Raw genomic sequence first — 56145 nt, 5'->3', positions numbered from 1 at the left:
GGTGTCCGTAAAAAGTGGTAGACCAGAGAACATCCTAAGCTCTGTGGGAATTTCCCCCAGGTCCAATCGTCAGCACGGGTTTAACATTTTCATTGAACACCGCAGAGTATGTCCTCATTAATGACTCGTAAAGAACCTTTTAACAGAAAAACTGTTTTCCGTCTTGACCCAGATACTAAATACAGCACAACTGACAGAGCTCAGTGGAAGGTTCTCGATGTCGGCCAAGTGGTGAGACGCTTACTCACGGAGACGTGCTCAGATCTAAAAGGCAGGGGGCAACCGGCTAACAGAAGCATTTAGGCAGCAGAGCCTGTCCAAGGAGGACATTAGGATATTTTCCCTGAGTTCTCTAAACTAGGTCAGGCTCTCCCCGGCCAGTCCGATGGCATAGGGAGGGCATCGCCACGTCTCAAAGGTCCCTGAAGGCCTGAGACACCCGTCCAATATCATTGAATCTCTGGCTTCCATCCTTTCCACCTTTCACGGTTTGGCACAGTGCTAGGCAATGGAACTGGAGAGCACGACACACAATCAGCAAAAAAGAATATGGTTCAAAGATTTCTGGGCAGGAAATGTCAAAGAGTGAGGTGTCTTGATGAAGGCAACCAAGAAAACGAAACCAGTCTGGTCTCTGAAACTCAACCGCCTGCTCCCGGAAAAGCCCTATCAGGGCTGCTGGTGCCGGGGAGCCCGCAGCCTTCACGCAGAGCCCCCTTCTCCCGCCTTCTGCAGGCCTCGCTCCTCCCGCCGCCCCCACCTCCCAGCTCTGCAGCCTCACTCTCAGCGAGCGCAAAGGGAGGGGGACCGCAGAGAAAGCGGGTTTTGTTGGTAAAGTAGCAGGTCTGAGATTCTGTGATCTTCCAAAGCCAGGCTCTGGAGGGCTGGGCCGCTCCTCTGAGCAAGCCTCAACGGCGCGGTTCGCAGCCCGGCTGAGCGCTGTCAACCGAGGCAGCGACCTTGCCCGTGGCTGTTTCGTTGCTCATTTTGAGGTGGGCAATGGGTCCTTTCACTGCTCGGGCCACGGGGCAACGCAGGCCGTTAAAAACTTGTATCGCTGGTGATGCTTTTAAGACTTCATTAGAACCGCCCGGGAATAAGGAGGGGGGCGCGCCCGGACTGCAGTGGGTGGCGCCCGCGCAGGGGCACCTGGAGGAGCTCCTGGCAGGGGCGGCAGGACGCCGGGCCAGGCCCCAGCTGCAGCCTCGTCGACCACGAGCTTGGGGAGCTGGCCTCCCCAGCCCCGGGGCTGCGCTGCCTCGGAACTGGCCAGAGGGGAAACTGAGTCCTGGTGGCCAGAGGGTTTCTAAGAACTCAGTCCAACGGGCGCTCTCGCGCGCGCTGGGGACTGATAGGAAGTTTAGCCCGAGGTCACCCGCCGAGCTGGTGGGAGTGCACCGCCCCGCGCCTGCCCGGGTACAGGGGGCAGCCTGGGGCACGCCGGGCGGCCTGGAGGTCCCTGTCGGGCCCGGGGTGGGGGCGCAGGGGCTCAAGATGCCGAGGGTGGCGGCGCGGGGGTGGGGCGACGGCGCCGGTCACCAGGCTGCACCCACGCCCGGGGTGACTGCAGCACCTGCATGGCAGCTGGGCGCCCTCCCCTCTCTTCACGCCTCCCAACCTCCGCTCCTTTCTCCGCAAAACTTCTGGGTCCCTGCCCCGCGCGCCTGGACCCTGGAGCCCGGCTCCGGTCCCAGCCCCAGGGGGTGGGGACAGGGAGTGAGGCTGAGCACCCCAGTGCAGGTCTGTGCCGCAGCCAGAAGTCCTCACGCCTTCCTATCTTGACTAACTTTGCTGAATGCTTATATATAGTCTTTGCAGAAAGAAGTGTTGAGAAATAAGTAGGGTCTCATTTACCTATTTAAGTGTATTAAATAAATAACTGAAAATAAATCCAATTACACACCCCAAGCCAGGTTTTAATGGCTTTCCTCACGGGGGTTAAATCCATAATGTGAAATTAAACGGAAAAGCCAGAGCCTCGTGGAAGGGGATGTCCAGAAGCAACAGCAACAGAATCTGCCCACGGAACAATCTCCTTCCTCATCTGGAGGCGCCGACCAACAGGAAAATAGCGATAGCATTCCTAAAAGGTTAGATAACAACAGGTGCTGCCTACCTGGTATTTATCTTCTTGGCTTTTACTTGCTAGAAATATTTATCCTTTAGTACCTGCTATACTATTTAGCATCTCATAGGATTCCCCGGCCTTTTGTGCTGCTGGGTGTTTTTCTTGTTACTTTCCTTGTTGATGTAAGTGAACAGTTTGAATTCCACTTAAGACCTGTGAGCCATTCTCCCCACCTCCTTCCCACAGTCTACCCTCTCTTAACAAGTAAAATAAAGTCAATTTTCCAGGTGTTAAGTAACACTGAATAATAATTATATCATCAGCATAAAAATTAAGTGCTGGGTTACACCACAGGAAAATACCTTGCATTTTCTGTCTGGTTTCTATGTTATTTCTTTTGAACTCCCAGGGATCCTGGCCCCACCGTTGCAATGTTTAGTTACTGATTGATTTTTAGTGTATTACTTGAAAATCCTGATTTCCAGCTGAGAGAATGAACGCATTTTAAATGTGACATGCAAGCAAGTTAATGGGATGGAGAGGCGACTTGAGTAACTTTTTCCTTTCTACGGATTTGTTACTCCAGGTGGGAACTGGGTGACCAGCCATGCTGTAGACTGACTTGCCATTTATCTGCCTGCCTGCTCCTCTGGTTTCAGAGGTTAGCTTTGTGTTTACGACATATTTCATACTGAAATGAGGATTATTACTTTGCTCACACCATTACTAAATGACACAGTAGAGTGGACGAAGGACATCAATGTGAAATGCTCATGCTCACGCAGATGCCAAGCCAGAAGGAGGAAGCACGTCAGCCCAGGCCCCACACCCTGCACAGCCCGTCAGCTCCTACTCCAGCGCCAGTCTGTGACCAGACCAGCTTCTGTAAGTTGGCCTAATGGAGTTCTGACTCTGGACTGACATCAGGGTTCCAACTCAGGCCTGCAGGCAACATTTGGGCCTTAAATCCCACCCACCTCACCACCTGAGCCACAACTGCCAAACACACTGACTCAACCAGGCAGAATTTCGCAATGAGTTGCATAATATTTGGATCAGTGGCATAAACCACATTAGCCTTGCAAATGGAATTTTCAAAAACCAGTGGGGCCCCAAACTTCTATTTGGCTCTTGTAGTTGCACTAGTCCCTTCCACCTTAGAAATGTCATGTCCTCCCATCCCGTCCTGCAGGTTTCTTTCCACTACTCTCCACACGTGCACACATGTGCATCCCACACACCAAATTCATCCAAGTGTCCTTCTCAACTACTGATTCCCTAAAGCAATGAGAAAGGAGGGAGTGATTTTGGACTACTTTGTGATTTCATTTGGTCTTTGAAACACTGCTTATGCTGTGCCGTTGGTGAGATAAGCATCATTCTTCAGTGCCCTGCGATATATGTAGCATAGCGCCTGGCCCATGCTCAGTGCTCAGTAAACATCTCTTGTTGGACCCGCAAGGACTGGAAGAGCCTCTTATTTCCCCTACATTTCTTCAATTTGAATGTCCCTAAGAGCTAATAGGTTTGTTTGGGTTCCTGATTCTCTTCCACCCCCTCACTCTTCCTTCATCCCTGAGGAAACCCACTGTATGAAAGCTAGCCCGTCCTGATCAACATAAGCGAGCCTGCAGCTGGATTCCACAAAAGTAGGAACCCGGGTTCCTCTGAGTCAGCGAGCAGGCAGCCTTGAGATTCACCTCCCCCCAAAACAGGACTATTTTCCCCCTTATCTCCTCAAAGGTCTGAAGTGGCTCAAGTTCAATAAAAACTGTAGTCTCCGAGGCCAGTAATATCTCCGAGTGCATGAACAAATAAATCAAAGAATAAAGAAAGCTACTGCCAATTGTCCCTCTTCCTTGCTGTACTTTTCTCCCTGTGTTCCTAGGTCACTTGTTTTAGACATCATTTTTTAAAAATTGAATTAATTTTCAGTTTTCAATCTAATTTTGATTCATTGGCTTAGTCATTGAATTTTAAAAACTCGCAAAGGAACTGGACCCTTCAAATCTAGTCACTGTCCAGATGAGATTCCTTACACCTGATGTAATAGGCCAGTCTATTTTAAAGTCTGAATAAATATCAAGTCACTTTTGGCAGCCATGGAGGTTACCTACCATGACATCAGAGTGCCCAACCCAAACAACGCTACAGAGATGTTCTGTCTCCCAGACATGAAGAAGCCAGTGTTTTGAGCTATTTGTTTCCCCAGCCTAAAAGGCCCTCTGCCCTCCTCCAAATCTTGCCCATCTTTCAAACTTCAATTCAGGTCCCACCTTCTCCATAAAGTTTTTCTAGCCTACTCCAGCTCTCCTGAATCTCTTCTGCCTCTGAATCCAAGATCAATTCCAGTCCTTCAAATTAGCATTTAATTATAAGGCTGTCTTGTTTTGTTCTCCATGCTTCCAAGTGGATTATTCTGGCTTCCCAACATGGATCAGAGTGGGCAGGGCCCATGTCTTCATGTCTTTTTATTTTTCTGGGTTCTGCCCAAGAGGAGCAGGTGTAGACAGAACAGTAGGAGGGGTTCAAATGTCCTTGCTGATTGGTTGATTAGATCTTTTCACCAGCGGTCGGTCTCCGAGGCAGGAATCTGCTGTCAGCGGGCTTCTGCCCTGACCTCATTACAACCACATGCGGCCCAACTGTACTACCTTTTCATGGATTCTAGTGGCGAAGTTCAAGGGGAAAATAGTGAGCAATGGTTACTCGCAATGCATTGTACCACCTACCCAACAACTAGAATAAGATATGGAACACAAGTACTTTGAAAGAAACATAAAATGCTTGTAGGGCTCAGAGAAAAAGAGAATTTTCACCAGAGGTGATGGGGCAGGTTGGACAGGAGGGAGGCAGTGGCAGAAGGTACCCAAGTGTGGAATCAATCAGACCAGGACTCAAGCCATGGCTCAGTCATCTGGCAGGTGTATGACCTTAGGCACTGCATGGCTTTGCTCCTCACAGTGTGGTCGGGGTCACGGGCGAGACCTGGGAGCTTATCACAAACTCTGAGCCTCAGGTCCCACCTGAGCCTTCTGGATGAGAATCTGCATTTTAATAAGTCCTATGATGATTCACGTGCACGGTAAGGTTTGAGAAGCCTACTATATGGGATGATGGTTATTGCTGCCCCCAGCATCCACTTCTTCTTATGGCAAATAGGGCCTCCAGTTTGCTTTGGAGGAACAACTCCTTCCTTGTAAATCACTTACCAAGTGGTCAGGGCCTGGAATGAAGCCAATCAGTGCATTCCATCTCCCAGGCTACAGCGGCTAGTCCATGAATGGGCACGTAGCCCAGGTCAGGCCAATCAGAGTCAATAAGATAAAGCCAGGGCTGGTGTTTGGTTACTTGGGAAAGCTGACTTGCTTTTCCTCTCAAGATAAGGAGAAAGGATATTGGGTTATCACTGCTGTGAACCATCTTCTAGAGGGTATTGGGGTTGTCACGATAGAGGACACTGAGGTCGTCACTGCTGTGTACCATCTCATGGAGGGTGGTGGGGTTGTCACTGTTGTGAACCATCTTATACAGGGTATTGGGGTTGTCACTCCTGTGAACCATCTTACAGAGGGTGTTGGGTTGTTACTGCTGTGAACCATCTTATGACTGCTTGAGACCTGAAAATGGACTATGGAGCAAGTAAAGACAGTAATGAAGATGTAACCGCCCCTTATGGTGATCTTCTTCAAGCTTGTATAAACGAAGCTAAGTGGAAGAAACTGTTTAATTACGTGACCCAATAAATTCCATATTTGCTTAAGTCAGTTTGGGTTAGGTTTTCTGACACTTGAGAATTGGATGAGGTGGCATGTCTAAAGCATCCAGCACTCTGCTGTGGCACACAGAATTGCGATGCTAATGCTATGGCTGGGGTTGCAGCCTCTGCAGTGATCGCTGTACTAGTTGAACTTGTCCTTGAAGTCTTTGAAGACTTTCAATGGCTCCAATTTAACAAAGATGAAGAAGGAAAACCTCAAGATAAGTTTATCGAACTTTGACTGATCTAGATGAAACAGAGTTCTGTAAGCTATTTCCTTTTGCAGAATAAAATTGTGGGTGCAAAAATTGAGGACTAGAAGGTATCTGAGTAAGAGACCAAGAGGATGAGCCCTTGTACTTTATAAGATTAGTCTGTTCTCCTAAGGGAGAGAAATACTCTTGCCCTCTCCTGATGCTTCCTCCTGGTAGCCTTTCTTACTGCCCACCTGGGGACAGAGATATCTATCTGGCTGGCATTTTAGGAAGCATAACTGAGCAAGCTTGGTTCAGCTCTGCCCTTCTTTTTCCCCTCGATTTGAGAAGGACATGAGTTCTCGGATGCTGCTCTGGGCTGTTAGTCATACCTGGGGTTGACTCCGTCCATCAGGGCACATCTGTCCAGCAGTCATATATCTGGACCAGCATACACCTGCTTCAGGCCAGTGCTGCAAGGACTGGCTGGCTAAGTTGGCCTAAACTGAAGTCAGTCCAGCAAGCCACTTAGCCCACACACCCAAAGCTATATCCTCCCACATGGCCTCCATCAGGAATAAAGATGCCTCCATCTCTACTCACTGTCTTAGTTCTTAACATGTTCAGAAGCCAGGCAGGGAAAAGGGGGCTTCTTTTGGGGGAGACCCTGTGAAAGCTGCAGTAGTCAGAATAAGAGAGGGCTGAGATGGAAATAGGGTAAGCAGCTTGGAAGCCATTGCAAGGACTCAGGCTGTGCTAGTGAGACAGCAAGGAGAGAAAAGGAAAGAAAGGGAGAGACGTGAGAGAAAGTGAAAAGGAAGCATCCACAGGAATTGGCTTTTCATGACATGCAGGCTGGATAGGGAGGCTGTGAGAAAGGAAAGGATGGAGAGGGAATTCAGTTTTAGGGTTGGCAAGGTGTCTGGATGGAAAAATCCAATGAGAAATAAAAATGTGAAGCTGAGGGTCAGGAGGGAGGGAGAGGAATATTGCATAGAAATAAAAACTGAAACCTAGAGTTGTGGATGAGATCCAGCGGGAGCAAATGTGGAGGATAAGGAGACGTTAGTTAAGGGCAGAACCAAATAGGATGTCCATGTTTGGCAGGCTAGAGGAGAACAAGGAAGGGGCGAAAGAGAGTGAATCTGCAGTGAAAGAGGTCAGAGAATGAGAAGCAGGGAATCAATGGGAGGAGGACAGAGTTTCAAGAAAGAAGAGCCCCTGAAAGTGTTCAAAATAAACTACAAGGAGGACCAGGGAGAAAGTTTGGGCTGAACCCTTGGAGCAACTAAGAAGCTAAGTGGCAGGGCCCAAAGGCCCAGCCTCTCCTCCTCACCTAGGAACCAGGTACAAGGCGGAGGACGCCGCTACAGGTGGGAGGAGAAGAAGCTCACTCAGGCTACCTCACTGCCAGTTCGGACGCCGAGCAAAGATGGCCAAGACAATCCAGGTCAAAGTCATGGGGAAATATCATGGATCTACCCTCTGCAGTCAGGCCACACTGTCAGGCCAGGAAACAGTAGCCCCGCCTCTATGACAAGCTGAGTCCCCCTCTGGCCGGTTACTGAATTCCCACCGCCTTGCTGGATGCCGTTTCTGATGACTTCAGCTGAGATGAATCCCAGAGAGAGGGCTATTTTCTCAAAGTCGTGCCTCTTTAAGCACCTAGTGGGAAAAAGAAAAAGAAAAAAGAAAAGCTACATGAAAGGCACCACGGGGACCGAAAAAAAAATCCTCTGATCAGCTGCATTCAAATCACCTACTTAGGAGAGAAATTAATGTTAACTGCTAAGGTCAAAGAATGAACTAGAGACATGGCTCTGAATTTTTCCCTAGTTTTTCATTCTGGTCACACGTTGTGGCTTCTCTGTGGATTTGACACTGATTCTACCATTTAAAGCAGCCATGCGAATGTATCCAGGCCCTCGGGCCTGTGGGAGGGCTGGCTGCCTGCCTGCCTCAGTCAGGCTACACCGGGCCCATTATAAATGGACTTCCAGCTGGGAGAGACCACGCACCGCCCCTTATTCTGTCAGTCCCTACCTACCATTTGACAGTTACCTGTCGTGTGACATCCATGGAGAAGAATTCCCCTCTGGGAACAGAGAGGCAAAATCCTACTAAACCAATTCTCTCAGGGATGCATTATTTTTTAGAGGGGGGGAGATGAACCAAAATGAAAGAAATATTTTACACAAAGTATTTTAAAATTAAAAACTAAAGTAGACTCATATTCTGCAGTATGTCACTGTCTCCACTGGTAAGAACGAAGGATAGCAAAAGATCTGCGGCTTTCTTAAAGAAAGCTTTTGCAGTACTGAGGATATTTTCAAAGACTCTGCAAGGCCAATTTAAAGAAACTATCTTCCCAAAAGCGTTTCAAGGGAAGTCAGTGTTCTACCAACGTGATTTTTCTCATACGCTTGGGCTGGACACTGAGCCATTCTCATTTCAGTTTAGAGCCAATCTTATTGTTCAGCATGACAGACATTATGAGAAAAGGACTCAACTTTCAGTGAACTGAAAAGAAAAAGCCCCTAATGCATCCATGTTGCCTTGTTATTCGGCTCACGCACTGTTCTTACTACATGCTCAATAAATACACATTAAACCTTTCACTTAGTCCTAATTACTCAGACGAAAGCAAATTTTTGCATAAAGTCCATATTATTAAAATATTATCACAGTCTTCCACACTAAACTAATTGGATGCTATTTTCAGATTTTCTGCATTAAATTGAATATGTTCTCAGTCGTTACTTAGAGGCCAAGCAAACACTTTTCAGAAGCTGTCAACACTTGGAAATCCTCCGCGTGGATCTCAGCTGCTAAGGTGGTGATTGTGAAACTTCCTCTGCGCAGAAACGGGGAGAGCAAGGCCTTCATCAAGGGCGCTGCAGGCTTTCCTGGTGCCTCAGCGCTCAGTTGAGACGATGCCTTGTATGTTCTGATGGCCCAGAAACAAGACGGCCATGGGTTCATTGACAGGGCAGCAGGCATGAGCTATGCTCATGAGGGCAAAATCAGATCATTTAGTTTGAAGAGGGAAAACATTCTCTCTTCACTTACCTGCACACACACACATGCATGCACACAAACACACACACGTACCTCTCCCTGCAAAACTGCCTCCTCTCTCATTTCTGTAACCATCAGGTGTCTCTTGTCCACAGCAGGAAAACAATCACATCAGCGAAACAGAAGCCCTCGTTTTTTCTTTCTGCCACTTGCAGGCAAAGCGCAGCGTCTCGGCTCAGCTCAGCTTAGCAGGGGCCCTCCTGCCGACCTTAGAATCTGGCCTGAAAGGAGGAAAGTGTTTTCATCTTTAAGAAAGGGAGGCAGACGGCATTTTACATTACTCTTTTAATGAACGTTACTTCACTGTTATTGCCAATAGTCGCAAATCGGAGAGGTTGTGATTGCACACGTAGTAAAGAAGTATCTTCCAAGAATGAATGGATGTAGAAATCATGGTGTGTGTGTATATACATATACACATACGTATACATATGTGTATATATGTAGATGTATATACATGTATGCATATGTATATGTATGTGTATATATGCATATATACACACACACAATGGAATATTATTCAGCCTTTAAAAAGGGAGATCCTGCCGTTTGCAACAACATGGATAACCTGGAGGACATTACACCAAGTGAAATAAGCCAGACACAGAAAGAAAAATAAACGTGTGATCTCACATGGAATCTAAAAGAGTGGAATACAGAGAGGCAGAAAGTAGAACAGTGATTACCAGGGTCAGGAATGGGGAGGTGGGGGAAGTGGGGAGATGTTGGTCAAAGGTACAAAGTTGCAGTTGCGTAGGGTGAATAAGTCTAGAGATCTAATGTACAGCATCGTGATGAGAGTTAATAACACTGTGTTGAATACTGGAAATTTGCTAAGAGAGTAGGTTTCAGGTGCTCTCATGACAAAAGAAATATGGCAGCTTTGGGAGGAGGAGATATTAATTAGCTTGACTGTAGTAATCACTGCGCTATGTGTATGTATATCAAATCATCGTGCTATACACCTTAAATATATACAATTTTTATTTTAAAAATTAGAAATAAAAGAAGTGTCCTCCATGAGAGTAAGTGACCCTGCTCAAGGGGCCTGTGGCATGCAGATTTACACTTTAATCTGGAACAATGGGCAGAAGCTGCATATCTCATAAGGACAGCTTTCTGATCCAACAGGCAGAGCCCCCAGAGGTGTTTAAGAAACCCTCATCTCTAAACCCCCATCAGTTCTTCAGGTCTTTTGGTACTGGTTCCCCAGCCCAGCGATCATTTATGCCATGTGCTATGCCAGGCATGAGGAATAGTGCTGGGGAGGACCCAGGACACGCTGCCAAGTGCTCACATGGGGGATGTTTGATAAGTGTTGGCTGTTTGACTGTTTGCATAGGGTGACTCAGACTCGAGCACTCACTCTCTGGCCGAGCAGACTTCCTAGTTGGGTTACCATTAATGAAATGCAAGGAAGCATATACTTTCCAAAATAATGTACTCGACTTCAATCCTATGGCAGTTTGTGTGTCTTTGAAATGTCTTTTGAATTATGAAGTATTTCAAAAATATAGAAAATTATACAAACAACATAACATACACCCATACAGACACCTGTGAGACTTAGTATTTCTTAACCTTTTCACATATTTCTTTCAGACCTCTCATTTGATAAGGGAAAAAGATATTTTAAATAAGACAGTTCAGATATAATTGAAGCCCTTTTTATAAATGATATGAATATTGTTTTGCTTGTTTGTAAACATTATATAAATGTGTGCATTGATCTTTCAATAATCAGCTTTCTTCACTTAATATTTTACTTGAAAGATTCATCTATATTAATCTAGTCCACACACAGTACATTTTAACTGTTGTAGAATATCCCACTGCTTGATTATATGACAATCTGTTTATCCCTTAGCCTGGGATAGACATTTAGGATGTTTCCAAGTTTTGGCTATGACTAAAAAGCTGCGTTGATGTTTTTGCACATAACTTCTCGGGCACAGGCATGAGAAATTCCCTGGGGCACGTCCCTAGAAGGAGAATTTCTGAGTCAAAGGGTGCAACTCTCCACCTTTGCCAGATATTGCCAAATTGTTCTCCAAAGATCTGTACCAATCTGCATTTCCACACAGTGTTGTGTGACACTTCTCATTACTTCACATCTTCCCCAATATCGGATGTTCAAAGACTTGAATTTTTGCCAGTCTGATAAGCGTGAGAGAGAACCTCACTATTGCTCCAATTTGCATTTCCCAGGGGTTGAGCTTGTCCTCCTGTCTTTGCTGTCCTCGTGGATTGTCTAATCATATTCTTCGCCCATTTTTCTCATTGTCATTTGCCTTTCCTTATTTTGAAAGTGTTATTTATCTGTTCTTATTTTTGAAACATCTTTATTGAGATATAATTCTCATACCATACAGGTCACTCAAAGTGTACAATTCAGTGGCTTTCAGTACATTCCCAGAGCAGTGCATCCATCACTAAACTCGATTCTAGAATCAAGTTCTAGAATTCCAGAAATTTTTCATTAGCACCCCCCAAAAACTGTGTACACTTTAGCCATCACCCCCCAGTCCCATTTCCCACAGCCCCAGGCAACCACCAATCTTTTTTTTTTTTTTTTTTTGTCTCTATAGATTTGCTTATTCTGGACATTTCATCTAACTGGAATCATACAACATGGGTTCTTTGGTAACTGGCTTCTTTCACTTAACATGTTTTCAAGGTTCGTCCACGCTGTGACGTGTATCCGTGCTTCGTTTATTTTGTTTATTGTGCTAAAGTATACGTCACACAAAATTTCACATTTTAACCATGCTTAAGCGTGCCATTCAATGCCGTTAAGTCCACGGTGACGCCGTGTCACCACCAGCCATCTCCAGAACTCTCCGTCTTCCCAGCTGAAACTCTGCACCCATTGAACAACAACTCCTCGTTGCTCCTCCCCCAGCGCCTGGCAACCCCATCCTACTTTCTGTCTGTATGAATTTGACTGCTCATATAAGTGAGAACATACAATATTTGTCCTTTTGTGACTGGCTTACTTCACTCAGCATAATGTCTTCAAGGATCCTCCACGTTGTAGCATGTGTCAGAATTTCCTTCCTTTTTAAGATGAAACAATACTCCATTGTACAGGTATACCACATTTTGTTTATCCATTCATCCACTGATAGACACTTGGGTTGTCTCCACCTTTTGTATATTATGCTGCTGTAAACACGGGTGTACAAACATATATTTGAGTCTTTGCTTTCACTTATTTTGCACATATACCCAGAAATAGAACTGCTGGATCCTACGACAATTCTATGTTTAATTTTTTGAGGAGCTACCATACTGTTTTCCTATTTATATACTCCCAACACTTGTCTTTTATTGGTTATATTTGTTGAAAATATCTTCCTCCAGTACCTGGCTGTCTTTATTGTACAGGGATTTTAACTGTAATGTGAAACTTACGACTCTTTCCTTTATGGCTTTTGCTTCTTGTATCTGATTTAAGATACTTTCCCAGCCCACTGTTAGAAGATATTCTCCTGTATTTCCCCTTTTCTCGTGTAAGTATTGACTCTCCCTGAATTGACCTCTTTGTATGTTGTGAGGTAATGATCTAATCCAACTTTTTCCCGTATGGATTGCTAAATGTCCCAAATAGCAAACCCGTGCACTCTCCACTAACTTGTAATTCCACCTCTGTCCTAGACCAACTTCCATATGGGTCAGTTTCTGGGTTTTCTGGTCTTTTCAATTGATCCACTTTCTATTCTTGCCTCACTGCACTGTCTTAATTACAACAGCTCTTTTAATAAGTCTTAATATTTAGAGAGGAAGTCCCACATCATATTATTTTCCCTTAAAACTGTCTTATCTATTTTTGGTCCTTTATGCTTGCATGTGAATCTCAGGATTCTCTATTTGAGTTTCATGAACTGCATTGAATTTATAGATTAACATTAAGTGTGTACTCAAACCTTTGTGATACTGTACATTTTCATCCATGATAACAAGGTCCCAACTCCAATTGCTTTGTTTTACAAATAAGGACCCCACTGACGTTCCCACGACCATACAGAGAGTCAGAGGAAGAGCCGAGCCTGGAACCTCGAAGCCCCCTGCCTAATGCTTCTTCCACTAACTTCAGATAGGGACTCCCACCCCTCCGAATGACAGAGCAGTGCCTTCCATCATCTGTCTGCATAAGCCCAGGGATTAAGTCACTCACTCATTCAGGTAGTACTTTTGAGTGCCAACAGGCCTTTTGGCTCAAGTTGTGGGCACATTTCCTCCTCCTACCCTGCAATAGGATGCAGCTTAGGGGCTGAGCAAAGACCCAGAGCCATCCCTTGGGAGGTGAAATTGGCTTCAAGCCTTTGTGTGTGGTCGGTGAAGAGGGGCAGAGGCGCAGCCAGAGGAAAGAGCGTGCGGGGAGGGTGGAAGGATGCAGCATTGGGGCTCAGAGGCTGTGCGGGTAAGAGCTGCCCTGACTCACACTCACGAACCCAGCAGGAAACCAGGCTGCAGAAACCAGGCCGCCAATGGGCTAATTTATTGTTAAGACAGAATTTGACTGCCAAGGGCACCAGCACGTACTTCCTATGGCCAAACATTTGCTCCATGTATGCAAATTGCACAGGAAGCCAAATTATCATCAGAAGTTTTCTCAGTGACCTCAGAGCCAGAGCTGGGGGAGCAGTTTATGATTTGAATGTGTCCTGACATCAGGTGTACTTATTTCCAAAACAGGGCATTGTCGGCATGGGAGGGCGACGATCCCCGGCTGGGACTCTCCCTGAGGTGGACGGGCCTCAGTGTCTGCTCCCTGGGTCCCTTCCCTCTGCTTCCAAGATGACCCGCTCTCCTTCGGAAACACACACTCTTTCCTTGGTCATGATCACACTGTGATCTGATTGGAGTCAGGTGTTTTGCTCCCCTAATTGGAATTACAGTTTAATTTTTAAAGTGGGTTACTTCCACTTTGTTGGGGACAGGAATAAGCTCCATTTGGGCAGCAAGGAAATTGAGGCCCAAAGAAGTTAAGGGACTCCGTTATCCACGGTTGCCCAGAGAGCGATCGCCTGAACTGAATTTCAAGGCAGGTTTTAATCCAATTGAAAGGGGGAAACGTCTGAAAATACAAAGCAGTGAAGGTTAAGCAGCTAAATCTGGCGCCTAACCACATCAACCTCTGAGGTTAAGAAACTTGAAAGTGGAGACCCTGACTTCTACTCCTGTATAACTTCCCACAGCGCCTAGTCCAAACATGCTCACGCAGGCACTTCATACATGTTGACAGCGAAGCTCTCCCCTTCGGCCCAAATGGTCCCAAACACACACAGAGGCATAGGACACTAAGCCACATGGTTTCCCCTTTCCCATCAAGTCACCTTTCAAACCACAGAGGATGTCCTTCAGGGAGTACCTGGGAGTCCTTTCCTCTAGGGTCCACCTCGCTTCTCTCCCTGCCCCTCATGCCTTTGGGCCTTTCTGGCCCCCTGGGACACCACACCATCCTGGAGCTGCTCCCCACAGTCCTTGGTGTGGTGATGACCATTATTTCTAGCCCCATCGCCAGAGGCAGAGGTAGGTCCTACCTATACATCCTGGACCAGCACACCTTTCTCTAACCATGGCCATGGCCCTCATCATGAGTGTGGGGTCTCTTTGCTAAGCAAAGCCTCTGTTCCCTCCCCCGTGTGACCAAAGATCCCCTCCCTACCAGGACTGTGGGGCAGAAGGAAGCAGGGAGTGAGATCAGAAGAAAATTCCATCTGACCACACATTTAACAGATATGTATTGAGTGTCAGTGGGACACACGTGTTGCAATGAACTGAGCCCTCAAGGAGGTCAAGACACTAGGGTTCTAGTCCCAGCTCTGCCACCAACTCAACCAGTAGCCTTGAGTCTGTCAGTTTCTCCTCTCTTTGTCTCAGTTTCCCCATCTGCAAAGAACAGGGTTTGACTGCATGATCTCTGAGCTCCCTTCCACCTCTGATAGCCTATGATTCTCTGTGCATGAGCATTTTTAAGTGTTGTTCAAAAGTGGTATAAAATAAATAATAAATCTAGTAAAACATATATAAAGAACTATATTCCAATGAAAAGCAAGTCCTCTTAAGATTACTATAACAACCTTGCAGTCATTCCAGGTGATTTCATGGAAGTCATCCCTGCATGGCTTATACGAATGGACAAAATACCATACCTGAGAATAGAACACCTGAGCAAGAAAGGAGAGGAAAGCGATGCTATAGTTTAAGTATTCCTGTACACCGTTTTAAGTTATTTTATATTTGGCTTTTACGGTAGGCAAAAATATCGACCTACAGAATGTTCAAATGAGTCGTCCATTTTCACATGTACGTTACAAACAAGAAAAACATTTACCTGGGCCAACACAGCCATGTTTATTTAAGCTTGTTCTGATCAAGGCAACAAATCCAGAATGTGCTAGTAGTACTGACAATTCAATGTTTCAATCCGTTTCCGTGGAGGGTTCGTTCTTTTCCAAATTCTTCTGGCTTCCTTTTCCTTATCTCAGGAGTTCCTGAGCTGAGGATCAGAGATACACTCCAGAGGGCCCTTAACACCTAAAACTGTAGGGTATATGTGTTCCTGTATCCTAGCTTTCATCTGATTTTCAAAGGGAACTTTGACCCCAACAAATGGCCTCTGATTATGCTCCTTGTTCATATGCAGGGGAGAAAAATTTCCAAGCCAGACCTGTGTGTGAACAAGCCACTTGGCAGAAAGAATCTGGATTCTGGCATCAGAGAGACCTGGTTGAAGTCAACTTGCCAGCTGAACTCTGCTTTGGACAAGTTACCTGGATACTGTGACTCTCAGAGGCCTCATCTCAGTAAAACATGTGTTATTCTGAGGACGAAATTCGTTCCTATCCGTAAACCGCAGCGCGTCATGGTGCTCAGTGGATGGTAGGCCATGTGCACCCCTCAACATCAAGGAAACCCAGAGCTGCCTCCCGAGCAGCTCCAGGCACCAGCTCACCCCGTCGACCTCACCTCTCGCTGCAGACCTAAAGCACAAGCGCAAGCCAGTCAACTGAGCATCTTTGAACTCAGTGTCCCGTTGCCTTCAGAAGCTAAACTTCTCCTGGAGAGCGGTTTCCATGAGAGCTGACTGAGAATCTCCATGTGCCAAACGTCTAACCTCCAGGTTCCAACATCTCCCCTCAGGCAGACGTTGTAAGAGGAGAAACGGCTTCCACACCCACCCCAACGCTGAGCCTCGGTACTTTTTCTCCTTCCACCTTTGCCAACAAAGCCACTTCCTTGTCCTCGAGGCACCTACGATCCCACTTCTACTTCCTCCTTGACTTTCATTTCTCATACCTTGTCTTGAGCCACATCCTCTGTGCTAGAAACAGCTTCTGCTTCCTGCTAGCCCAGCAGCCTCTGAGCACTTCCTCCATGCCTGTCCTCTTTATCAGGACTTTCAACACCCGTATCAATAGGGGATGTTTCTACACCACGCAGCCCGCAATTGAGACACCCGCAAGTTGGTAGGTTCCTATCAAATCTGCTGTGCGCTGGAGACTGGGAGGCCTGTCCTGCTCCCCACGTCCAGGCAGGGCACAGAAGTGCTAGTTCCCGTCTCTAAGCAAATGTGAGAGAAAACTCCTCAGGCACCTTCCTAGGACTTGGTACCTAACCCTATTTTCCCCTTTTCCTGGGATGAGGAATATGGGTCAGTGTCGAAACCCCAGCTGCACCATCAACTAGCCTGTGGTCTTGAGCCCTTACCCTCTGTGAGCTTCGGTCTAGTAAGTAGACAAGACACAGTCTATACTCAAATACAATTACAAGGTGAGTATTAGATGGAGCCTGTGACCAGACAACCAAGAGCAGAAGGAGAAAAAGAGGGGATCCTTTTGGATGAAGTAAAAAGAAGGGAACATTGGAGCTGAGCCCTTCCAACTCCTATGAGCTTAGAAAGGCCTTAAAAAATTGGGTTTTATATAATAAGATTGTTATATGACAATAACAACAATAATCATTCATGGAGTGTCTACTTGGTGGCGGGTGCTAAACGTGCATTGTTCCCCACCCTTGCAACATGGATGTTAGACTTGTTCTCATCCGGCAGATGTGGAGTGTGCGGTTCAAATGACCTCCCCTCACAGACCTCATCGAGGCAGGTGGTCTGGACCCACCACCACTGCCATAACCCCTCTCCCAACATTGTAGTTCCAGAAGAAAGGAGGAGCTTTAAGGCCATAAGTGTTGCTAGGTATTGTGATGAGATGGTGAACTGAGAGGCCTCTGGCTTTTCTTCTCTCTTATAGACGTTCCTTCTTGAGGGGCACGACCACACCTATATCCTTGGAAAGAGGCAGAAGCACACACAGAGGCAGGGGAAGTGTAGCCAGAGGCCCCAGGCACCCGCCTGTCCATGGAGTCTGGAGTCTTCCCACAGGAAAAAGAAGCCCATGTCAAGAAACCCAAGCCTAACCAGGCAGTGACAACACCATGATGGTCTTGGTGACCTCCCCAGGGCAGCTGGACACAGCCCAAGTCATCCCAGACCTCTCCAACTCAGTCACGGAGCAGTGCCTGATTGTCTAGACTTATGAGTCTGCTGAGGGTCTAAAAAAACAACCAAAGTGCAGTTCTTTCCACGGTGGTCCTGTTGTAAGACATTTTGCGAAGTCAGAGCCCTATGCTTCAGACAGGTGGCTCTCTCGGAACTCCGGAGTCAACCAATTAGACTGATGGATTTGGCCCTGGGCAGAGCCCGGGGTGGCCAACGCCTGAGGTCCTGACCCTCTTGCCCCCAGGTGGTGTTATCAGGTGAGACAGTCCTGGCTGGCTCCTCTCAAGGAATGGGGATGCATCACATGGATGAAGGCTGCCGAGAATGGAGACGGGGTGGACGAGGGTGCCCCGGCAGGGGCTGCAGGAACTGCCAACAAAGCAACCCCACAAATGACTGCCTATTAGCGATACCACAGAGGGCGTTCCCACACCAAATGCCCTGAAAGGGCGCCACCTGGAAGAACACGCGACTCACTGTCAACTAATGTGAAGTCTTAGCTCTGTGCCCTCAAAGAGGTTTTTTCAATTCCTTGGACCTTTGTTTCCTCCTGTGTATAATGGAGTTAACAACAACGCCTTACAAAGGTTTCATAAGAACTAACGTTGACGATGCGGGTAAAGCCTTTGGCACGCAGTAGGTCCTCAATACAGGTGAGCTGCTATTATCATCACTTTTGAGTACTCGAAGCTGGAGAGATCTATTGCTAGGCTTCTAAACAGAAAACCCAAGAACAGGATTCCCCACGGTAGCCAGGAAATCCTACAGCCATCAAGTCGTGTGTATGGGCCCAACAGGGCAAATATGGCACAGAGCACTCCCCACCCCAGCAGGTACACACACAAGATTAGCCTTAGGCTCTGGGGGCCTACGGGATCCTGATGCCCCTGATGCACAAATCAGATGCATTTCTGAGGAGAAGTTACAATGCTTAGCTTCCCTCTGTTTCCAGAATCGAGTGCCCCCAATAACCACCTCCACAGGCTTGAGCCTGACTGCTACCTTAGGGGTTCACAAATTGTTAGAAGGCCAGCGATCTTCTTGTGGTTTCTCAGCCCTCCCCATCCCAGCAGTTTTCATCAAGTGCTTGATGGTCTCCGTGGCAACTGCTAAGCCCTGCCCACCTGAAATCCTAGCCCCCACGGGCCCCAGCCAGGCTAGCAGGACAGACCCCACTGCTGAGTTGCTCAGCTCTTCACATCCCTGAACGAAGGTTATTGTGAAATGGCTTCCTCGGCTGGGAGGTGAGTACTTTGTTCCTGAAACCAGGTGCCGAGATGACGAATACTTCCCCTTTAACTGTTGGGGCTTTATCAAACAGGGAATCATAGGTCTGCTGAGGTCTAGAATAATCAGATGGATTGAAACAAGGAAGGCCCTTAACCAGGCCATCAGCCTGTGAGCTCTCTCTGGAGAAATGTGAGCCAAAGAAGTCATGCAAGGCTCCACAAGTAGGCATTGTTTCTAACATTTCTGCAATAGCACCACCTGAGAGAGCAGCCACTTGTCAGGACTTAAAAAAAACACTTTCCTAAATCAGTACAGCACAGCCTTAAAGGGCCACCCCCCGCCCGCTGCGGGGACCGTGAGGAGGACGCCCCTGCCGTATTCAAAAATGTTGTTCCAAGGACACTGAAGCAGGAAAAACCAATGAGGGAAAATCACAAGCTCTGTCTGGCTACAAGGAGCTTAGAGGGGGAGATCAGGCTTTCCCAACCTGCATAGTTCCCTGCCAGACAAATGACAATGACAGGGATTGAAATTAAAAGAAAAGGGACACAATGCCCTTTTCATTTAACTTCAAGGGCAAGTTCTTTTGGTTTGCGGCCACATCTGCCAACCCCTCACCTAGGATTCTCCCCAGGGATATAAGAGACATTTCTAGCCTCTCAAAAGAGCCCACAAAATGGGTTTAGAAACAGGACTAACCTTTTGCAAGGTGAGAAGTCTGGTTTCATTATTTATCTTAGGGAGAAAAAGGACTACAGGGAGCAAGAGTAGAAATACACCCCAAAGAACACCAGCAACAAACTGGGTTATTAACCCAAACACCAAGGAGTATATCTGCCCTCCGTGCATTCAACCGGTGTGTGATAACCTACTGCCCACCAGACGCTGTGGGAGCTCCTGCGACGTAAAACTGAATAAATGCGGGTCTGCGCCCTTGAGGAGCTCCCATGAGAGAGGCAGACACTAAGGAAACCATTACATTACCTGAGACCAGCTCTCTATCAAGGGGAAGAGCAGGCGAACAGGGAACCAACTCCTCCACTCCCGGGTTCAAGCATGGGGGGGATTTTGCAGGATGGAGACGGGTGGAGCCAGGATAAGAAAGGATGATATTGCGAGTCAGAAATGTGAGTTCCAGCCACACCTCGAGGCACAGCTGGTGCTTCTTTAGTGCCTGCCGCCTGACGCTGCAAAGCAGTGCAAAGCTTACTGAGAAGATGTGGGAAATCATTCTGAGAATTTTTAGGAAAGATCCTAAAATCATGACATTCGAAACTATTTCGTATTCGCCAGACTTTTGGTCCTGATCACCATGATTCCATCTGGCACCATTTTGGTTACTGATTAACACCAACTGCTATTTTCAAAAGTATACCTTTTTCCTTAAAGATCCACAAATATATTTCGTTTTAATCAATTAAGGAGTATTTACTGAACACCTCCCATGTGCCATATCCTGTTTGACATCTATAAATAAGTCTTGAAAAGTGCGACTAAGCAAGACTATATCAGTGGCATCAATCTTCTGGTTTCCCCTTTCATTTCTATTGGTTTGGTCCTTATTAAGTGCGTGCGATTTTTTCTTCAAGAAAAGATTTAACCAGTCATGCTGCTCTGTGTTTTTATCTTTTGTGCAAAGAGACTAACTTGTAGTAGAAATAAGGACAATGGCGTTTGGCAAGAGGAGTGAATGTTATATGTGGGGATTGAGATTTCACCATCCCCAGAAAATGGAATTACCAGCTAAAGTCCAAAATTTGACCTTTATGGTATTTCCCACAGTGACAGATTTGAGAGAATCCATCGGCCAGTGGTACCAACAGAAAGGCAACAATTGATCGGGGAGCCCAGGCTCAACCATACAGCAAAACGCGCACCTTCCTCCACACACACGTCCGTCACTGGCCCTCCTGCGTGGCTTCACGGAAGGGATGAGCAGCCTTCAGAGGGGCTCTGTGACTATGACTGACTCAGTCCCTTTCTCCTCTCTTGTCTGAGTTATATCTGGGCACTGTTTTTTTTTTTTTCTTTAGGGGACAGAAGAGAAAGAATGCCAAGATTACTGGTGCATCAAATGATTGAGAAATGTTTGCCGTTTAAAGCCATTTCACTTCCTGCCTGATACCACAAAGAAGCTTTTTAATAAAGTTAGCCTGTACTTTTCTTAATGTGACTATGTATCTGACTTGTTTGCCCATTTTTCCTTTTCAAAACTGGGTACGATAATGAAACACTTGTTTCCATTGCTTAAAACAACCATATTTCAAGGCAGTCAATTGAGAGAAAAAATGTCAGTGGGCGCACAGAGAGGAGGGGTGGAGCGTGTGAGGATGGCCCAGTGGAGCAGAAGACAGTGAGCGACAGGGACCCAGGTGCTCACCTCGCTCTGAAGGGGCCTGGCTGTCATCAAGTTCCCCTGGGAAGCTGAACCCTCAGGCTGTGGAGGGACAATGAGCAGTTAGCAACACCCAGAGCAACAGGCACCCTCTTTTGGCATTTGCCCTTGGTTACCAAACCCTACGGTTGGCATGTGACTTGCCCAGCTACAGCCAAAACTTGCTTTGCCATCCCCCCAGGATAGTTCCCAAAGCAGGGAGAACCCATACCAAAAGAGTCCCGTGACTAGGACACAGCAAACCCCAGGACCAGCTCTGCCCTGGCCAAGCCGTACCACTGCTACTGATACCCACCTTCTCCGTGTGACTCACACAATATCCAGCCTAAAATAACTACATACATCTCAAACTTACACAGTGAGATATGTCACCTGTATCTCAATAAAACTGAGAGAGGAAAAAAAGAACTACAGCGATTCCTTCTTAAGTGCTTACTACGTGCCAGTACTCCACGTTTTGTGTCTGCCTTCCCATTTATTCTTCTGGACAACTTGGAAGATAGACGTTACTGTCTCTCTTTACCGAGGAGGAAACAGAGACGTAAAGAGGCTAAATGGGTTGATTTGGTTAAACGGCTAATAAAGCCACACCCACAGGGTGTGAATGCAAGTCCCCACTCCAGATTACCATGCACACTGCTCCGGGGCTTTCTGGTGGAACTCCCAGTTACCTAGGTTTGAGGAAGATTCCTAGCAGTGTGGCCCTATTTCTTCTTTCAGCATTTACTAAGGGCTTGCTATTCTGTAGGCACTAGAGATGAAGAGATAAATAGAATGGTGTCTGTCCTCCAGAACTGTGTTCTCTAATGCGGTAGCCACTAGCTACACATGGCTATTGATCACTTGAAATGTGGCTAGTCTGAACTGAGATGTGTAAGGTGTAAAATACAAACCAGATGTCAAGGATTTAGCATGAAAAAAAAGAGTGAAAAATGTCTCACTGATAATTTTTCTATTATTACTGTTGAAATGATATCTTTAACATATTGGATTAATTAAAATACAGTTTTTAATTTATTTTCATGTGTTTCATTTCACTTTTTAAAATGTGGCTGCTGGACAGTTTCACGTTACTTATGTGCTCACATTATACTCCAACTGGACAGCACTGCTCTGGCGGCACGGATCTGGTGAGGAGGACAAGGGAACAGAGCTGTCCCTGTGACATAGGTAGGCAAAGAAAGTGAAGGAAGCACCAAGGGAGGCCGAGGGAAAGCGAGCGAAATCCTGCCGTCGGGCATAAAGAACTCAAATGTGAAGGTCAAGCCTTCTAATCAGAGATCTAGTTGATTGACAGATAACCTGCCATGCTTACTGGCCTCTACTATAGAGACCCCATAACAGCCTGAGAAGGTCATGGGGTCTGGATTAACGGTTGAACAAGCATTGGCAGCAAGAAGAACCCCGGATTCAGTTCTGAACCTCAGTGGCAGCTCGGACACGAGCTCTGCTCTGGTTTTCACTTTGATCTGGGCTGTATTTGTATCAGGAAGTGTTCCAGACCCCAAGCCTCCCAGCTCCCAGCCGGGAGAAGTCCAAGTCCCACCTGCCTTATTTTTATAAACCATTCCTCTTACCCAAAGTATTTTGCAGATGGTAACATACACTATTTATGGCCTATTCCGTATCCATTCCTCCTGTTTCCTGCTGGAAGAACCCCTCTTTGGTTCAGAGCAGCCATAGTCCAGCCCAGGTGATGGGCCATGATTGGTCTAAGTCAGTCTGGACCATTCTGCTCCTCACTCCCCAGCCTCCCTGGTAGCTGGGGCGGGGGGTCGGGGCAGGGGGGTGGGAGGGGGTGTCATCCAATTCTGGCCATGAGACTAAAGCCAGACACTGCTTTGGGGCAAAAGTCTGGAAAACTTCATTTTCTTGCTAAAATGGGACAAAGCAGGGCTCAAAATGCCCCGCCACCTTCATCCTGCTTCAGATGTGATGGCTGGAGCTGTAACAGCCATATTGCAACTGTTAGGAGAACACCAAGAAAATTGCAGAAGGTTGACGCTAATATCGTCGAGCTTCTGATCCAGTGCCGGCAACTAGTTAGCTCCAGTCTTCTTGTTCTCTGAGGAAAAATAAACCCCCCGTTATTTAAACCACTAGAGTCAAGGAGCGAGATACAATACTGTACTTGCAGCCTTTGACGTTCCTTCTGACGTACAAACCAAACACAAAACGGAAAGCAGTTTGTCCAAAACCTTAGACTCCTCCTGAGGAACTCTGTCCCTGCTGAACCACTCTTTGCTTCACAGCCCACATTAATCACAAGTTCCCGGGCGCTCCCTTTGTGTCCACTGTGTCCGTTTGAGGTGGGAAAATCAAGGGGTTAAGCTAGTAGTTATGGTTGACGATCTCCACAGAGCGTTCTTATTTCCAGATAAACTTCACAGTTATAATGAAGGTTTTTCTTCCCAATGTAATATGTGTAAATTTTTTCATCCTCCAATTTATAAGAACTGACAGAGGATAATTCATTGCTCCAAAAGAAATAGAAGATATAGTCACTCTCTCTCTTCAGAAGCTTGAAACCAAATATTTGCTGTTTGTTAAAATATATGTATATATATATATTATACTTGAAAGTTGCCAAGAGAGTAAATCTTAAAAGTTCTCACCACCAAAAAAAATTGTAATTATGTGAGGTGATGAATGTGTTAACTAACCTTATTAGGTAATTATTTCCAAATATATACGTGTATCAAATCATCATGTTGTAGACATTAAACTTACACAATCTTATATGTCAATTCTGTCTCAATGAAGCTGGGGAAAAAGAAAACCCCACCTCTGTTTTCCTCCCCTGCGGCAGACACTGCCTGGCTGCCCACCGGGTGGCAAGTCTCTCTCAGTCCCCACGGCTCCAAGCCCAGCTGCCCATGCATCACTATTTTTTAGGTCATACGTGTTCCTGTAGCGAGAGCCACAGGCTTCGGGTGGCCAGGCCCCTCCCCAGGCTTGAAGAGCAAGTCCTTATTATCCAAGCTGATCACGCAATTCCCTCCCCCTTGACAGGAATTGCTCAGTTCTGGCAAATAAGCCGAGAGAGGGAGTGGGCTGGGAGGCTGCTGAGAAAGCCTTCCTTCCTCTGAAAAAGAGGCCTTGCAGCACCAGGGGCTGCAGAAACCACAGGTCTCAATCTGGCCTCTCTCAAAACAAGAGACGTTTGTTTTTCGCTCTCGTGAGAGCCCAGGGCAGCTCCAAGTGGCTGGGACGAGAAGGCAGGGTACAGGCTGTTCTGCTCCATGCAGTTATTCAGAGACTCAGACCCAGGCTGACAGCAGCTACGCCATCTTCAACACAGGCTTCCAAAGTCGCCCAGGGCCACACCCCAGTTAACCAAAGGGGATAAGGCTGGCCTGCCCTCCTTGACAGCATCTCCTGGAAGCACAGCTTAGACCCCAGGAATAACTGCGTTGTTGTTGGATGTTAGCAGTAAACGTGCACAAGTAACTCTGCTGAGGTCGCCAATCCTTTGGCACCATGAACCAAGTTCATGTGTATGTGTTTATAAGGATGGTGCCCAGAGGTTCTAATGGGCCCGGCATGCAAATGACACTCACCTTCCTTTGACCAAACTAAGTCATGTACCCCACCTGGCTGCAAGGAAGGGTGAGAGATAGACTCCAGCTGTGTATCCAGAAGGGAAGGGAAACAGCTTTGGCGCAAAATGAAAATACAGGGCGCCAGTCTCATTACAAGTAAGAATTTCAAAACAGTGACACAGAGCATTAAGTCAAGGGCAGGAGCCTTCTAAGCAAGGGGCTCTGTGCAGCTGCACAGGTCGCCCACCGTGAATGCGGCCCTGGATGGAGTAGGCGCTCAATACACGGTGGACGACATCATCTCTTTGTTTTCTGATCCCTGATGGTACCTACGGCCTGAGCCACGTGTTTTCCCTTTAGTGTCTTATCTGATGCCGTCTTTCCTAGCAGCTCCTTGAAATAAGGAATCACACCACATATCCGAGAGCACTTACCTGGGGGCATATGGCACTTTGAGTGGTTTAAGGTGAGTATCATTTAATCAGATTGATTCTAAATGTTCAGAGTAACAATTTCACAAAGAAAAAGAAAGCCCACAGGTTTGAAGGTCTGACATGACTTTGAAAAAACCAACTAAAATCAGTTTGGCAAATCAGGTGAAACTGGCGGACTGCTCTTCTTGACAGCATCTCCTAAAACTACAACTTAAAGGCTCTGTGAACGGTGGCATTTTTATTGCATGATAGCAGTAAAAATGCACAAAATCACTCTCTGCTCAAATCCAGAACTCTTTGGCACCCCCTGAACCAAGCTCATTTGTGTGTTTTAAAACAATTTGCATTTGGCCTCATGCTGCCTTTTTCTCGCCGGCACCATCCCCACGGCGCAAGCATGAGACTGTTCTGCAACGGCACGTCCGCCTGCAGCCAGGATGGCCTACAAGCCCCATCACGGCCTCAGTCAAGGGCAATAGAGCCATGCTCGTTACACCCTCCCTGCCAGCCAGCTCACCTAACAGGCTCGACAGTGCTTTCCAGAAAGGGGTATGGTCAGGTGCACAAATGGCAGCTCTGAGCACGGGGAGTCCAGAAGGAAGGAACCAGTGGCAAAGGGAGAGTGCCAGCCATGCCAGGCTCTGAACTTCCAGGCAAACACCTGCACTTCATCTTCATCCATGCCCGATATTGAGATGATGATGATGCTGGTGATGTGATGACGATGTTAGCTTCCTCTCAAGTGTATGATTGTCTTGTTGAGGGGAGTGAGATTGTATTTGCAACTGTTTATTGAGTTTCCCACTCAGCAAAGTGTGCCTAGCCATGGGAGGCCAGGGTCCAGCCACATGGCTGTGAGGAGAGTGGACATGGAAGATTCTAAGGGTGGACCAGCAGCCCTCCCCCACATCTGCTATGCAGGGAGGAGAGAAACACCAATTCTGTCCTCCTGGAGATGCTGTGACCCCCTTCTCTTTCTCAGCACACAGAGACCGACTTGCTCCACCTGGCATAGGTCTAGTAAGTTACAAAACCCTGTTCTTAGATAAATGAATCCAAAGCTTTAAGAAGGGAGTGGTGGGGGTTGACCCGGTGGCGTAATGGGTTAAGTTCACGTGCTCTGCTTTGGTGGCCCGGGGTTTGCCAGTTTGGATCCCGGGTGTGGACCTACGCACTTCTCATCAAGCCATGCTGTGGCAGGCGTTCCACATATAAAGTAGAGGAAGATGGGTGCAGATGTTAGCACAGGGCCAGTCTTCCTAAGCACAAAGAGGAGGATTGGCAGTGGATGTTAGCTCAGGGCTAATCTTCCTCAAAAAATAAAAACAAAAAAGAAAGGAGTGGTGAAAATGATCTTGGATCCATTTATCAGATGAGAAAACACACACAAACATTCACACATGAACACATTTATGCACGCGCGCACGCGCACACACACAATTACAGGGCACTTACTACATGTTAGGGACAACACCAAGCTCTTTCTGTATATCAACTCACCTACATTCCTGTGGGTGGTATTGTTATCCCCACTTTACAGATGAGGAAACTAAGGCTCTTGGAAGTAGGGAGCCTAGGAAAGTAGGGAACCTGTGCATAAGTCGTGGAACTAGGAAGCCAGCATAGACTTGGCTGAATCCAGAGCCCTGCTCCTATCTGCTACTGTCTACCACCCCAGGCCAGCACAAGTCCATCTCTGCTTCTCTGTGTCCTTGGCAAAGTCTGCGGCATCAGATGTGGAGGAGGGGTGTGAGGGGGAGACCCGGCTTGGGAGGTTCCCACAAAGGAGACCTGGAATAACACGTCCCGCATTCTCAGCTCTGGCATTATCTCACTGAGCTTCTGTTACCTTCTGTTGCTTGAATCATCTTAAAGTATTTTTTAGGTCATACATGCTCACTATAGAAAATCAGGGAAAAGCCAGAGTATTATGAAAAAGAAAAAAAAATTATCTGTAATTGTCTCATTCCCCAGGTATAGCCACTGCCCATTTCTTGGTGCATTCTTTCTAGTCTTTTTTTTTTTGTGGTACACACATGCATCTAAATATATGCCATATGTATGTATGCTTTTACATGGTTGGGCTCGCGCTATACCCACAGTTTTATACGCAATAGTTTAAAGCTAACATTGCAATGTAAATGTCTTCCTATGAACTACTCTTCAATGTGATTTTAATGGATTTAAAATATTTTGCTATATGTATGTAAATGCCAGAAGTAACTGAGTTATTCTTCTGTTTTGGACATTAAGGTTGCTAATTTCCGATTTTGCTAATTTCCGATTTTGCTCGTGTATTAGTGAGATGAATTTTCAAGTGAAATCCTTGAACGTAGATCTTTATGAACATACTGGAATAGTTTCTGAGACTAAATTCCTAGGAGTCAAAATACTGAGTAAAAGGCTGCGAACATTTTTAAGACTCTTGATCGATATTGCCAAATTGCCCTCTAGGAAGGCATTACCAAGTCATGCTGTCTTTGTCGGTGGCTTAATGAGATTGCTTTGGCTTTTACGTGTGTAATAGGGAATTTTCAGCTGGCGGAGCTAAGGCCTGGCCCGCTTCTCCCTCTCCTACGCTCACACATCAGCACCTGCTTGCATCCTTGGACAGGCAGGGAGTTGTGTCTTGTAAGGAGGTGCTTAGTGTGGGAGGGGCCAGGAGGAGACTAGAGGGGACCACGTGGCATCTTCCCTGACTGGTCCAGGTTTTCGCCCCAAGGGAAAGGGAGCCGCAGAATCGCTCACTTGACACACGGGGAGAGGCTGGGCAGCAGATCCGCCTCATCCCTCTCTCTCTGTGGGAAACCTGGCACCTGCTGGTCCTCTGAGGGCTGAGAATTTGAGGATCCCCTGGAAGACGCACCCAGCCTTGGACAGTGGCCTTCTCGAGGCAGACGATGGCAGCGGTAAGACGCCTGCTGGTTCATTCACGGGCAGCAGCCCTGGATGAGAGATGCCAGTGCCTCTGAGTGACCTGGTCGGCGGGGGTCTTCAGGGGAATAACAGAAATAATTGGGTGCCCTCTGAGAGGAGGCTCATATTACCACTCAGGTGGCAGCTCTTGGGCCAACAGACAACTGAATTAGATATTCCTAATTTTTCTCCATAATTTTTAAGCATTTAATTGGGTTTTCATGGCCGGAGTCCATTGCACCATCCATCCTCACACTGGAAGGCTGAATTGCCCACGTTTGGATGGTAGCTTCCTTAACCCCAGCAACCTCGGTGGGGAATGAAGGGCAGGGGCTGCAAGGGGCTCACCTGCCAGCTTGCCAGCTCTGACTCCTGGCTCACAGGCCTGGCCTCAGACAAAACTTCCACCACAGTCATCCTCACCTAACACCTGAAGCCGAGGGCTGGCTCAGAGCTTCACAATTTAGCAGCTACAGGGACAGTGTGATCTCCAGAGCAAATTACAGTCAGAGGGAGGACAACTTTAGCAAAGTTAGGAAGAGAGCTTTAATTTACACTTCTCTAAAAATGCAATTGTTTATTTAAGAAAGCTTTTTGCCTTGTTAACAGAAATTAGCAAATGAAAACGTATTTCCACTCCAGAAGAATCTTGGAAATTTACAAATCTGGCATTACATAATCATCAATATTTTGATCTTTGAAGGTCAGAAAGCAAGGCATACAGCTTTTCCTTAAAGTTCAAGGCTTAGAGAGAGACACTTTAGAAGAGAAGTCCAAACAGCCACAATTCGTACATCATCATCTAACTGTTTTTTCTTCTGTAAACATCGGTCAGCATTCACCCTATGTTCTTCACCTGCTTATCCAATAACCTAATAATAATAATAAGTAGCTACTGATTATCAAAATTACTACTTGAATATCTCAGCTCATTTAATCCTTACACCTCTGTGATGTGGGTAATAGCATTAAACCCGTCTCACAAAGGAGACAACTGAGCCTCACAGAAGTCAAGTAGCCCACCCAGAGTCAAATATTTGGTAACCTACTCAAACCAGGCCTTGCCTCACTCCAAATGCTATAGGCTTAAGGGCAATGTGCACCAAGCGTTTGCAACCACAAGATTAAAAGTTACTAGGTACACAGTCTCTTGTAGGTACTTTATATGCAGTATCCAGAACCCAGCAACCCCCTCTCACGGGCCTCCCCCTTATAAGTGAGGAAACCAAAGTCAGCCAGGAAGGAAGCCCAGCGCCAGGCCCCAGCAGTCGGATCCCAAAGCCATTTCAAGTTTTTGCCACTTCGAGTTGCTCTCCTCTCTGCCTGAGCAGTGAAACCACCTGGGCGGCTATTTAAATGCTGACACCCAGGTCTCACCCTCACACATTCTAATTCCATTCGTCCAGGGTGGGGCCCCAGCTACCACGTTATTTTTAAAAATTCCTCAGAAGATTCTAATAGCCCACTGGGCAGAGGGCTGATGACCACTGTGTGGTCCTTTCATCCCTTGCAAATTCGTACAGAGTGGTCACCCAGCACTGTGCCCTGAGCTTTCAATGGTCAGCAACACACCGCCTGCCCTCCAGGGACGGTCAGGCTGGTGGGAGGCTGAATGGTAGGCAGAAAACGTGAGGAGCTTCCCAACAGGGCACCCAGGGTGCCAGAGAGGTCACAGGAGGAAGGTCGGGGAGGGACGGGAATTGTCAGGAAAGGAGTCACAGAGGAGAGGACTTAAGATGAGTAAGAGCTAGCTGAGAGAAAAAGGGAGGAGAAAAAGAAACCTGCCCACTACAGCGTCTCCACTTCTCCTTACTGCTGCAGGGCTGAGAAAACACAACCCACCAGAGAGGCCGGTTCTGCCCATCCACCGGTCCTGCTGGGCGTGAGGAGGAAGGAAGACCTGCCCATCAGCCGGGAGGAGCGGCAGCGACCAGCCCGATCGCCTCATAGATGAACTCAGTCAGGCAAGACTCACAGAGCTCGATTCTCACTTCAGCTCTAAAAAGCAGAATGAGGATCTGGGTGCAAACAGAATTGTTAGAGATTTTTCATTCTAATTGGGAACTCACCCAGAGAGGCCACAAGAGCCCAGATAATCAATCTCTTGCACTGTGTGACAGGGCAGCCTGCCCGCCCCATTCCACCAGGATGGAGCAGAACTTCCGGCAGGCCCAGCAGGGGCCACCGGAAGCCCCCTTTCCACAGACCAGTTCCCATTGTCGGAAAGAACAAGATGAAATGCCATCGGATTCTCAAGGCCCAAATCAATCACCTACATTTCAATTCCCTTTTCTCATCAGATCCCAGCAGTGAACTGGCCCAGCCCCATCAGAATTCTGCGGTGATGGATGTTGAGAAGACAGGAATTGAGAAATAGGTCACCCCGTGGGCTGGGAAGGTTGCTGTGTGGTTTCATCTAACTAGGTTGCTGGAAAGCCCCCATGCCCACAATTACCCCCTGAGTCACCAGATCTCCATGAAGCGGTAGATTTTCAGTATCCAAAATTCATTCTCGTGGATAAAGAGCCTGGTGTGGGTAAGGAGCACAGAATCTGTTGTTGAAACCAGATCCGTTCATTTAGTAAAGGCTTCCTGAGTGTCTTCCAGACACCGGGGGAGCACTAAGTGATGATCAGGCCCTGCTCTAGAGAACTCACCTTCCAGGTACTCAGAGACAAACAGGCACCAGGCCGGGCCGGGCACAGAACCAGAGGCGGCCCCGGGGCAGCAGGAGGCCAGGGTGGTGGAGGTGGGGTATGCAGGCGGGGAGAGCCTTGGGCCATGATACCTGGGGAGCCAAGATTTGGAGAATGAGGAGGGGCTTCTCAGGACTACGGGATTTGATCTCGCTGGGATCCATGCCATTTGGTAAGAAAACTAAGACTCAGGGAGGTTGAGTTAACGGCCTCAAGGTCACTCACTGGTATGCGGAAGACCCAGGCTCAGCACAGGGTACCCAACTCTAGAGCCTGTGTGCCTAGCCCCCCAACGCCAAGGCTTCTGTCAGGTGTAAGGATGAGAGCACGGGCCAGTGCATTTGGCGACCACAGGTTACAGGTGAAGTCACAAGAGTGCAGAGGTCACCCAGGGAGTGTGAAGAATGAAAGGAAAAGGTGCTGAGGATGCAGTCCTGGTGCCCCCACTACCTAGGGGAGATGGAGAAGAGAAAAGGTCTCAAAGGGAGCTCAGAGGAAATACCCAGAAAAATAGGAGGGAAAGCATCCACTCCTTCCTTTTTACCAAATGGGAGAGAAATAGCCTGGTCCCTGAGGAGTTCATATTCCCAAAGGGCTTCTCCACAGGACAGAAGAGCAAACCACTGCCTGGGACAGAAGCCGAAACAGGACTAGAGCAAGGCAGAGAGTGGGATGGCCTCCAGCTGATCTGACCAAGGAAGGCTTCCCGGAGGAGGAGAACAGTGATTCTTAGGAGCTGATGTCCCCTGCGTGGGAGAACTCAGGGTTGTTCCATGATATAAGTGGATTCTGACCGTGGCAAAAAGTCAATGTTGTATGTGAAAGCTTTTGGAAGTAGCCTCAGAAATATAACCGCGTTGCAGGGGAAAGAGATGAACAGTGCCTATGAGTGTTTTTCAGGAGGTCATTATTTTTATTGAATTGTGAAATATTGAGCAGTTCTGTTTTTATTTTAAAAAAGAAAACATTAAGAGATGACAGAAAAACACATCAAGTGAAGTTTGTTAGTTCCACTAAAATATTACCTGCCAGAGGAGAGTCTGTCCTATAATTATCATCCATGCTCAGTGCATGCTAAGTACCATCTACATGTAGCCGATGGTTTATTTTCCCTTCAACTTCTCTGCTGCTATTTTAACCATTTTAGAGAAATGAGCTTTAGCAAGTCAAATGAGAATTTAAAGAAATGAGACTTGGGCCCAGCGATAAATAGTATCATTGCCATCGATTGCATTGTTTCAAATACAAGATTTTATTTTGAGAAGAAAGTTTAATTAACCAGAGGTGGATCACTAAATTCTTTGACTTCAAAATCGTACTTTCTGCAAGATTTCACCTGTGAAATTCACAGCCCTTAATTACCGCCTCATCTTAAAAGGAAGAACCTTTCTTCCGAATGCCTAATAACGTTATTACGGGAGGTAATTACAGATCAGGTGCCTGTGCTCCCTAACACCGACACGCGTGCACTGCATCATCCTGATCTCTGAACTTTGAATGCAATTCGTTAGGGAAACACTTTCTCCCCCGAAACAGTGTTGATGTTTTGGATTTGCTGTTTTTTCTGTTCTTTTTTCTTTTGAAAAGGGGAAAAAAAGAAACATTTAGAAATCAGTCCTTTACTGGCTGAATTTCTTCACTTCCCAGAAAGCAAGAAAACAATTGTTTCCTGTAATTGGACAGTTTGATTGGAGGCAGGTGGTGCCGAGCAGAGGAAACCGGAGCCACAAAGCCAATTTTGGCTTCGAGCACATTTCCTTTAGTTCTAAGCTCCAGCAGTACAACATGTAAATTGGCTCCACAAAAGCCAGCTATAAATTTAGTTCCCATTTCTCTAACAAGCACCTTATCAGCCATGAAGACTTGTAGCAATGGGGGACAGTGTACAGATCTGACATGATGATAAAGCGGCCCTGAGATACCCCAGCATTAATTTCTCAAGCGTGTTCTTGCTGCCACAAAACAGGGATTTATGAGCAATTCTGGAAGCATCATGTGTCATCGTTTTAAAATATGGTGATATTTTCTCTTTCCAGGTTACTTGGCCTTCGCATTGCTTGAGTTGCATTATCTTGAGTTAATATTTGCTCTCAATATTTTTGAGTAACAGGCCAAATCAACATGGTACCACAGATTACAAACACCAGACCTGAGAAGGGGCCAAAACCAGAGGCGTGGGGACAAGCGGGAGCCGCTTGTTCCTCTGCTGTTTTTCCTCCAAACATCCCTGAGCCTTGTCCTCATTTCTCTTCCCTAGTGCCATTACGTTCATCTTACTCCCTGTTTGGCATCCGACAACAACACTCTTTCATAGATGGAGGCTGAGGCCCAGAGAGGCTAATTGCTTTGGCCAAGGTCACACAGTAAGTCAGGAGCAGAAAAGAAGCAATAGGTCCAAATGCTAACTTCCCAGCCCACTGCTCCAAGCACACACTTCTCGATTAATTTCCTCCCGTCTGTAAATCATAGTTCAAAATATTTTTAAGAAACTTGGGGGAGGTGAGGATAAGCAGGAGGACATTTACCTGATAATTCTATCAAACTATTGTTCTTTGTGTACTCTACACGTTAAATCAGTTACTTCAAAGGTCCAGGATATTTTATTACTAATTCTTGCCATGCTTAAATTTGTTTAAATGTTAATCTAGTGTTTACATAAGTTTTGAGCTCTTTATTTATTTTTAGAACTTGAAAATAATCTTTTCTAATCCCAAATAGATTAATGGCTAAAATAACCTCATCCCCAGATAAATTTCACCTGTCAGTCTACATATCTGTATAGAATTATGTTACAGAAAAAAGATTTCAGGGTTTCCTTAGAGCCTCGGAATTGCAACACTGTTTTCCAAGGTGGTCACATCAAAGGAAATACCTCTAAGCTTTCCTTTTCAAGCCAACAGATACCTGTGGTTCAAAATCTTGACTGCACTGATGAAAGTAACAGAATCTAAACACCGAAGGTTCGAACACAACGACGGATCTCCTCCAGCGACAGGGACACTTGTCCTTTTCATCTTTGGCTAAAAATTCCTCTAAAGACACACCAGCATGAAACAGAGATGACATCTCTCCCAGCCTGTTCAAGAAAGAATTCTCCTGCCCTTTATCCCGCTATAATTACCCGATTCTGCCCCAAGACGACACCTTCCCACCACTCCTACCCCCAGGGCTGCTGGTGGGGAGCAGGGCCCAGAGGTGACGTGTGCACAAATCCAGGGAACGTAGTCTAAAAGGCTTGCACGCTGATTAAAGTTGTCAGAGGCAGGTTGAGTTTGCACAGGGAGTGCTGGTTGATAGCTAACTCAGAACTCCTGGCAAGGCTACAGAACCAATATTTTTACAGAGGTGCCACAGTCTTAAACAATGTCCTCAGTGTGTGGGACGGAGCCAGCCCGTCTATCAATATCCAGCCAGAGTGACTTTTTTCTCCACCTTTTCTGAACAAACAGGCTGTGAGGAGCTGGGAAGGGTGGTTGGGAGTGAGGAAGGTTGAGCAGGACACAGCAGGGTGCTGGAAAGCCATGTCAACGCTCTCTTTCAGTAGACGCAGCTCCCGCCCTCAACTGGCACGAAGCTGGCCGAGCCAAGTGCAAACAGGTTGCAGCCATCAGCTGAAACCAGCCCCTCAGCTCTGTTGGTTTTTCCTAACATGGGTAGAAACAGCTACACAGACCTCAGCAGAACCACATAGAGCCAAAAGCACAGTGCGTGCCTCCTCAATGGGACGCAGACAGGCCGCGGCATCTCTAGAGTCCCGGCACCTTCACTGACAAGTGCAGCCAGCTGGACCACCTGGGCCTCCTCCTTGCCCTGCTCTCTGGCCTCAGTACCTCTGAAAAGGACGTCCCACCTATTCACCCATAGCGACTTCAAAACTCTGTACCGGAAAAATCCCCTTCTTTGTACAGTTTCATTTCTTCCCAAAGCCTGTATCTTTTCCCAGAAAACAAACAAACAAAAATATTCAAGCTTTTAACAACCCAGCCCACAATGTTATCAGGACTAGCTGGCCCAGCTGGTAAGGTGGAAACGTCAGTGGCCACCCCCTGCAACCTTGGAGTGGGCAGTGAGCTAGGAAGTGACCCATCCCCACGGCACGGGGCCCGGGGCAAAGGCAGCAAGCCAGGAGAGGGGTCATTAGTGGCATCGACGTGCGCTACCGTATTCCTTTACTAGGATGGCCGTACAAAGTAGTGCCCAGGAGCAGGCTTTAAAGGACACAGATTTATTCTCTCAGTTCTAGAGGCCACAAGTCCAAAATGAAGGTGTCAACAGGGTCATGATCCCTCTGAAACCTACAGGAGAGAATTCTTCCTTATCTCTTCCTAGTTGTGTGGTTTGCCAGCAATCCTTAGTGCTGTGGACTGAATGTTTGCGTCCCCTCGAAATTCATATATTGAAACCCTAATCCCAATGTGATGGCATTTGGAGGGGGAGCCTTTGGGAGGGAATTAGGCTGTGAGCATGGAGCCCGCACGAATGGGATCAGTTCCTCCTAAGAAGAGGCCAGAGACCTAGCTAGCTCGCTCGCTCTGCCACGTGAGGATGCACAGGAAGATGGCCTGCAACCCAGCAAAAGGCGCTCACCGGAACCTGACCATGCCGGCACCCTGATCTGGACATAGCCTCTGTTGTTGAGAAGCCGCCCAGCCTCCGGTGTTCTGTTACAGCCGCCCGAGCTGAGACACCGGTGTTCCTCGGCTTGAAGCCACAGCCCTCTACTCTCTGCCTCCATGATCACACGCCGTCCTCCCGCTCTGTCTCTGTGTCTCTCTCCTCTTCTTGTAAGGACACTAGGCAAACTGGATTAGGGGCCCACCCTGCTCCAGTATGACCTCATCTTAACTAATTACATCTACAGAGACCCTACTTCCAAATCAGGGTCACATTCTGAGGTACTGGGGTTAGGACTTCAACATATCTTTTTCGAGGGGGACAACACAACCTATAACTGCCACCAAAACCTTTCGCTGCCTCCTCTTTGCTGAGGGAATGAAGTTCTCATCCCTGGTCTGGCTTTCAGGGCTTCCGTGAGTTGGTAGCTTTCCAGATTCACCTCCTGACACTGTCCTTACGCGCCAACCCAAGGGCTTCCTCCCTCCCTCACAAGCCCACCTCTGCAGTTTGCTTATGCTGTTCCTTCCCCCAGGAAAGCCCTTCCCCACTCTCACGGTGCTTTCGATACCCGTCCATCTGTAGCATCAGCTTCAGGTTCAGGGCCCTCCAGACTTTCCTCACATGGCCTCGACCACAAAGAAACTGAGTTCCCTGTCCCTCACCTTCGTTCTACTTTATGCCAGAATAATAAACACTTTCATTGCTCTTGGTTTTCTGTGGTCTCTTTGGAGCTTTAACTTTCCCCCACGGTGCCTGTCAAGTGGCAGACACTCCATAAATGCTTAACGACATTGAGGGATCTGACACCTACTCAACCCAACACACAAGCTGACAGTAATACTTCCTGTCCTTAGATAGAAGGTGGAGGAAAGACGTTCTAGAGTGGGGAGAGGCGGGAGGCTGGGAGGACCTGAAGAATCTGGGACAGTCTCACTTTGCGAACATGTGCCCTGACCATTCGGAAGCTTGGCTAAAACAGCAGCTCACTCAGGGCTGACTGACCTGGCGTGACTGAGTCTGGGAGAGAGAACCCTGAGCCCTGACGCCCAGCATCGGCCCTGTGAATCCTCTGAGATGCCCGGAGGGTCTCTTCGGGGTCACTCACTCAGCAGCCGCTGCCCTCCCTTCAGCAGGGAACCCGCCGGGCACTGAGACAGCTGATTCCAGCCCCTCTCCCCGGACCAGCTTCTGGCCGACGGCCCCTGAGCTCCCCCACCAGTGCGAGGACCAACACTGAGCCGTAGAGGGAATGGTTGTCACAGAACCTGGAGGTTGTTCCCAGGACCCCCCAAACACGAGGAAGGCTCTGTCACACATTAGCTAGGGACAGGGTAGGAGATCATGGTGGTTCTGGCTCCGTCCCAGAGCTGCTTGCTGGCCCACTGGCACCAAGTGATCCGCTTCATTTCCTGTCCATTTCCTCAAAGGGGTAGGAACTGATCCACCTCCTGAGAGCTGGTTTTACGACAGATCGTGTGTGTAAAGCCCCTTGGACAGTGCTTGCTCATGGCTGGTGCTCAGTAAATGATAATTATCTCGAGGATTGTCTTATCACGTCCAATGGTCACAGTTGGTCCAAAGTTGTCAGCATTCCCAACCAGCCCAAAGTGCCGTCTTCGGCTCCTGATTTGTCAACAGAAACAGGGAACTCACCTGGTAGATGTTAGCAGCCCCATGCCAGTGCCCTCCCCTTCTCTCCCAGAACCCATGCGTCCTCCAGCCTGGAAAAAGTCGACATCATCTCCACTTCCCTCTTTCTTGTCTTCACAGGCAAGCAGCCTCCCTTTGCAGTATCTGTCCAGCCTTCTATCCTTCCCTTTCCTCCTGCCGTAGGAACCTTCCCATCACCTGGCTCCTTCCTCTGCTCGAAACCTTCTCCAGCACACTGGAAAATTCAAGCCCACAGCAAGGATTGAGCCTCTCCTGGTCCAGATACCATCAGAAGTAAAGAAGGATGAGACACCAGCCTGGCCGCCAAAGAATCGCTGTCCAGGAAAGAGGAGCTGGGCAAACGAGGCCCCACAACATGGATCTGACATCTCTCTCCTGCCTCTTTTCTCACTCGCTGCTCACTGAAGCAGATAGTCCCTGAAACACACCATCTTTCCACCCATCAGCCTCTCCGCCTGGATTTCTGGCCTCACGCCGTTGTAGGTGTCCAGATCCTATCAATGACTCAAGGCCATTGAGCACATCCATTTCCCAAAACCCCAACGCAAAGCAATCCTGCCCACTTCGGACTTCTTACTTAATGCCACTCAATCACACATTGTCACCTACTGTCCTTGCCCTTCAGACCTTCCTCTCCAAGCAGAAGGCAGGGCGTTGACATCGGGGCAGGACCTGCTTCTCATGCTTTGGTATCAGCTGTGATGGAAGGTCAGGCCAGGGCTCCCAATGCCTGTCCCCTCCCCTGACCAGGGTCCTCACCTAGGACACAGCCCTGCTCCAACCCCTGCACCCTCCAACCCTCTGTTTAATGTGGCCAAGCCCTCAACACAAGGAACACCGTCCCACAGGCAGCAGGTGGGCGAGAGAGCAGCTGCTTCTCCATTTGGAAGACCTCCCATTCCCTGTAAGAGGCCCGGCCCGTCCACCAGACCCTCGGCACCATCGGATGGGGATTACCATCTCCTCCTTCTGCCTTCTCCCATCAAGAGCTCACCTAACTTTGTCTTAAAGTTTTTCGGTGAAGGATGTTCCCCACACATGGAGGCAGGTCATTCCATTCTTAGTTCTCCCTGTTGAGGAGGAAATACTGTTTATTGAGCTCCTTATGTCCGCCAGCAGTCTAGGGGCCTCCAGATGTATTTTCTCTTTAATCGATACAACTACCTTGTGAATTATCCATCATGTTACCATTTCCATTAAAGAGAAGGACAGGGAGGCTCATAAGAATTAAGATAACCCAAGTCACTAATGTGTGCTGCAGTTGGAATTAGAACTGGCCCATCACATCACTTTATTCTTCTTTTTTTTTTCATCACTTTTTTCTTTACTCCACTTCTGTTATTGATCTTATTAATAAGACTCCTCATTTTTATTGTGCTAAATTTTGTCATGGTATATTTTCCGCCCTCTGACCTCTGTTCTACATCTCAGTCCATCAATAACTATTTTCATCTCTTTTTATTTTGATCTGCCTTCAGACATTTGAAAGTCGTCAGCCTGTTCCTCTTATCTGACTCTGTTCCCAGAGCCTGGCCCAAACTAAGGAAATAGTCACCCACAGGAACTTTGGTGATGAATGGGGAGAATTCCAGAGTTGGGCCTCACAACCCCAGCTCCTCAAAGCAGAACTCCCTGAAAGCCGTTTATGCCACATATGCTACTGCGTCGTCTCTTCCGCTGGGAGGGGAACAGAGCAGCGGCTAAGAGCGTTTGTCCTAGAATCAGACCACCTGGGAGCAGATTCCTGCTCTGCCTTCTACCAACTCTGTGATCTGCAGCAAGTCTTCGAACTTTGGATCCGCTTCTGTAAAATGGTAAGTTACAGCCCTAACTCGTGGACTTCCCCTGAGAACTCAAGATCAGCGTGCAAGTCTAAGGCCCGGTGCGTACTGAGTGCTCAACATAGTGTAGCTCCCGATACTCTTCTCCTGTGACACGTGCAATCGACAGGACCTGGGCATTTTTACAGAATGTCAAGTATAGGTCCAAAAGTACACAAGAAAGAAAAGCTGACTGATTCCTCACACTTGATAGTACAGACCCAAATGGGCAGCCCTCTTCTTCTTCCGGATGGAGGAGCCCCCGGTGAGAGCACGACTGACTCGGGAGAGTGCCGTTCCTAGTGCATGAGTCAGATGAGATGGGAAGACAATGTATTTGAGCAGCCACGCAGCTTCCATCTGGATACTGAGAGTGCTGCACGGTCTCTGCACAGCCACAGAGGAATCTCTGCCATTCCCTTTGGATCTGCGAGAGAGCTGTTCTCAAGCCGGGGGATCCTGGTTCCCCTCAGCCTTCAGGAGCAGAACTTGGTGCCATGCAACTTGCCCTTGGACCAGCCAACATCTCACTTCCCTGAGCACCCACCCCCAATGCCAGGCCTTCTCCTTGTCTCCCGGAGCCCACATGCCTGCCATGTGGCAGCCTCCAGAGGCACATCCTTACACTGGGATTTGATATGACCCCACATGCCTTTGGGAGGAGTTGGTTATGTCTGTGTTCCCGAGCACCCCATGCATGCAGTCGAAGCCCACAATCAACTGTTATCACCGCTCTATCACTCTCGGATGTCTCCTCTGGACCAAGAGCCTCCAAGAGCAGGGGCTGCATCTTCTAATCCTCTTATTCTCAGCAACAAGTGGATGTTGGATAAATGAGCAAAAGAAGGAAAGGAAAGAAGATAAGAAGAGAAGGAGGGAGGGGAAATGAAATCGTTTCCTGGAAAGTCTACGTTCCCTCCCTGCTGTGACCCTCTGCTGGCTTCCTGCCTCCCTCTGATCTATTCCTCACCAACCACGCACTTCAGTCTAGCGCATGTGTTTCTTCCTTTGCCTCTGCAACTTTGGGAATCGATTTGTTAGGGTAGTTTTCACCTTAACATATATAATCAGAAAAAGAAATTACGCTGTTTACTTCCAAGGGCTTCTTGACGCCATCCTTTGGCAAACAGTGCTTTGGAAGCTGCCAATAACAGAACAGTGAAGCCGTGTGCTCAGGCCGGGGGAGCAAACCGTGAACTGAGTCCCTAGGACTGGAACACAGAAGAAGCCGTAGCTCAGGTTTCAGCAGGGTTGAGGAGGTGGACAGGAACACACAACATGGCATCCTCAGGACTCAGCTCCTGAGCTCCAGGTACTGCACACCCGAGCCCCAGGTGCTGCACACCCAAGCGCCAGGTACTGTACACATGAGCTCCAGGTACTGTACACCTGAGCTCCAGGTACTGCACACCCAAGCCCCAGGTACTGCACACTTGAGCCCCAGGTACTGCACACCTGAGCCCCAGGTACTGCACACTTGAGCCCCAGGTACTGCACACTTGAGCCCCAGGTACTGCACACCCCATCCCCAGGTACTGCAGACCCAATCCCCAGGTACTGCACACCCCATCCCCAGGTACTGCAGACCCAATCCCCAGGTACTGCACACCTGAGCTCCAGGTACTGCACACCCAAGTGCCAGGTACTGTACACCTGAGCTCCAGGTACTGCACACCCAATCCCCAGGTACTGCACACCTGAGCCCCAGGTACTGCACACCTGAACTCCAGGTACTGCACACCTGAGCCCCAGGTACTGCACACCTGAACTCCAGGTACTGCACACCCAATCCCCAGGCACTGCACACCTGAGCTCCAGGTACTGCACACCCAAGTGCCAGGTACTGTACACCTGAGCTCCAGGTACTGCACACCCAATCCCCAGGTACTGCACACCTGAGCCCCAGGTACTGCACACCTGAACTCCAGGTACTGCACACCTGAGCCCCAGGTACTGCACACCTGAACTCCAGGTACTGCACACCCAATCCCCAGGCACTGCACACCTGAGCCCCAGGTACTGCACACCTGAACTCCAGGTATTGCACACCTGAGCACCAGCTACTGTATACCTGAGCTCCAGATATTTCCCACCTGAACTCCAAGTACGGCACACCTGAGCCCCAGGTACTATACACCTGAGTTCCAGGTACTGCACACCTGAACTCCAGGTACTGCACACCTGAGCCCCAGGGCACTCTGTGCTGAGTCCCAGGGTGCTATGTCCCCAAGGCCTGGGATGCTATACCCCTGTGACCCAGGATGCTGCAGGCTGGATGCCTACCTGACAGCAAGGCCGTTAGCCAGAGAACTCGCATTTCATAGTCTTACAGACTGGAGCACTTTTGCGAACTTTGCTCATTTGATTCTCACCACAATTCATGAGCTATCACTACCACTTCCACTCTACAAAGGAGGAGACCGAGGCCCAGAGAGGTTAGGCAACTTACCCAAAGTCACCTGCAAGTATATAACCAAGTCAGGACTCAAGCCCAGGAGACTGGACCCCAGACCTCACGTTCTGTCTGCCCGAGCCTCCTACCCTGCTGATGGGAGTGTACGCCGGCTCAACGTTTTGAAAAATTGTGTGTAGCCATCTGGATTTGAAATAAATATGTTCCTATACTTTGACCTGTTAATGCCTTCTGGGAACCCATCCAAATGAAATATCCCAGAACATGGGGGAAAAATATTTATGTACAAAGATGTTCATTGCTTTATTATTTATTAAGAACACACTGCATTCTGAAAACCTAGAAAACACCTAAATTTCCAGCAGTAGAGAAATGGTGAAGTACATTAAACTCTGATTTTACATGCATTTATTAAAGAGACACTAGTTAGAAAAAGCCAGTAAAAATATGGGAGACTACGTTATAATTTAAAATGAGAATAGGAGACTACAAAATTGGATATATATTATTGTTCTACAAACTGATTTAAAACCATTTATTGAGAACCAACTGCATGCCAAGCACTCTACAAGTATGAGAGATAAAATGAGAAATGAGAAAAACTTAGATCCTCTCCACTGAAACCTACAATCAAAGGATGATTACAACTAAGTAAGAAAATTAACATGCAGGAAAAAATAGAAAAAACAAAATACACCAAAGAGTAATAGCAGTGAACTTCTGATTGTGAAAATATAGGAAGTTTCTTTGTCTTCTCTTGTTTTACTCTTTTTTCATTTTTAAATTTGCAGCAATGAGTATACATTGCTTTTTGTTTGTTTGTTTTGTTTTTTGAGGAAGCCATCCAGCACCTTCCACAGAGGTGACAATGTACCAACCCTGTGCCCCTCCTCTGTGGCCCTCACCTTGGAGCACCTGAAGAAAGTACCCGTGTGACCCACACCACAGCTCCCGTAGAAAACGAATAGCATGGCCATGAGGGTAACTTTCCGATGAGTCAAGACAAGCATGTTGTGTTTTTCTCCGACCTTCATGGTCATTCTCACATGATGGGCAGATGATAATGTTTAACTGTTTCTAGTAACTCCTTCAGACAGCTAAATGAATCTAAAAAAACAAGCAATTTCATTTGGAGAAGACATTTAGGGTTCAAATGTGTTGTTTTCTCCCATTAGGCACTTCTGAATCTGAAGAGTCTGTTTTTTCCTTTCCTGTTTCCCAAATGAGTACGACCTAGTGACAAGTACCAGGAGTGGTGCTCAAGAGGTGGGTGGTCTAGATTCAGCCCTACCTTGGGCTGAGTCACTTTTCCTCTGGGACCTCCAACTCCCATCTGTGAAACACACAGTCCCAGTGAGATGCTGCCTAAATGCCTTCTGGCCCCACCGCCAGGAACCAGGAGTTCCACTCCCTCCACTCCCGGTTGGCTGGCCTCTGGCCATGGTAGACCGTTTTCAATTTCTCTCTTTGCTCTTTCAACACCATTTAGTAAGTCGCTGTGCTTTCCTTGCTGTCACATCGACCTGCTCGTTGGACAAAATGTGCAAGAATGTGGAGTGTTTGGGGCAGAGGAAGCCACCAGCATGTGCTCGGCCCTGAGAGGCAGCCAAGAGGGCAGCGAGGTGGTGAGGAAAGAGCACAGCAGAGTGCGTCTCCTGAAGGGATAAATGCCAATTCCAAGACCTCAGGCTCCAGAAACCTCTTAGGGCCCAATCTCATTTGTTCAACTCCCAGCCAACCACAGCCCATGGATAGTTTAAGGGTCCACGGTAACTAACCAGCAGCAAGGAACAAACGCTTGTGTTTTCCATCTACATACTATGGAATGATCTCGTCTCTATGAGTTTGCCAGGGTGGCCATAACACAGAACCACAAACTGGGGGCTTAAACAACAGACATTTATTTCTCACAGTTCTGGAGGCTGGGAGTCTGAGATCAAGGTGTCAGCAGGGCTGGTTTCTCCTGAGGCCTCTCTCCTTGGCTCGTAGATGGCTGTCTTCTCTCTGTGTCCCCACTTGGTCTTCCAAGTGTGTGTCTGTGTCCTAATATCCTCTTCTTATAAGGACACTAGTCATTTTGGATTGGGGCCCACTTCATGACCTCATTTTACCTTCATCATGTCTGTAAAGACTCTGTCTCCAAATACACAGTCACATTCTGAGGGACTGGGGGTCAGGACTTCAGTGTATAAATTTACGGGGACACAACTCAGGCCATAATATTGCCCAAAATGTTATTTCATAGATGAGAAAGCCAAGACCCAGAGAGGCTGTGGCTTTTCGTAGATCTCAGAGCACATTGGTGTTAGAGGCCAGAGTTGTATGCTTGTTCCCGAGGCTGTGGCCTCTGCCCCTCCCCCATCCTTTGAGTCACCCTGTAAGCTCTCCTCGGCCCTGTCTCACCAGGCCTGAATATTCTCATCTGTGAAACGGGAGGTTAATTCTAAATTCCGAAGTCATGAGGTCTGCTTCGGTAAGGACCTTGGGGCCAGGACAGGAAGGCATGGTGGGCCCCATCAAAGGAAAGCATGAAGAGGGCTCCCAGACACACGAAACTACCTGAGGACACACTTTATACATGATTTGGAAGTTTAATTTAACAGCAATAATTTAAATTAAGTCACAGGTAGTTCTGAGACATTGAAATGAGTCCTCCGCCTAAGCTCACCTTTAGACCACACTCGGTCAGCCTCTTTGGGTTTCTACGTGTCCACGAAAGACACATTCTGCAATTCTTCTAGAGTGTTCAAGACACTAGACTTGTTCTGACACTAGAGTGTTCAAGCACCCCAGTTGCGGACATCCACACCCCTGGATAGACCCAGCAGGCCGGCTTTCTCTGTCCTCTACAGAAGTATCTTCCTGAGTGTGTCATTCACCGGGGACTGCAGCGTATGAGGCCAACCAGCGTTCTAGAAGATGGAAACGCCCTGAGGCTCCAGATCCTGGCGTACGCTGGTTCATGAGGTGACACCTCCATCTCCAGACTCCTGGTTGCTCACCTATAACCATCAGAGAGGGAAGGTGAGTGTCCCTCTCTGCAGCCGTGGGGTGAAGAGAAAGGCGGACCCAGCTTCTGAGCCCCTCTGCATGGTGACCAACGGACTCAACCTGCTGATTCCAGGTCGAGGACTCTTTCCACAGTGAACAGGGAACACTGCTCTTCTCCCCTGGAAAAAGTCCAGGGACCTTCTTTGCATGAGAACTGCGCTGACAAGTTCGGGCCGGGACAGCGAACCTGCCGTTCATGTCCGCCTTCAGACTACTTGGCTAACCAGTCCTTCCAACCTTCTCCTTAAAGTTCGTCTCGTTTGATTCCTAGCATTCTCCTAGATTGGCTCTCATTTCCTTTTTTTAAGCTAAATGCTCCCAACTATTAAAATAAAAAGAAGGAGGGAAAGAAGGAAGGAAGGACAGTCGTATTTTTAAATCCCCGCTTTCACATGGATGTCCTATTTTCTTACTTCTTTAATGAGATGTGAGGATAAACTGAGTTTCTCCTTTGAGATCTGAGTGCTTCTTTCAGTCTTGCCAGAGAAATGCACCTGCCCCACAAGTTCCCACGGTCCCTTTCCAACCCTCCTTTGAGAGTCAGGAGGCAACGCAGGTCGGGTCAGCCCTGCAGAGAGGACGGGAGCTGACTGAAATCCTTCCTGGTCTGCATTCCACTCCGTGAGTCAGACCAAGCCTGCTCATATCTCCACTGTCACTGGAATGTGCCCGCTGTGCAATATTTATAGTTCCTTCTCCTCTTTCTGATGAGGCTTCTGATAAGGACGACTCTACCTCTGGCAGGTGCAATCCTTCACACTTCTTCACCTACTGCTGTGGGTGTTGGTCCTGGGACCACGCACAATGCCGGCCCACCCCTTGCCCTCCCTAGCCTGCAAGGACAGCCACATCCAGTTCCTCCAGGTCGGGAATTCAGCAACTGGGCACTGCCGGTGTTTGCTCAAGGGTTCAGTATTTGAGACTCATGGCTAAATTCAGTAATAACACCACAATTGCATCAAAAAGCATTATAGTGATTACTGAGTTATATTAGGAGCTTATTTAAGATAACATCTTATTTGTACAACGTAGTTCAAATAGATGGTTAGTGCAGTCAGCGCGATTGTTGCACTCCTTATGTGCATTAGCATAATCACTCTGGAAGAGCGTGCTGCTTCTAAACAGATGAATGGCTAAAACCGAAAGCATAAATATATGTCTTTTAAGGTGGTGGCACAGTTAGAATAAGAGGGTTTAGGTTTATATGTAAACAGGAATTTAGTTGTCTCTTTGGTACAGTACAGTAGGATGTAAAAATCTCTCCAAGACAGCTCTCTTAAAGAAGCAGAATCTGCTACCCCAACGGCAGCGTTTTATTACTAATGGCTTCTGTTTACCAAGTCCCCCTGTGGGCAGGCACCGTGCCGGGCGCCTCGTTCACTCCTTCCCCACTTCTGTGAGGGAAATATTATTAGCCCCACTGGAGAGAAGATAAAATTGAGGCTCTGGGAGGTTGAATACTTGTCTGAGGCCACGCAGCTAGACTTAGAGTTCAGGACCAACGCCAGCCTCTCCGTGTGCCCCTGCCCCTCCACTGCCCACACCCACCAGATGTGAGGCATCCGCCTGGGTTCCAGACAACCAGGAAGTTCAGGACAAGCCTTGGGGCCTCCCTCGGTCCTCCGGGTGCTCTAAGTGATGCTGCGTTCCAGGACCCGCACTCGGCTGCAGAACATGGAAAGAAGCCAAACGCAGAGGCCCGGACCAGGGAGGGAAGCCTTTAGGACTAACTCTGCCTCCTCTCCTGAGGCTGCGGCAGCTGCTGGGCAGGTGCAGGGGGTCCTCAGATGATGGAAGCCCAATGGCCTCAGTGCATGTTGGAACTTCCACAAATCTCCAGACTCCTCGACCCTGCCATCGCCAGCAATCACCCCTCTCTGAAGCCTGCATGATGGCTTGTACCTGGCTGAGAACTGTCACTGCTCCGTATCCCTCAGCATCACCTTAGCAGATAGCTTTCTGTGCTGGATCTTTTTTTTTCTTTGCAGAGAAATATGATTTTCCTCACTTCACGCATGAGACGCTGATCTGCTCTGAGAGGCGCAGGTGAACACTTCCGGGGGGCCCTCCTCACCAGCATACAGCCTCCCAAGCCTGAGACGCTATACTTCAACTGCATTAAGACTGTAGCATCTGGACTTTCCAGGTCATTTGTGAATTGTTCAAATGCTAATTCCCCAGTGTCAAAGCTCACCTATGATTCCTTCCAACGATAGCTTCCATTACCCCCTCTCTGAATTCATGACAAATGCTAACCAGTAGCTACAATGATTAATTTGAGTTCAACTCTGATCCTCTGGCAAGAAAGCTATAGAGCTGGAAGTTAACTGAGACACCAATTATACAGTATAATGCAATAGTCCCCCCTTATCCACGGTTTCACTTTCCATGGTTTCAGCTCCAGTCTGAAAATATTAAATGGAAAATTCCAAAGCAAACAATTCATAAGTTTTAAATTGCACACTGTTCTGCACAGTGTGATGAAATTCCCAGGACGTGAATCACCCCTCTGTCCAGCGGATCCACACTGTATACGCTATCGGCCCGTTAGTCACTTAGTAGCCGTCTCGGTTATCAGATCGATTGTTGCAGTATCACAGTGCTGTGTTCAAGTCACACTTATTTTACTTCATAATGACCCCAAAATACAAGAGTGGTGATGGTGGCAATTTGGATATGCCAAGGAGCAGCTGAAGAGCACTTCCTCTAAGTGAAAATGTGAAAGTTCTCAACTTAAAAAGGAAAGGGAAAAACCATACGCTGAGGTTGCTAAGGTCTATGGTAACTTTTATTACAGTATATTGTTATAATGCTTCTATGTTATTACGAGTTATTTTTGTCAATCTCTTACTGTGCTCAATTTATAAATTAAACTTTATCATAGGTGTATGAATAGGAAGAAACGTAGTATATAGAGGGTTTGGTGCCATCCGTGGTTTCAGGCATCCACCAGGGGTCTTGGAACATATCCCCTGAGGGTAAGGGGGCACTATTGTGTACCTAATTGTGTATTATATTTCACATAAGTTCATATAATAGGACACATTGAATTATATTGCAGAGGAGCAATAAATCTGCTGAAGTTCTTAAAAAAAGTATTTTCTTTAAGCACATTGGACATTCCACAGCCAGATTGACCCCACTCTGCTCTTGGCACACGCTGCCCAGGTGAGCCTCCTGTGGGCCCCTGAGCACCCCGCCCTTCACACAGAGGCTGGCGCAGTCTCCCAGCCTTAGCCTGAGCTGCTGACAACCACGCCAGACCAGGGACCAGAGACCTTGTGGGCTCTGAGGCTTCCACCCCAGAGGCAGCTGCTGAGGAATGAGCAGGCCTGCGCACCGCCCCACCACCCAAAACTGTTGGAGATGGAGAGCAAAGGCGACAAGAGAGCCCTGCTCTCCAGGGCCCTGGGGAGTCCCACTCCAGAGAGAACTGTTGTCGGCACGCAGGGCAACACTCTTGTCCTCCAGCAGCCCTCACCAACAGAGGAATTATCATTAGGACATCCATCTCGTTATAGCCAATTTGGAGCAATAAGTGACCACAGCAAAATCGCCCCTCTGCACGGTGGCCGGTCAGGTCTGAGTCAGGAAGGATGCACGCACGTAGGGGCCTTGGTGACGGGAAGGGACATGTCACAGAGCTCTGTTTACATCCCAGCTCTGCCCTCTCTCCACTGTAAGACCTTAGGCAAGTGGACACAGAGCTGCTGTGAAGATGAAATGAGCAAAGCCCTGTGCATGGCGTCTAGTACTCAGCGAAAATGACACTGAGAGTAGTGACATTTATATTAGACACATGGACGTGTCTCTCTTGGAATGGAATGTATTCCACACAGTTTACTCTGAGAGAGCGTCTGCACCAAGCACACCTATAAAAACGCCCTAACTGTCTTCGTCCTTCTAATTCCACTGCATCCTGGAGTGTCCTTGGATTTCAATAACGGACAATGAGATCCCCAGAGAAGCCATTCCCAAAGTCCCCATTCTGAGTTAGGTGCCCCCTGCCCTCACCGCTCTCACCACTGCTCTTGTCATCATTTGTGTGTCCGTCTCCACCTGGGACAGAGTCCCCCGGCCATGGCCGTGTGGCATCTCTCTCCCTCTAGTTGCCCTCACAGGGCTGGCACAGAGGAGCTGGGCAAATGTTGATTTACTAGAGGAAGCTGCCAACTTTTCCCCTGGCTGCTGATTTAAGCACAAGATTCAGTTTGATACCCCCACTAGGTGAGCAAAGGTGGATTTTAAACTGATAAACACACCTGTGTTTGGCACATGGGCGAATTCACCCACTCCCCATGCTGGTCTTGGAACAGTGTCTTATCGTAGAAATAACAAGAGGAACCCTCAGCATACTGAATGCCCACAGGCACCACACACTGCAAGGAGGCAGGGAGTGGGTGCCCACAATCATTTCATCCTCTGCCTGTGAGGGAGGGAGTCTTAGCCCCATTTTACAGATGAGCAAACTGACACTCAGCAAGGCTCATTTGCCAAAGGTCACACAGCTGCTAAGTGTTTATCTACACTTGAGACTAGAAAGGCCATTGATGTCTGTTCTAGGAATTAGGATCATTGATGCTGAGAACACTTAAAAATAGCCCCGTGCATTTTCCCATTCTTGAGACAGGTTTACTAATCAGGGACATGGCTGAAAAAATCCAGCAAAATGACTCAGTTCCTAGCAAAATGTCATTTCTCCCCATCACTTTGGGACAACCCCAGCCAAGCCTGCAAGCACGGAAACAGAAAGAGGGGTGGGAGGAGAAAAAGGGAAGAAATGGGCGCCTCAGCACAGCCAGAACGATTTCCTCTCACATTGCCCTGCAGCCTCTCGGTCAACTCCGGGTGCTCACAAGGCAAAACGCCTGCTCGAAGTCAAGGGCAGGCTGGAGGGCTCATTTCCTGTCTTCTAAATATACTCTCGTTCTGATGGTATCTCATCCCCTGCGTCACGGAGGTCGGCCGCCCTTTACATTGCAAATGTCTCGGGAATTTCTTAGCCCAAAGGAAGCTCTGGTGGAGAAAGCTAGACTTTCTAAACGCCTTCAGGAACAGTGCGCTCAGGCCCTGCTCAGCCACTAGGCCGTGGCCGCCTCTCCTGCTGCCCCTTATTCCTGCCCCTCCTCCTTCCCATCCATCCCCTCCTCCTCTTTCCTCTTCTCCTCCGTGGCCAGGGCACTTCCGGCCCTCAGGGTGGGCTGTAAACGTCCAGCAGTGCGGCTCGCTATGAATGTTATCAGAGGAAACACTTGAGAACCAAGAGGCAAACAGAAACCATCTCCACCTGCTGTCACTCTGCCACCTCCGGGCGCCCCAGCCTCCATCCAGGTGTCCTCAAGGAAGAAAGGGCCCATTCAGGACTGTGGCTGGTGGTTCTTGGGCTGAGTTCCTCAGACATGGCAGAAAGAAAGGAAAGGCACAGTAGGAGTTGGCAGAGCTCCTGGGCAGCTCTGAGCTCGGAGCAGAGCCCGGCTGACACCCACTCAGCAGTGGCCGCACTCTACGGCCCTGGGCAGGTGGCATGGCCCTCGGCCTCCATCAGACCATCTGTACACTGGGTTACTAAGAAATGTGACTGCTCACAGGCTTTTATGAGAATGAAAGGACATAATTGCCTAAACCACATAACCCACTTTGGCACTAAGATTTGAGAGACTGTGTTCCCACCCTGGGCCTGGGACATTCCCACGATCTCATTTAATATTTACAATTATGCCTCCCTCCTTCTCGCGACCAATATTAATATCAATAACTACAGTTCCTTTCATTGCTATGGATAGGAAACCAAGGCTCAGAGAGGTGAAGTCACCTGCTCAATGTCACAGAGCTTGGTAGTGGCAGATCTGGAATTCTAAGTCCAGTTGAACCGAGGTCCATCGGAACTCTGCTCCTCAGCATCTTCCCCCAGACCGTGGATGCCCCTGGGGGTCATGAAGGCAACATTCCCAAGGGTGCAATGGTGCAAGAGAAAGAGACATCAGGGAGGTGCCTCCTCCAGCCTGCCATGAAAGAACGCACCATCACTGCCATTAAGCATGTGTCTGTCCCTCGTTGCTTGCACAGGGCCAGCATGGAGGATCCCGGCAGGCAGGCAGGATGACAAGCACAATTTCTCCCTCCAAACAACCCAAAACCCCCAAAGACTTAAAGAAACCCCAGGACTCAGAGGCCACCAACTACAATATCGATAATACTTGAACAGCTGATAGCTATTGATTTCCGACTGTGTCAGGGCTATACACACACCAGCCCACGTGGTTACGGTGGCTCTAACCATTTAATCCTCTCAACAGCCTTACAGGTCGGTCTTATTAACTATTGTTATTAGCATTTTATAGACGAAAACCCTGAGGTGGAGAAGAGAGAAGACAGTTGCCTGATATCACACAGCTGGGACCTGGTGCAGCCTGGGTTCCAAGCCAGACAATCTGGCTCCAGCATCTGTATTTTTAACCAATTCGCCATTTTGGATTGTTTCTGTGATTTTGCTTGAATTCTTTAAAGGGTGAGGTGGGGACAAGTTCCAAAGGGCACGCATGGGTCCCCCTGCGTGAAGAGTCACTTCCTGTTGGAGTCCTCCGTGACAAGCCACAGAGGTGCGTGGCCGGGGGTCATCGTACTTCCTCCTCAGGCTCCCCCCGGCCCAGCGCCAGCCGCGCTCAGCCACAGTGGTGGAAGGGATTTCTCTCCAACAATCCCAGGGCAATCCCTGAATGTCCCCTGCATGCCCTGGGACACTAGCTCCTTCCTGGGTCTGGAAGAAGGGAAGAGAGGGAGAACAGGCCACGGGTGAGGGAGAGTGAGCTTCCAGCGGGGCCAGGGGAGTGCGGAGATGACTCCAGGTGGGCTGAGAGTCTGGGGGTCCTCTCCAGGCCTCGGGTCAACACCCTACTTTTTCCCTCTGGCCTGCTGGGGAAGGAGAGCTGCCGAGCATCCCTCCCTCTGAGGCCTCTGAGAAATGAGGGCTTATTCACAGAGCTGAGGTGAGAGCCTCAGGATGGGTAGGCACCAGCTGTGTGGCCTTGGACCAGTCCCTGCGGTCACTGGCAGTGGATAAGAAGTGGTTAGGCTGGTACCCGAAAACCATTCCTTCTGGAGAACAGTCAACGAATGAGCTCAGACCATCTCCTGCCTCAGGGTGATGTCACTGCCTCCTCGGGGCAGGACCCATTAAGCCCGGCAGCCTGTGTTCCCCTCGGTCTCCGTGATCCTCAGGCTGGTCAGTCACTCTCCACCACTTCTCTCATGAATAATGAGAGATTTCACCAATAGGCATCTCGGCGGACCACCTAGGGCAGCCCTCCCCGCATCACTAAAGCCAAATGTGAGCATCATTCCTAGATATGCCCTTGGTGATGTCTCATAGGTAGTTTGGAATGGGCATGGTGTGAGTATTTACACGACAGAAATGGGCAAACATGGCTTTTTATTTTGTCTCTTTTTTTTTTTTTTTTTTTTTTTGGTCGGTTGTTAAACATTTACTGGCATAGCACTGAGCCCATGGATAGAGAGGCAGAAGAGGGTCTCATCTCATCCCCAACCCTCGATTCCCCTCTCTGTGGAGAGCCCAGCTAGGGACTGGTGGAGTCCCCAGGGAACAGTGCCCTTTCTGATCGCTGGCAGAGCCCTGGGACATGTGTTCTCCCCCTTGCCCCACCAGTCATGTGCTCTCTGAAGCATCGTCCCTAATGTCACAGAGCTGGCCAAGCCATAGTTTCCTCATCCGCAAAGAGGCCACTGCTGGGAACAGCAAATGGCACAGGGCCTTGCAAATTACGAAGCCCCACATCCGACAGCAGACATTGGTGCTGGGGCAACAAGCCACTTTTGCTTGGGCTTTACCAAGCTTTCCACAAGTTTTTCTTCCTCCTAATTCTCTTTGATCCTCACGAGCTCTCAGAAAAGCCCCCAGGGAAGTGCACTCGATGTCTGGAAACCCCAGGAACAAAGAGTGGCTGTTCATAGAAGTGCTTATAAGATTTGCCCAGCTCAGGACCCAAAGTGTGCGCCAAATGATACCGTGAGAAATAGCCCGAAGCTGGAAGCCACCTTCAGGCCTGTCACACATCACTGTTTTACAAATGGGGCAACTGAGGCTTGTTCAAGGCCACATATCAAAATACCACAGAGCTGAGACCAGAAGCATCTAGTATCACATGTGGAAATTGGGAGAAATGGATGCTTTCCAGAACTTACCACCCAACGTGTAACACGTTTCTGAGTCAAACTTTTCCTGAAGAGTCAATATTGCATCAATCCACTTAAGCCATCCAGCACCCACTGGCATTGACCTGTGAGCCGGACTCTCTCGAATGGCCCACTTGACCTCTCCTTCTGTCCGATGCAAGAATTGGGAGGCATTTCCCAGGCCTCCTTGCAGCTAGGGTTCTGGATGCAAATTAGCTTGCACCAAAGGACACCTGTAGAAGGCGGACGTGAGCCAGATGCCCTCTTCCTGCAAAGCTTGACGGTCGCTGCTGCAAATTAGGTCGCAGAGAGGCGGGGTTTCCAGCAGCAACCTCACAGTCTCCATTCCCCAGCTCGCGCCTTCCTGATCCCGGGATCGGACTGGGGCCTTGGGCAGCGTTCTCTAGGAGCAGCAGGAGCCGCAGCAGCCCCTCTCTCGGGAAGTCTCAGAGGCAGCAGCTCTCCCAGGGGCCGGGTCTGTATTCTTCTCGGAGTCCTTCCAGCGGCCCAGCAGAGAACCTGCTCCTTCAGCCTTTGCAACCATTTTGTAAAGACAAAATTCTCTGTATTAAGACTCTTTCCACTTAATATTTCTAGAATGGTTTCCGTTTCCTGCAATGAGCTCTGACTGATACATCTGCCTTTAGGTTTTCAGATCTAGACAATCTGTGTGCTCTGTGAGTTTAAGGATTGGCTACCTGAAAAATCTATGAATCTCTATAAAGTCCTTCCTGACTCTATGACTGGTCCCGATACACTGTCAGGGAGGCACTGGAGTGTCAGCCTCAGCTGGCGGTTCTATTCGTGAGCATCAGGATTCACGCGACGCTGTGCTTTCTCTTGCACACACAAGCAAATCACATACACCTGGTACAGACTGAGCCTCTGCTAAGGAAAAGTCCAGGGGCTCATACTAAATTCTCTCCCGTCTTAGACTTCTGGAGGGAAGAACCACCTGTAGATAGATGAATGGAGAACAGGGGCTCAATTTTAAAACCAGGGCGAGACCAGGGTCTCCGATTCCCTGGTCCACAGAGCAAGTCCTGTCCTTAGTCCAGCTATGACACGACCCCCCACAGGGCCATTACAGACAACTCATCAGATGGGGAAAGACTCCCTCCGGTGGCCTTGGCCTGCGCCGCTGGCCTTCCCTCGTCTCTGGGCCCACCCTCCTGCCCAGCGTAAGTGACATCAGCCTCTGTGACTCTCTTCCAGTTTCATCGCAGTCATCTGATTCAAGGACTGATTCAGACCATCTTCCCATTTCCACTTCATGCTGTGTCGTCAAAGACACATGTCCAGCTGGTGAGCAGAGTTAGAAACACGCATCAGTCTAGAGCAAGGAACGAAGGGATTTTCCTGAGAAGGTGGTTTCAACACTGCCCTCTGGAAGACGAGGCAGCTAGAAAGTCGGAGACACCCAGTAAGTAAACGGCTGAAAGATGGGGGACCCGACTCTCCCAGCCCCCCTGCCCCTGCCTCCCCTCTCTCCCCACTCCAGGTGCAGTCCTGGGCGAGCTCCACCCCCATTCCCACCCCCCAGGTGCCAAGCACAAGGGTCTTCCCTCACGCCCATCATCAGCCCATTCACCCACGGACTCAGCCTCAGGAGCCCATAAATGGCCGTGCCCCCACAGACAGGAAGGAGCCTCAGGGCTCTCCCCAGACCCCGTCTCCTGAATCGCCTCTCTCAGCCTGGCACGTTGCACCCTCTGCATTTCACGATGCTTGCTTTTGATTTTAATTACTAAGTTTTTTTAATTGAAAAAGTCCCACATACACATGGTAACAAGAAAGTCAGAGCATGAAAAGATATATAATGAAAAAAGTAAGCCACTCTACCATCTCAGATCCCACAGCCTGTTCCCCAGAGGCATCACTATCAAGAGCCCCAGGGGACCCTTCCCACCAAGTCCTTTGCAGGCACAGGGCAGACCCTATTGACTGGCTAATGTGACAGCTTTTTCAGACTCTCTTTCCTTGCTATAGTGACTGGAGAGCCAGACCCCTGCTTTCCCAGCCTTCCCTGCCCCTGGGGTTGGCGACGGGCATGTGACCCTGTCGTAGACAATGAGATGTGGACGTGAGTTGGCCCTTGGTGGGGGCAGGAGGGAACAGAGAGGCATCTGAGAACCTCTCAATTTCCAGATTTTAAGAAAAGACAATCGTTTCTGGTCCTGTCCGGTCCCCTTCTTCATTCTTTGTACTTGGATGTGATGTTCACACCTGCAGCAGCCTTTTGGGGACCATGAGGAAAAACGTGTAAGGATTAAAAAGCCAACAAGTTTCGTGAAGCTGGCACAGAAAAGAAGCTTGGTAAGCAGCAACTGCTTCCCTCCAGATGTGGGGTTACAGGAAAAAAATAAACCCTTATTTTTTTAACCATTGTTAGCTGGGTTTTTTATTCCTTGCAGGAGAACCCATCCTAATTGATACAATATACAAGCATCATTTGTAGATCTACTTTTGTTCAAATGGTGCCTACTATTCTCTGTGCTCTGCTCTTGGCTTTTCTCACTCACAACACGTATTTGCAATGTTTTCCGTACCAATTCCTACAGGCCTACCTCTTCCTTTCCAATATCCCCAGAGTATCTCACTCTGTGTTGATATACATTACAGATACCCTAGGTCCCCTGCTAATGGACACTTTCATTGTTTCAATTCTATCCTGTTACAAACAAGACCCCCACAAACATCCTAGTAGATGCGTCTCTCTGCCCATGGGTGAGAACACCTGAGCGGTAGTTTGTGCAGTAACCTGTAGGAGAGGAAGACCACTAGACTTTCCACCTTGGGTCCTGTCCTTGCTGCCTCTTGCTCCCTTGACTGGAACTTCTGAGACCCCTTTGCTCCCCAGGGCCACCATCACCAAGGCTCACACTTGGATTCCCCTCTTCCTCCTCCACTCCCCTTCCCAGCCCTGAATGCTGGGGCACCCACCACCAGGCCCGAGCCCTGGGCTCCCCCTAACCTGTGACCTAGTTTGGGTGAGTGGCATTCAGCCTTGTTCCTCTGAGACTGAAACCCAGACTTGCTCTAAGCAGACTCTCCCTCCCGCCCATCCCCGTCCCCCCTGCCCATGCCAGACCAGAGGAGCTGTGGGCACCCAGGTCCGCTCCCCGAGCCCTGCCCTACCCGGGCGCTGTTTCCAGAGCTGGCCCTCCTGATCTGTCCCTTTCCTGCTCTGGTGAACTGGCCCACATGACTGACTGAGGCCCAGCTCCCACAGGAAACGCAGTGAGGGCCACACCCCACCTACTGCCAGGCTCCGGCCCCTGGTTTCAGCACCTGTAACCAACCTCAGAAATTCTCACCAGAAACCCAGCCTCACACCCCAGCCCCAATCCCACTTGTCAACAGAAGCTGACAAATGCCACTGCTGGGTAGAGAGAGACACAAAGAGATGGAAGAACAGATATCTAAGAACATATGAAACACACGTGCATAGTTGTGTACCAATGAAAACAAACATATTTGACATTCTATCAGATCGGACTGGTTTATGATCACCAGCCTATGCCCAGCCAGCCAGGGCATGCTAAGAGCTGAAACACATATTGG

The 56145-nt window shown here is 48.3% G+C and overlaps 2 long non-coding RNA genes across 2 annotated transcripts; one reads left to right on the top strand and one right to left on the bottom strand.

The window, feature by feature from the left end:
- Positions 1–5777: 5777 nt before the first annotated feature.
- LOC111768166 (uncharacterized) lies at positions 5778–55811 on the bottom strand. Its single transcript, XR_002800347.2, has 4 exons — positions 55720–55811; positions 52591–53983; positions 9134–9321; positions 5778–7687 (listed from the first exon to the last, which is right to left on the bottom strand). It is a non-coding gene; the product is annotated as an uncharacterized lncRNA (long non-coding RNA).
- LOC138917935 (uncharacterized) lies at positions 27905–31696 on the top strand. The gene is made up of 2 exons (XR_011426618.1): positions 27905–28116; positions 29945–31696. It is a non-coding gene; the product is annotated as an uncharacterized lncRNA (long non-coding RNA).
- Positions 55812–56145: the final 334 nt, after the last annotated feature.

Source organism: Equus caballus, chromosome 15, assembly GCF_041296265.1.
Source record: "Equus caballus isolate H_3958 breed thoroughbred chromosome 15, TB-T2T, whole genome shotgun sequence".
In the NCBI taxonomy this organism is placed as follows: domain Eukaryota; kingdom Metazoa; phylum Chordata; class Mammalia; order Perissodactyla; family Equidae; genus Equus; species Equus caballus.
This window is presented reverse-complemented; position numbering and strand designations above follow the sequence as displayed.